Here is a 70603-nt window from a genome sequence, read left to right on the forward strand (position 1 = left end):
CGACACCAGCATCGAGAAACAAAAATGTGTTGGGGCCTTTACTCGTGTATTTCTCTCTTCCATTTCAAATAATCTCCTTATTATCTAATAATACTGGGCTATCAGGACGCTGGCTCATTAGCAGTTTGGGAATGTGTGTGAGTTCTTACAGTAAGAACCACAAATGTTTCGATAGGAATCATCATCCCTGAAATAAAGCCCCCCTGTCCCTTTGGCTGAAGTCGGATTTGCAGCACATCTTCCTCCCACTGATGACTAATGCTGTCATGGGAGCGCTGCCCAAACTGTCCATCCCCGTATCTGCTGGTCCTCTGTGATATCTCTACTTCCATTTGCTCGCACATTGTTTCTGGTTATTTACCGAGCCGCAATCCCCCTAAACCCAGACAGACAGGAGAGGACTTCATTTGTATTCATCTGGACCTCCTCACAACCTGACAGTATGGAGGGAAAGGAGGAGTGAGCGGGCGAGAATATGCCAGTGTATGTGTGTCCGGGATAAATATCTCCGAGTGCACGTGCACGTCCAGGTGTGTTGCTTCCCCGTGAATATTTATATGTGTGTGGGGCAGCTTATGTCTCCTTCACACACCCGAGTTAATTAGTTTATTTATGAGGGAGTCGAGCGGCAAGAGGAGGCAAATGAAGACTTAGTATTGTTACTTATCCTGACAGAGCAGGATAGTGGAGAGATTAACCAAGGGTCCAAGATACGGCTCTTGTGGATTGATGACTCCTGAGCAAGAGGGAGACCAACTCGCTCAACTCTTGAAGCTAACAAACTCCAATGAAAAACTTGTCAGCGGCATTCGCTCAAAACTAGCGTACGTCGGTTTCCGTTGTGGCCGCGGGGCGTCGAGCCGGAGACGTCAGCTGCTGCAATCAATTTAAATTTGCTGGCGTGATAAACATGCTGAGGTGTTTCCGGTACTGCTCTCCAATGGTTTGTCTCCATCCTTTCCAGTCGGATGTTTTGGGTCATGATTGATAATCATTCCTCTTCTGTCTACTCAGCGTTTTGTGGCGTACCTCAAGGGTCCATCCTGGGGCCCACGTTGTTTTCAAATTATATGTCCCCTTCAATCACATTATCAGCCATCCTAGTACCTCTTCCCATTTTTATGCAGAGGAAACAGTTATTTTCATCCTAATGTTCTCAACAGATTATAGATTATTCCAATTGTATTTTGAATAAAATGTATATTTCCAAAAATTCAACTTTTATACCATATTTTGATCGCAACTATAAACATCTAGCATGATCTGAGCATTTGATCAAGATTCCCCAAAATGGCCTTCTCGAGTTGCTCTGTGTTGTTCGGTTCAAAAATGTAAAAGTTATAACCTCTATGCCTGAAGGTGATCGGATTGTTGCATGCTGGGTAACCATCTGTGCATGAATTTCCGCTTAAGACGTGTGAAGAAACCTCCCCCCGCCCACAGAAGCCAGTGTTGTTGAAAAATATAAAATAAAAAATAAAAAGTCCGGCCGCATTGGGATTTTTCAGGCGTTAATACACTACAACGAATGATGTTTACTGCTCTATTAGACTCCTACGAGCTGGTAGGGTTACAGAGAGGTGTCTTTTATTGAATCTGACTTTGTAAAGTGTACTTATTAACGATCCAGTGACATGTTACAACCTCCACGTGGAAGTGACGGCGAGGCTACGGGTTTGTGTAATTACATGAATGCGAAAGGTTAAATAATATTGCAGAAAAAATTGCATTCATCCTTTGACGTCAGGAAAAAGTCCCCCATGACTCCTTAAGCTCTCAGTTCGACCATAATGCACTTTGGCTTGCATCAGCCTTCACTTACACGCAAACAGCTCCAGCTTGGTAAACTCTCCTCCAGGCTTTTAACTACCACTAATTGGTTCACACACATTACTTCCATTTCAGCATCAACACACTGCAAAGTTGTTTTAAAATCCATTTTAAAATTCTTCTCGCTGAACTGCTGCAGCCTTACATCCATATCATTTTATTTACCTTACACCATGTGAGCCTTTCACTTTCATTGTTGAGCACTTGTGGAGAAATGCTATAACACGAAATTTAATTAGGATTTCTTGCTCATACACCAGCTACTGTAATCATCCAACACGTATGTCTGGACATAATATAGAAATCAGACATTTATTAGACGTTTTGGCCAGATTACATCCTTTCACAGAGAGTCTCCAATTCAAGCGAGATTGGATTTTAAAGTGTTCCCGTTGACGTGTGCTGTGCTGATAATCATCACATGGGCTCATCATTCAGCCTCTTCATCCTTCATCTACTGTGTCATGTGCCCCAGTTGCAGGATGCTGTTCGCTTGCTGAATCAAGGAAAAAAATCTGCAAGCAGCAGAGCATTTTCCTCCCCAGTTGCTCATCTCTGGCACCAAATCCTGTTGCAATTAAGCTCCAGTGGTAACCCTCAAAAAACTCCCAAATTAAACGCATTAATTCTCACTGTACTCATTAGACAGACCCCCAGTGCCGTCCAGTTTGTGGCTACATGTCAGACGGCGTAGATATAGAAACTACGCTATATTGACTTGGTTATGGTGGCTTTTTTTGGGATTCTGCAATTTGCTGTGCTTAATGTATTGTTGTTTATGTTGCTGCATTATTATTGCTTTTGGTTCTGTATCTAGTGCTTATACCTAAGCAGAGAATGAAGGCGTTTCTTCCTCTGTGAGTGTTACAATCCAAGGCACTTTGCATTCATAACCGTCTCATGTTGTATGGAGGCAATATATATATATATATATATATATATATATATATATATATATATATATATATATATATATATGCTTTAAATTCCTTTTGAGACACGCTTGTGACAAAGGGGCTGTATATTTTTTGTATGAAAATGAAGAGAGAAACTGGTGGTTACACTCAAAGGAATATCAATGTTAAGCGCAGTTCGAAGAAAACAATTGAAGAACAAAATGTTTCGCACTTCGTATTCAAACGAGTGTCACAATATGCTGACGACAGCGAGTTTTACAAACTGGAACCTTTCCAAGCAAACTACCACCTTTATAGTTTTACAAAACTGTATGCCCAAGCTGGAAGGCGAGGCTACGCCAGATGTTGATGATTTCATTAACCTTTCAGTTATCGACTGTGTTACAAAACAAATATATTGCTCATGCATCAAATTAACACAACTTGCCACGCAGTCAAGCAGGGTGGCAGTTGCCTACTTTTCCTCGTTTGTAATCTAACCTGAAGAAGAAGATGCTCCATCAGCCACATCGTAGGAACCAAAAATTGATTGCAATACTTGTGTTTATTGTATTTTTGTTCAGCAAAGTCTTGGGAAAAAAATGTTTATCTGCAAAAAAAATTACTTCTAACATCCAGCATCCCAAAAATGCCTCCTGGAGCGGTCAATAAGACACCTTTTTGGAAAAATTAGGACCTAAGAAATCGGAATCTGCAACAAAAATCACAATAAAACAAAGTCTTGACGCATTACGAAGGAGTTTCAGTAAAAAAAAGTGTGTTGTTTTGTTCAAAAACCCAAAAATATTATGTATTTTATGCCAAAAGATTGTCTGAATGGGGCATGCTGGGACTTAAAATTGGCGTGTTGCTAAAAAATTACCGGCATTTTCCCGAACATTCGTTTCTCCTCATATGCCATCTAAATGTCCCAACTTGATGTGGATTAATACACATACTGAATTAAGACAGTTTATTTAGCTGTCCCTCCTCGCTGCCCTTTCTCGCTCCAACAAATGGCCGACGAATGAGACTCAACACTAATAAGAGCCGCCGCGGCGTGATTGAAGCGCTCCTTTTTTGAAGCAGACAACAGCAGTGCATTTAAGTTAATGCCGTTGAATAATTACCCACCCTGGTGAACAGGCTCAATAGCAACTGCCAATGTTTGCATTCAAATCGTTTGCCAACCAATTAATCATTATGCAAGGACTTTAAGCCGAAGGAGCTGCGGATGAAAAAAATCAATCAATTGCTGTCCTTTCTCGGTGCCGAGATCCAGCCTGCTGAACCCACAGTACATACTTTAGAGACTACTTGGAAAAGGCCTTTTGTTCATATCTTGGTTCAGTAAGTGTAGCATTAAATGTTCCTCTCTTGGCCGTTGAGCTGCGGGAACAGCGAGCGCTGTCATTCAATGCTCTCTATATCCATAATAGACCATTTGTATTCAGGTGGTACAAGTACACACAGGTACACACACATGCAAAGGCTTGACACTTGAGAGAGACACAAACTCTTCAATATTCAAGGCCATTGTCAGAGCCCTGACGGAAACACCATTGCTACAAATTACTTTATAGAAAAGATAGAGTTTGAGGGTATGGTTATCCTCCCACTCTCTGTTGTAATGGCTTCCGGTGCCTGATGCATAGGAGCCGGGTAATGACATGCAAAATACACACCGCAGAGGCGAGGTAATAGATAAAATCTATTTTCTTGTGTCATACATGCCAATTTGGAGTTGCTGGAGTGAGCTTCTTCGGCTGGAACCATCCACGGTTAGTAGAACTGACAGTAATGAGCATATCAATAAGAAAGCTGAGATCTGCCCCCTCGGCCCTCATGTCCTCCTGATGAATTGAAGTCTTCAAAGACACTCCCATCTGGGCCAATTTATGGCTATCATATGGCTTCCTCTGGCTCCAACCAACACTGCTGAGGGGGTTGCTTTAAATGCCGGCGTATGAATGAAGGAATACAAATAAATGTGTTGTTCTCATATTGGGTTTGAGGATGAAGAGTAATCTCGTTGCATCTTCTGGAGGGATTGGTGGTAATCCCACTGGAAAGTGAACTCATCTTATTTGCAAAAAGGGAACAAGTGTCACGCTATTCAGCCTTGTTGTGTATACTTGCATGCGTGTAACTGTGGTGTAGTTTGTTTATAGCCTAGCGTTAGCTGCCGATTGCATGTATTAACAGTGGAGTTCCTTTGTAGATTGAATTACTTCCAAATCCAATGGAAAGAATCCCATTAGCCTTTTATTGAGCTAACCAGTGCAATGCTAACTTCCAGTGTTGTCACACAAAAAAAAGCGTCATCCATGCAGCTCCATTGGTTCGCTTTTGAGATACTCGCAGTTGTGATTTGTTGCCATCGTCTTACTGCTAAGCTAAGCTAACCGCCTGCTAGCTGTAGCTTCGTATTCACCACACAGATATGAAATGTTCTCAGCTAACAGTCAGCGCAACGCAAATAAGTGTATTTCCCAAAATTTCGACCTCTTCACCAACAAGAACAAATTGTTCTTACTTCATTTGGACCATTTGGATATAACACAATTATAAAAAGACATTTGTTTCTTTTGTCGCGACCGTTACCCGAGTACTCTCCATTAGGGTCAGACGCGACGCTGATAACAGTTTGGCTCGTGAATCACATTCACTGTTATAGCCAGAAAAACGTCAGTTCTCCATGGAGACGTTGAGACCATAAAATTGATTTGTTGGGGTGTAAAGCTGGCCGCCTGTCACATTTCACACATTAATAACCACCGCCTGACTTTACCCATCAAGAGCAGTCATGTCCGTGAGTTGTGTGCATGTGTAAATGTGTTTTGGGGGAGAAGCGTGTGAACATAATGCATGGGCACAGAACCCTGCACACACATGCAATAATCGGCACGCAAATAACAAGGGGAAGGGACATTTCATTCCCGAATGGGCTGCCAATGGAGCAGTAATGGCAATAAAGTCACGGCGATAATGAAATCGCATGCAGGCGGGGGCTCAAACTGAGTTTTTTTTTGGGCGCCGTCATACGTGTGACTGTGTGCACCCGTCCGCTCATGCACTCAGGCCCACAGAGCACATCTGAGTGAAATTAATATCTCACCGAAGAAGCCTCCAGTGAGTTCAGTCTGGGTCCGTCTCGTTCGGTGAGGCACACTGTAAAAAAAGTGACATTTCACTTGAGCTCGCTGCCGCGTGGCCGGCTAATGTATGCGCGCACAGATCAGATGGCACCTGTCACGGTGCTCAACAGAAAGCAATATTGCAGATATTCTGAAGCATAAATATTCAACTGTGTTCTGATAAATGGATTAGCTCAGATTAGCCAGTGTCCACTACAACAGATTCACAGAGGCTCGATGGGCTTTATGGATCCACAGGAAGAGTGTTCCAGATGGCGCTTTGCAGCGTTTTGCAACGACAGTTATAGGTTTGATTTGACATATGATGGACACGCCTCCCGTCCCATTAAATATGAGATATGTGTACGCGTGTGTTTACCGACTCGATACAGAAAACTAATCAGATTAAATGCTTTCTGCTCAGAAAGTAAGCTAACTATAAATCCAGTCGATACGATGATTGAAGCCCCTTGTCTTAAAAGGACACGCAGCGTCGGTTACCATCTCTGTTCTGCTATGCAAATAGGAGCCCTATCTTCTTTTAGTTGTCCCCAGTTTAATAATGATACCAATTAAGGATTCAGGTCAGGTAGTTGATTGAGCTGTTGTTATCTCCATTGGGTAAACAAGGTTTCTTTCTTCTCGTCCCTCGGCTTCATTAGCAAGCATAACAAATGGATGCATCTTGGCGCCCACAAAAGCCTCGATCTATAGCTTTGGAGTGCACTATGTCCAAAAGTATAAACACTGGATTTTATTTTTTTTTTAAATAATGTTTTAGGGTTGGTAAGATTTCTCCCGTCCTCGTGAAACCTTTGCATAAAAGATAAATCATCCTCATGCCATACAGAGTGACATTTTGAGTTTTCCCCTCCCTGTTTTTTTCCAAAACGCTGTTGTGGATAGCATCAAAAGATCTGTGGATTACTTGTAATTACATATAACTGGAGTTCAGGATTTAGTTTGATATGATATCAGTGATGAAGCAAACCTTTGGGATATGAAAGGCGTGAAAAAGAAAAGGACGATGTCTTTCTTTACGATTCGTTCAGAGTCCGACTCTGTCGGAGGGGCCGAGGGCCAAAGGAATAAATAAACAGGGCACCAGAGCGCACATGGTTTTCCAGCATGTGGTGCTAGTTTTCTCCGCTGTTAGGGCATCTCAGAGGGCTCTTCCTCCTGTTTTCTCCACCCGAGGGGCGGAGCGGTCCCCAATATTTTTCACGGACCGGCCTTCACGGTGTGAGCGATAAATACGGCGTGATAATTATAACATAATAAAATGATACGACCGGCATGCAGACAATTATAAAATGCTTAAAAATGCAACTCACCATTACGCCGCAGTATTAGTGGGAGCCCCTGAGGGAGCCCCCGAGCTTCATTTATCTAAATAAAACATTTTTTCCGACCTCGATTTTTTCTCATTCGTTCTTTCTGTGCGGCCCGGTACCAAGGGACCCGCGGACCGGTGGTTTTGGTGCCCTTGAGGGCCCTTTATCATTGTTTTTTTTTGTAAAAAAAAGCCCCCCAGAGGTAACATCGTCATGTCTGATCTACCAGAAGTGCAGCCATGAGGGCGGTTTTGCTGCGTTTCTTCCGAACACGGTTGCCTGCCCCCCCACTGAGTCCATCATTGTTAGCTAATGAACATAATTTTGACGGATAATGAAAAAGTGCAACTAATTTCAAATAAACGTGACAAGACTTAATGTTGCTTTCCCGGTCATCTTCCGTCACTCTCGGTCTCGTCCCTCTCACCCAAAGCCGACCCAAACCTTAATGATCCTGCTCCTTCCAACGAGACGAGGACAGACGTTCACCTTGAATGGCCCTCCATCTCACAAACCCACGGCAACAGGCGCCTTCCTGTTTCACCATTTCACCCCTCCCCCTCCCTCTCTGCGTAAACTGGGAATGCATTTCACGCTTCATTAAGGAAAGCAGCGAGTATCCATTTAAATCCATTACTTTATGAAGCTCAGTGATACACAGTGGTGATGATCTGCTCATAACCCCATTTAACATCGCCTTGCTGCTAAAAAACGCGCTCTGGTGTAATTCATAAGTAATAATGGCATTTGGAGCCATTGTCACTGCAGTTGTTGCGCCTCTTCTTTATTTCCTTTTACCGGGCAAAGTCGACTGGAACGCCTCATGGAAACCTATTGAGAAGCGTCGCTGTTAATTCTGCATAACGCCAGCGGCGCCTCGAGAGGACGCCCGTCCATCATGTCCCCCCATCAACTGCTGGGAGACGCGTTCATAAAAAAGCAGCGCTAACTCCCAAAAATGAGCAGATGGAACATCTCCATCATTCGACAGGCACAGAGGAGCAAAGTCCATTTGGAGGATTGAAAGCTCCTCTGGCTCCCTTTCCGATGGAGTTCGCACAGGAGGAGGCGTCCGTGGCATTTATTAACGCTGATAAACCTCTTACCTGTACGTTTCCATCCCCTTTTACCTCTTAATAAGCTCAGTTCACCCGAATTACATTTGGTCACAATCAGCCGTGGCGATTTCTCTCTCTCTCTCACTCTCTCTCTCTAAATTACGCCTCGTACATCATCATTTCCTCGAGCCGAAGCAGATGCTCGGCGCGGAAATCAGGTTGGGGAAGGGTGTGTCGAATTAATCAAAATAATTGGTCTTGTTTGAACGAGCTCCCACACTGATCTCGGACGGCGTAATGAAGTTGCGACCTCCGCCCACACGAGCGGGCCGGCTCGGGCGCAGCAACGGAGGTGAGGAGCGATGCGATGACGGCGTCGCCCCCCCTCTCACCTCCTACACTCATAAATCATAAACTCCATGTTGTCGAACCCTAATCTTGATTATAAATAACAGCCTCGGGTCCAGCGCTGCTGAATTATTCATGTTTTACTAATAGAGGTATTTAAAGGCGTCCTATGTTCCCTTATGTGCATAATTACACCGGATGAAATATTTAGCAAACCACACTTGGGGATGGACACGCATGAGCGGAGGCAAACAGGAGGAAAACAACCTTAATTCTTTCTAAATATCTGTTGTATTAAAGGCGAGGAGAAAATTACCTTATTTCTCACTTGATTTTTTTTTTTCTAAGAACTTCAACCCCTTCGCAAGTGTCTTCAACCTTAAAATGTCTTAATCAGTGTTTTATTGTACTTAGCTCCACCCATGACGTCTATTCTGGTTTGCAAAAAACAAGATGGCCTCGGAAAAAATGTCAAACTCAAGGCTTAAAGGGTGACATCACGGTGTACGTCCATTTTGTTTTTTTTTACAGTCTCTGTACTCTTGTTCTCAGCTCTGCCTCTATACCTATTATACCTTTAGGTATTGCTGGTAATTCAGCATTAGGGAAGTTAATAATTGCCACTACCGTTATTTTTAATAAGTTGTGTCTGCAGGACTAATAATCTACAATGTCAAGCTAATCATACTTTGATTTGCTCAGGTACAGATTGCAGGGATGAGGGATTTTCTCTTTCGATATCTTCCCCTTCGCCTACTGATACAACGTATGATGTAAAAGATGTGAGTCCGTGTGGTTTCGGCAAAAGAAAAAGCACAAGGGAAACTGAACTGCCCTCACAGCGTACAAGAGGAAGCGTTGCCATGAAAAACTAGTTTGAGAGCATCAAAGAACGGATCGATGAAAAGAAAAGTGAACTCAAAGACAGAGTTTTAAAAAGAAGGAGGTCAGAAAGTCAGCCTCGTCAGTAACACGTACAAAATAGAAATAATAAACTCACGTGACTGTCAATAAGCAAGGAACAACATGCTGATATTAAACCTTAACTTTTCTCACCGGCTCCCCGGCGCCTGATTTTCGAGAAAACAATTCTCTTTTTTTAAAACATAAACTTAATTATCTCTGCAACCACAACATTTATTTACTTCATTTAAAGTGCTACGATACTGTAACCCTTGATGCGGATTCGGGCTCTTCAGGTCCCAACCTTTCCAAAAAGGTGTATTATTAATATGTGGGATGTTTTTAAGACCCTGAATCATGGAGTTAAAAAAAGTCAAGGACTACTCGAGGACGGATTTTTGGCAAATGTTGCTCATAATCATGCTGGATATAATAAAAAAAAATGTAAAATTAAAATATCCATTAAAAAAAAAAGTTTGGAAAAAAATGGTATGAAATAACAAAAGTATTAGAACTAATTTGGGGTTCATATGACCACTTGAACATGGGGAACAACCTATAAATGAATGAATGAATGAATGCCCTTTTATTCCCTCAGACATTTCAGGGGATTGACCTCTTGATTCGAGGAAGGACAGCTCTTGAAGAATTAACTCACACATGGAACCGACTGCACTCTTGTGTCAGGGTCGATCAGCATATGCACCTGCGCCGAGGTTTTAGCGTCGCTATATTGCCCCGAATAAGCAGCTTGGAAGACGTGCGTATGAAGCAGCGATTGATATGGAAAGGCTGAAGAGGTGAGGACTAACTCGGATGATCAAAGAGATGTCGAGTGGAGACACACATGGGACGCTTCCCTTTAAATTACTTTAATAAACAGGACTTTGAGATCCCCTGAACCTTTTTGTCATCGCCCTCACGGTGATCCTCTCTGACATTTATGAATTAATAAAAAGACGGCAAAATGTCAGCATATCTATTTGCAGCTCAGTTAGTATTTGTGTACACTGACTGCACTCTTTGTGCAGCACACAGTCTTTCTAAACACACACAGGTGAACACACATCTCCTCACTCGGTTTGCTCTCTCTCATTAGCCATACATCGCACACGCGGTAATATAACGTCAGCGACTCCAAATGAGGCCGCTAAACGCCGCGTAGCGGATACATAATGAAGAACACACTGTGTATTCAGTCAAAATTACCTGTTTGGTTTTCCCGCACCGTGACGCTCGAGAGAGAGAGAGAAAGAGAGAGAGAGAGAGAGAGAGAGGCTTCGTGGAGGCGCTCGTTCCTTTTGAGCAGAGGGGAGAGAGGGGCATGCTGGGTGTAACTGTGATTCGCTATGACAGCCATGCCCCGGTGCAAACGCTCCTTCAAAGCACAAAGTAAAGCTTTGTCCATTCGTGTGTTGGTGGGCGCATGGTGGGGCGGAGGGCACGGACGAGATGAATGCATGAAAGTGTGCATTTCCCAGCCAGGTGGAATTCAGACAGCGCTCTTCTTGACGTGACAGACGAGGCCGGGAGACCATCTACATACATCGTGCGTCGCTAGACTGATCGGGGGAGAAGGAGACGGGATTTCGGAGTTCATAATTCCATGAGAGGCTGAACACTGTGAGAATTACACCAGGCGCAGACAGAAGACTCTGCTTTTTGCGCCTTTTTTTTTTTTCCCAGCACCAACTTGGATGGCATTTCTTGCCCAGACTCCCTGACGGCTTCTTTTTTTTTCCCCGTTGAAATAAATCACCGGGTCGGACGCAGGAGCGCCGCGCTATGCCCTCCATTTTGTCCCATCTGTTAAACACGGCGCATTTCTAACACACAATCAGCGGATGCCGGCACGGCGTGTGCCAGATACTTGTGGTAACGACTGCCACCGCGGAAACCTGTGTATTTACACCACATTTTTCTTTAATTTTACTCGCGTGTCAAATGATTCATTTGGACGGTTTCGAGCGCCTCTCTAATCTGCTTCATTGTGACACTCCCACCGGGTTGCTTTGGATTGAGTTTCCTCCACTTGAATCCAATAATACGTTTATGTTCTGCTCCCCCCCCCCCTCCTCTGCCCCCTCTTTAAAAAAAAATCCTACTAACAACTGCCGGGTTTCAGTGGTGATTGCACAATTAAAAATGTCTTTGCTCAAGACTAGTAATGTGAAAGATCTGCAGCGCCATCCAATTATAAGCAGTCAGTGTCAAAATAAGGTCACTGCAGCTTTACAAGCCACTTATCCTCCAAAAAAAGAAGCACTATATTAAACCTGCGTGCCAATCCCTTGTTTTTATTTTCTTCATGCGAAATGAGAGTAAAATATCCCATTATGCTAAGCTAGGGGGACGACTGTGGCTCAGTAAATAGCGTGTCCGTCTTTCAATCAGAGGATTGAAGGATGATTGAAAGACGGGCACGCTAACAACCGAGCCATAGTCGTCCCTTAGCTTAGCATAATGGGATAAATAAAAACAAGGATTGGCACACAGGTAGTTCGAGCTAAATGTAATGTAATCAGCGGTTTTTGGATCATTAAAGCTAACGTTAGCGCCGTGAAACTTTGGAATCGAGGTTAAGAAGTTACTTTTACAGGATTGCCGTGCTAGTGGTTCGATCGCCGGCTCCACTCCTCCACGTTGACGTGTCCTTGAGCAAGACACTTAACACCTAATTGTGTAGACTAAAAATGTAAGTCGCTTTGGATAAAAGCGTCAGCTAAATGTAATGTAATCAGCGCTTTTTGGGGTTATTAAAGCTAAGGATAGCGCCATGAAACTTTGGAATTAAGGTAACGTGTTATTTTTTCCAAATGTAATTCCAGTTTACATCCCTATTTGTGTATTTGTGTTATATGTTGACGTGTCAACGATATCCAGCTGCTTCAGTCCTCAGTCTAAACACCTCATGTGTTAGCTAGCAAACGCTACTTCTGCTAGTTAGCCCCGTTAGCTAGTTAGCAGTGTAACCCTCGTGCGTCAGTCTCCTCTTCCACTGGGGTAAACTTTCAGAATAAACGACGGTTTATCTCGACTTCACACAAACTCCTATTTATTTTCAGACACATTGAGGTTTTTTAATGCTCAAGAAATTGCCTCGTTTGAGAGGTTCGATCCAAAATAAACCTGTTGCCCCCGAATGACACCAGACCTGGATTAATCCAGTCAATGTTGTGACTTTCCTCTGTGTTCTTGCTTTGCGTGAGCTGTCTGAATTCCTCAACCTTTCTATCTCTCATGGCGCCGGCCATGTCCGCGGCTCCGAAAAAAAAACAAAAAAAAACAAACATTTGTGATGCAGGTTCATGAGATCAAGTGGCTGTTTGTCATTCCCGAGCACACTCCTTCACAGTGGTTGGCTGCCTGTCTCCCCGCGATACCACAGTGAGGAGAAAACCAGCATGACACGCACCACGGTCATCTGCCTCGCAGAAAAAGGGGGAATGCGCCGGGGCCACTTCTCATACGCTGCTCTGATTTGCTCCAGTGTTACATTGATTTCCTGGCAAGATGGTCGGGCAGACGGTGTTTGCTACAGCAGTCTGGTTTTACTGTCAGTCATGCAGCAGCTGCGCGTGCTCTGCTAGAGATAAAAGAAAGGCACACACACACACACACACAGGCGCGCACATCAACAGTCACAGCAGGCAAGAGTGTGACCCCGACAAAATAGGGATGAGGTCACTAAAACCGATGCAGCCGGTGCCTGGAGACTGGAGGCTGGTTGCGGCAGCGGAAACAGCGGCGAGTACAGCGTGTTCTCCAGAAAAAGGCCAGAGGTCGGGACGAGCCGGTCCCCGCCGCTCGTCCTCAGCGGCGGAGACAGAGGACGTGGGAGCCGGTGACATCACACGGAGGGCTCGCTCGCGGTGACTCACAGACACTAATTATGGTTTCAACCTCCCGCTCTCGCTCAGTTTGACTCCTCTTCACCTCACCGCTGACATTTCCACCTGCGACATTTTGTCAGTCTCTCTCAGATCTCGCGGTCGCTCTCTCTTGCTTGAACTTCTTATATCTCACCTCTCTGTCTCTGTCTCTCTCTCTCTCTGTGTGTCTCTTCCTCTCGATTAAATGCAACAGCAGAAATTAATATTCCACTTCGTCCCTTTCTCCTCGTCTCGCTCTCTCACTTTCCCTCCGTGGACTTTGGCCCCTTCGGAAACCAGATTTTTCAGCTCCTGCGAGAGCAGAGAAGCGATTTTGTGAACTGCAACTCGAGGAAAAAGACACCTAATGGGGCTAAAGCTCCACCACTTGACTGCAAAAGAAAAGGCAGGCAACATGTGCAAGGGGCTGAAGCAAGGCCTTTTTATACTGATAGGGACGATTACCGACATATCCACTCCTCGCAGGTGAATAGAGAGTGGTGGAGAGGTTATGCGGCGAGAAGCGGGGACTGTAACGATAAACTTTGTTAAAAAAAATGAGATCTATATATAGAAAGAGGAAGTAATTCGACAGGTTTGGTCTGCGGCGGCGGCAGTGGGTGGGTTTTTGTTTGCGCTCCAGGTTAGCTCTCAGCTGGCTGATATGAAGGATCCTTGGCAGAGCAGTCAGCCAGCAGCCAGCACACCTGAGGAGTAAACAGGCCTGATGCTGATAGACCCTGACACCGACTGATAAGCGCTCCCCCACAATCCCCACAGTGCCGTCCACGGTGGTGCAGAAACCTTATCGTGCGGTTGCACCGTGCCAAGCTTCCTTCCCCCTCGCCGCGTCGCCGCCGCCGCCGTGGCAGCCGCCGCCGTGCGACCGCCCCTGATAGGCCGGGGCGACTCGGAGCGGCCCCGCCTCCGCGGGCCGTGACGTATAGGCTCGCGCTTGGCGCTCTCTCGACCCCCACCGGGGCTGGAAATTATACTTGACTCCTGCGATTATTCATCTCATCTTGGTAACCACCGTGTTTTATTAACATCCTGAGGCTTGATTGAGCACCACTCCAGATCCAAGTGTAATGATGGAGAGCGGGGGCTATCGTGGGAAGAGAAAAAAATGAATGATGAGATGCCAAAGTTACACCAGTTCTATGTAAATTGGCTAATAAAGATATCTATGTATGAAATGATATGTAGGCTGAGAAAAGAAAATCAGGTCGGACACCCGGGCTGCTTACTGTAAAACGTGTCTTCGCAAAGCAGAGTAGTAGGAGAAGTATAAGTGCAGCCAGTCATTCATGAAAATACGCAGTGATAGCAGTATTAGTCATAATAACTGTGCATGCGGCCACGCTGGGAATAGTAATAGGAGCCGTAAAACTGAAGGGCATTTTCAGGAAGTAGATGTAAAAGTCCTAAATTAAAGACAAAGAAAACATGTCTGTTTCTACTGGACCTGCACTCAGTATATTGGAGTCCAAGTGTCTGACGCTGTATCAAAGGTGGTTTTATGAATCTTTTTTTATGCTTCATACACCCTCTGGCCGGACACGCTATCAAGATTTGCTCCAGCCTTGGAGCACGAGACCATTTTCCACTTTTTTTCGACCATTATTATCTGCATCACATGCAAAAAAAAAGTAATCTAAATGTTAAGTTATTTTTACTTGTTCACAGGATTGGCATGCCGGTGGTTCGATCCCCGGCACCATTAGTCCACGTTGATGTGTCCTTGAGCAAGACACTTATCCCCGAATTGCTCCCTGTGAGCTGAGGATAAACGAAAAATGTAAGTTGCTTTGGATAAAAGCGTGAGCTAAATGTAATGTAATCTGCGCTTTTTGGGTCATTAAAGCTAACGTTAGCGGCATGAAACTTTAAAATTGAAGTAGTGTGTTATTCCTTCCAGAAGTAATTCCAGTTTACATCCCAAATTATTGTTGTCTGTCAGGTAAGACGCGTCAACTATATCCCGCTGCTTCATTCCTGAGTCTAAACACCTCATGTGTTAGCACGCCAACGCTACTTCTGCGATTTAGCCCCGTTAGCTAGCTAGCGGTGTAACCCTCGTGCGTTAGCCTCTCTGTGTTTTTACTCATTTCCACGTGCTGATATAATCCATACCAGCTCTTAACGCTTGGTGTTACATTCCAGTGCTTGTTAAAATGCTTATAATATCTATTGACCTGTCTCCATTGATCGCTCTATCAGTGTATACACACACACACACACACACACACACACCTAATCAATCGTAACCTGGCTCTAACTGATCCCTATCGCTCTCAATTACGCCGATCAGAGTTCGCTCCGCTGATACCTCGCGGCCCCTTTAAATATGTGGACTCTGCATCATGTTAAGCGGTATCGGATCCTCTGGTGGGCGGACAGCCTGGAATCGATAGTCGCAGAGAGACGATCCCGCTGCGGCTCCCAGAACGGGCAGGCCGAGCCGCTGCGGGCCGAGCCGCTGCAGGGCGAGCCGACAGTGAGCCCACGGGGACGGAAATATCTCGGCACCAAACAACAATGCACCGCTCTCCATCCTTTCGCCCGCGTGACTTCTCCATCCTGCACTCGCAGCAAGCAAATGATTTAACCTCTCGAAGTCTGAATTGTAAGTTATAGTCAAAGGAACATGAAGTGCTTTCAGAGAATAGACCGGGACAGACTGTGCAGTAAATAACATCGCGGGGAATGATACATCACGGATGTATATAACCCCTCATCTGAAGCGCTGTGCCTTTCGCGAGAACACGTCGTTACCCGGAACATTACAGCTTTGAAAAGGTTGTTGAACTGACGTGGAAAGACTGCTCTTAGCGCGGATATGCTATCCCCATAAAAAAAAGGAGGCGTTCGCTTAGCGGCAACATAATCAGCGGTGAGTGCTGAAAAAGGTCAGCGCGAGGCCCTTCAGCGCGGGGACGGCGCGAGGCGGTAAAGCGTTTTTCGCGGCGAACGCTCGCCGGTCTGCATTGTTAATGCGGCTTGGAGGTGCTGACGGACCGCGTCAGTCAAATGGCTGCTCGACCGCAGAACAGAGGGGTCTGCGGATGCTGAGAGGCGGCGGTTTGTTGTGCTTATCTGGAAGCAGCGGGAGGAGGAGGAGGAGGAGGAAAAATTAGACGATACCAGCGTTGCATTAGGTCTGTTTGTCCCCCCCAAAAAAAATCCGCTCCGCTCCATCTTCCATTTCACTCGAGAGGAAAATGGCCCTCTCTGCGATGATGGCGTAAGGACCGCGTGTCATATTTAATGCCAGTCATTTCCTGACATGTCGGCGGATCCCACGCGTCGCATCCAGAGGCGTAATGGTTGCGGTGGGAGTGGGGTTAATAAAAAAATAAGTGGGGAAGGGGCTGGAACTGGAGTGAGCAAGGAAAAGCCGCCTCCATCTGAGCTGCTGGGTTTTACACCGCGCTCTCTCGCTCTGATCCTCTCCGGCTGCATCATTCGCACATTCATCCTGAAGAATAGAGCTGCATCTGTCACATTGTCGCTCAGTGAATCATCCTCCGTCTGAATTACCTCCTTCAAATATTCCAAATGGAAGGGGATGGGGTTGGGAGTGGGGATTTGGGAGGTGGTATGAAAGGAGGGGCGGTGGGGGGGGGGTATCAAAAACAAATCCCTGCCCATCGCCTCCAAACCCATCCCAGTAGAGGTGCTTTTAATAATCTAACATGTGCGACGGTGGAAAGAATCTGCGATCGCTGATAAGATGGCAGATGTTTAACAATTTGGGATTTTTTAAAAGTGGCGAGGGGGAGGGACGAATTCTCCAACAAATCTTCACTGAATTAATAGGAAACGTCGTATCGATCCGTCACTTCTGCTTCTCCTCCTCCTGTCGTCTCCTCCGGGGCGACCGCCGCCAAGCATACTGAAGACATCCTCGCTTCTTTAATATGCACTACAATATGACGTTCATGCAAATGCCGTTAAATATTGGCTTCCTCTCAGGCTGTCTCGGAGATCCATGAATGTGGGTAATGGAAAAAAAAAAATGTCAGCGCGGGGTCATATTCAGGCCGGGCATTGTGAAATCAAAAGGTTAACATCCAAACCAAGGTACAAAAGGAGATTGACAGACGCGGTTATGGGCTGATATTTCCCGATTTGCATAAAGAAGTTAGGGTTATGTCTCGTCTCTCCTACACTCATACCTCTTGAATGCATTCTCTATATGTGCATGACGGTAATGGGAGATTATAGCAAGAGACCAGAGTAAAGTAGGCTATATGGTGTGATTGCCTGGCCATGACCTGTGTGAGGAATAAAATTACAATGCTGGCAATGAACATCTTCCTCATAGCCCGAGGAGAGCCGGAAGACGAGGGTCCTGCGTGACACCATTTCTCTGCGCTTTTTGCTAAATGCCACTATTTGATCTTTTCCATTTACGAGTAATATTTCCTCCTTCGACTGCCCCAAAGCGCTGTGCTGTGCTGTGCTGAACCACACGTACGGCAGGGCCGGTCCAAGGCCGAAGCGGCCGCTGACCTCCGCCATCGCGTCGCGCTTTTTCCCAGAGCGTTTGAGCGGCTAATACCTTCCCTTCGGCGGCCCACCCCCCCGGAAATGGAAATCAAGTGGGCGCCTCCTGCGTTCTTTTTTTCCCGGCAACTTGTTATCTGAAAACCCGACCTCGACGACAGACTCGCAGCTCCTCATCCTTTCCCACGCCGCCGCCGCCGTTGACGGCACATGCGTAAAGACAGCGGGAGATGTCGAACACGGAGCAGAGATCAGGGCTATCTGTTTGAACATCGTCTGTGCTCCCTCTTTGATTTGTCTTTTTGTTTGCCGAAGGCTGCTCTCCCACTGTGCCTGCCCTGCGCCGGCTCCTCTTTTTCTGCTCCAGCTGTACTCTCAACTTCAAATGGCACGGCGGCGTATTCAATTAGATGTGCCCCGAGCTGACAGCCTGATCGAGGCAGCTTTTCCTTTTTTTCTTCTTCTTCTTCTTCTTCTTCTTCTTCTCTATTTTGCATCTCTCTCCTCTATCTTTCTTTTTGTCTTCTCCTTCTTCCCCCCACTGTGACTGGAGAGCTCCTCCCCAGAGAGCAGCACAACACCTCCTGTCGCCTCACCTCCCCAAAAAAAACAACCGCCCCATGCCTGCCTCCCAGTCTCAGCATGTGGTGCAACAGCGCCCCCACAGGTGCGTTCGGGCACTGCATCCTCTTTTCCACTGGATTGCTGAAAAAAGTCTCTTTCCGCTCCGCAAGGTTTCCTAACCCGGAAGTCTCGAAGTGGAGATGTTTCATCCCATTTTTATTCAAAGATACATTGATTTACGTTCTGTGGCATGCGTGTAAATCTGTCTGAAATGACCTCTGTTGCGATCCACAAAGGTCAAGTGGAGGTAAAAGCTTTTTATTTAGAGAGAAAGCCATTTATGTACAGGACATGCATGCTACATGTGCATGGCTTTGAAAGCATGGCAAATAGCACGGTGCCAACCAAAACAGGACACGCTGAGCACAAAAAGGTTTTAAGTGGTCGGCCACTCATTTCTGGCTGTGCACTTAAAACTTTAAAAATGTGAAGTTACACAGTGACTCACAGGTGGACGTGCTGACAAACTGCCCAACTCTTCAAAGGTTGTGTTAGACATTTCATATTCTGTCCGGTTTAATCCTGGCCGTTAATTATAACTCGTGTTCAGGTTCAAATTGTAGACGACGGCCTTTTGTGCTCCACAGGGTCGATTGTCGACTTTCTCGTTGGTAATCTTTGGAAAGCGTGCAAACTGTAAAACCGTGTGGACGTCAGAAGTCTCTACCTTTAAGTGCACTTCATTATTCCGCTTAAGAAAACATACGTGAACGTAGAATTTCAAGGTAAACAAAAAAAACTGACTTTTCCCTTAGTCGTTGCTTTAAGATACCAGATTGTCACGGCGTTTTGTTAAACTGTGTCTCCAGCATACGACGGTCTGAGGACACGTGGAGATTTTTCTCAGGTAACACAGCTTAAAGACGCTAATAGTGGTTCTGCAGAATTCTAGCGCTTTAGTTGACCCTAATATCTTTTCTGTAGTAACACCAAAATGATTTCCACCTCCTGAGGATACACTTCAACGAAGCAATGGGTCATAATACGTTGAATAAGTCAGATAATCACCCAGCAACTAAGAGAGGGAAAGAACCCAGCGGTGTAGTCAACCATGAGATCATCCTGTCCAAACTTCAAGCTGAAACATGTCAAAGGGTCAGTATTTTTCACGTGGTGTCAAGAGGCTCTTGTGCAGTTGCAGAGCCGCACTCAAGACATCAATTTGAAGGGCGGCCATTTTGACTTGTCGCTGAAGCACAGGTGTAATAACACTGACGACGGCTCTGTTCCATTGAAGCGCCCGACAGTGAGCCGAGTAGATCACCTGAATGGAAAGCCGCCATCGTTGGTGTTATTTGACCTTTTTTTTCTTCTTTTGACCCCAACGAAGACCACAGACTGCACATTTCCCCGTCGCGTGATTTGCCTGAAGCAATTTCTCCGTTTCCGTGATCCGTCTCTTAAAAATCTCCTGCAAAATGAATGGCTGCCAGAGTCATTTGAGCCTAAAATGAGGCTTTGGAGCAAGCGAAGGATTATTCTACTAGGGGTTTGAGAGTTAGGCCCTGTTTGACTGGAATAATTGAGTCAGCCGGTGCTCCATACTGTACTGTAATAAAGCTCAGCGAAGAGCGCACGGCTCGCTTCTCGAGGGAATACACACAAACGGGGTGATACTACAACACAGTGCAGTTCTTGGTGTTTGCTGTTTTGTAAAAAAAAAAAAAAGGGAACAAATGGATTATGGAGGATTTTCTTAACCTCTCTGGTAACTGTTGCTGAAAGAAAATGTGGGTATCGAGAACAAAACATCCGGTAATTACCAATACTTAGAGCTGCTTACACCACTGCCTCTTAATCGCTGCATAATTTCACTGTCAGAATAAACTCCTGCCTCTTTCTTCCTCTTTTTTTTCCAATTAATATTTCTATTTGTTCTCTCCGTCCCCGGCTGCCGCTCTCTTTCCTATTTTCTTGTATTCGCCATCACTCAGGCAAACGGCGGAGGCCCACTCAGGAGAAAATTGAGGGAGACTCGTGAGCGAGTCGTGCGTTTTCCTCGCAGTTTTTTTTTTAGGGAATCTTGCAGCGAGAAGTGCCTCTTGGTCGAACAATTGAAAAGCAAGGTAAACCCAGGAGGAATGTTTCCATGCCAACAGTGCGCCGTGACATCTTCAATTCCCTTATTTTCCCGATAATCGAGGCGACGGGGTTGGAGGCCCGTGTGAAGGGCCCGGCGGTCAGTCAGAGCGCCGCTGAGACGTCGAGGTCCCGAGCCGTTACACCCAAAATAGCTTCTGAGCTGCTCCGACTCGTGTTTTCGTCTGGTTCACCTTCCGTGTTCGGATGTGGTTGAGACCACAGAGTGTGCACGCTAACATATTTATAAGGGAGCATGTAGCAGCTTGACTTTCACATGGGCGCACTCTTTCAGGACATTGTTTTTTGTCGTTGTTCACATCTTTGTTGCTGCGGCACACGAGCGTCCGCCGTCGGCAGAGAGGCCTCGTCGAGAGGGCAAAAAAAAGGAGAAAGAGGAATTTGACAACACCCGGTCACAGTCCCCGAGTACATTTTCCCAGAGCGCTTTCGGTGTCGGCCGTGATGCAGCTAAGAGGCAGCAACAGCAGCAACGAGGGCGATAATACGCCGCCGAAAAAAGAAAAAGGATTGAAACTGAACGGTAACATCAAAGACAACACCTTTCGGCCTCCTTCTTAGTGGACTGATGCAACGCAGAGCACTTGTGTGTTCAGCTCCTCTCGGTCCAAACAGCCAAGGGCCCTGCTGGCCTGCACACACACACACACACACACACACACACACACACACACACACAGACACACAGTCCTCGCAAACTCTCTTTTTATGCATATGAGTTAGGGCTTATATAATACGCGCAGCACACACATCTTTGTATGTACACGGGCTACATTCTATTCCCTCTCATGATGCGTTTGATTTAAAGTGCACACACTGGATGTCTTGCTTCATTTATTTTCCTTTGGCAGAGTGCATACGTGCGTTTCATCGCTCGCTGACAGTCGTTCCTTTTGCACATTTGCTGGATTTCTTGGGTGTAATAAAAGGTGCTGCGACCTCTCAGTTCTCTTTCATTATCATGTTCCAGCAGTTTGTTTCCGAGCGCTGAAATCGTTACTTGTGCGTTTGTATAACCTTCACTTTGCTGTGATCTTATTTATTCTTTGCCACATTCCAATTTTCCCCCCCGATGGGATCATTAAGTTTCCGGCGTAATCCTTCTGAGCACAAAGAGATCTGTTATTTATGATAAACAGGACTTTGCCGAGCATTATTTACGGATGAGACGGGGCCGAGCCCAAACCTCTGACTGATAAATCATCAAAGCGCAACGGCACGAGCTAAACACGCACAAAGACGGATGTTTTCAAACAATATATATATATATATATATATATATATATATATATATATATATATATATATATATAAACAGCATATCTGAATATATATTGTCAGTGTTCTTCTTCTGACCTGCCAGGAACCTCAAATTAACCCCACAGTGACTGACAAGACCTTAATCTGAGCTTCTGTAGCCTCTTGATGAAAAGGTGAATATGACGTATAAATGGCATTTCTCAGTGCTGTTGCTTTTTTTCATCGACCCTGAATGGTGAGCGTGAAGTGCTGCTGCCACCTAGTGCCTCACACTTAACCTTCTGCCGCCGAGAGGACAAATGAAAAAAATATTTATCAAATCAACGCTTTATGGATCTGTATAGAATCCCACCTGCCAGAGTGCCTTATGAAAGGGATGGATAATAGAAAAGATAGAAAGTAAAACTATTTCTGAGATGAAACGTAACATTATTTAATGCTTGGTAGTGGAAGACACTCGGCACCAAGCAATTAGCCACACGACAGGGGACCTATCAGATTTCATTCATCTCGAACAAGAACGATATCCCAGCACGGTTCCAATTCCTGGATGCGAGGGCTGGTGGGGGGGGCGGCTTATCGTTTGATGTGACTACATGCTGACTTAGAAGGAATTAGTTTGCTCTTTACTGCGGTGCCATTTCTAATTATAAACAGCTGCGGGGATCAATTGTTCCACCTGCGTTCTTGTGAAAGAGCTCCGCAAATGGCATTTAATGGGTCATTAATAAATTAAGTTTTATCTTTTTTTTACACTATAGCTTATATTTTGCATCTAAGCAGTCTAGTCAAATTAGAACATACATTATATTCTTTAGCTTTCCTCCCCATCAACCAGGATGAGTCAGTGCATCTTTATCCAGGCGTTATGCCCCAGTTAGGGAGATGCCAATATTCACATTACTAAAATAATGAACTATTTAAACTGCGACGCTTTTATGAGTCTGCAATAAATATTTTCTGTACTACACTTGTGGATGCTGCATTTTGTTACATTACCCAAGACGTTAAAAGACTGTAAACTGTTGTATTAAACTGTCAAATACATGTGTATGTTTGCATATATTAAATCTACATATTACACCTTCATAGGAAACTGTATAATAAAAGAGCAATGTCTCTGGCATTCCACCAACACAAGTTGAAGCAACAAAAAAAATAAAAGTAGTGTTGTGCTCATCCTTCTGATAATGTAATATCTACGTTTAAGCAGTGTCAACCATCATGTAGAGCACGGGAAGCATATTTTGTATACACTTGTTTAAGTGACTGTAACAGACAAGTGTGTTGTATATTCTTTTGTTTCAGATGTGATATTCACAAGTTAGTCACATCTACCCTGCATATTACGAACAATCATCATACATATTGTGAAGAAAAAACACCAGAATACATTTAGTTTGGACAAAAAAACACATTTATTTGCAGTGCTAAATTATCCCATCGTGGCCAGCCTTCCAAAGATCACTGGCCCCATCCGAGGATGTGACATTTAGTCCAGCTGTGGGAAAAGAGAGCAATCAAGGCATCAGTACAGGCGACAGTCAGCATCGTTGTTACACATTTGCTGTATGTAGTATGAGTAAATTAACTACTGTAAATATACAAAGTCCACGCCTAATCATTAGCATTAAATCAGCTGAAAATATACCACAGCTTGAGCTTTACCTGAAACATAGCGGCTAATACGTTGTTGACATCATGCCGGTGTTTGATCGTAAGCAAACCATGTGGTGACATTTAGTGCAATATGATCGGAAGATTAGCAGAATGATAAAACTGGGTAATATTACTTACCTTGCAGAAGCCGATGTCTTTAGCGTACTGCCTGAAGCACTGGCGGCACATGTTGAGTCCATATTTACGGATCAGACCATGTCTGTTCGAGCAAACCCGGCTGAGAGGAAAGAGAGATTAGGTTAATAAGTTTATCTTTTACATGTAGAAACATAAAACATGTCTCTAGTCCGCATCCATCCACACAAACTAACGTTACAAAGAGCGGAAGTTCACGCAAACGCCGCAAAGCTAGCTGGTTATCCTTTAGTCCGCGGCTCTCAGTGCAAACATGGCGACCCCGAAACACAGCAACAGTAGCTCAAATAGCGTGACGTTAAAATATAGTTTAACCCCCTCCATAACTCTGGATCTAACATGTTTTTAGCTTTCTTGAGACTCAAGAGTAGTTTCAGAAACAGCGAGGTGCTAACTCTAGCAGGTACGCTAGCGCGGAGCATCCTCCGCCGCCGCCGCCATATTGGCTAAGAGGCAGCTCCCACGCGGTGGACAAATTGTGATAAATTCTTAAGTATGGGGATCCATAAACACATAAAAACCGACTCGCTTCGGCAAACGTATCGATAATTGATCGATTTGACAGCAGGACTGACCAGGATCGGGATCCCTGACCGAATTTTCGGGGGTGACTCCAGTAGAGCTGCTGGTGGCCCATCTTGTCTCTTTCGCTCGAGTGTCGGAAAGGAAGAGAGGTGGTTGCGCGTGCGCAAATGAAACGCTCCGATGCCGCGCTTCCGGCCGCAGATGGTTTGAGTGGCGCCACCTGGTGGCGGAGAAAACAGTGCAGCGGAACAGCCTGAAGGTGGCGCTACAGCCACAGACATAAGAGGTTAATGAGAGACGAAAAGAGGCATTTGAATCGACAGTATTGATGGCATTAGGCATAAGAAAGATGTGGATAAAGTGGATAAACTAAAGGTGTTTAAGTGAAGGAAAGTTGAATATGATAAAAAACAAAAATGGATGGATTAAATATAGGAATATAGGCAATTTGCTGATGAGCTAATGTTGTTGATCATTTAGCCCGAAATAACAAATTGTTCTTTCCTTATTATCTACACAAACTGCACAACAGTTTTGATCCTAATTTGGCACATTTGAGTAATACAATGCAATGCATATTGCATTTTATACACTAATTGTGCAATACTGTTACCATATTTTTGTGCCTTGTTTTTTTTTTACTTTAAGTGTATTGTAATTCTGTGTGTTAGGAGATCCCATCAAAATAAGCTTTTCGCAGTACAAGATAACTGCCTGTTATCTTTGCATATGTTAATACACATATCTTGAATCTTGAAATGTGATATAGATACATTAAAAATGAACAGGACGTGGTGGAACTCATGTTGTGGGTGTATTAATAATAGACTTAAAAAATGATTAACCTACAAGAGCCGTACTGACGAGTACAATTTGAAAGAAAGTGTTGCCAGACGGCGTTTCAGAAGGATATAAAACAACAAACTGTATTTAATCAAGAATAGATATAAGGTTGCTGGAGGAGCACAATGTAGAAAAAATGCAATATTTGGGTGGATTTTTTTATTGATATGTAATATATGTATTATGTATAATACTATTAAGCCTTTGCTTGTGTTAAATATTTAAAGGGATTGTAAACCAATCCCACCCTAGCATGAGACAGCAGCAGGGATACATCCTCACATGTAAGGTGTCTCGGGTGCCCCCCTCTGGCCCAGTGCATTGTGGGACATCGTCAGGCAGTGGTTCCGTATTTGGGGAATCTTTCTATTTTTTTGTGTTATTTTTATTTTTTTACTGCCGACGCTAGCTGGTAGTTACGTCTCCATGCAGCCTGCATGAAAACGTATGGAGGAGAATGGGACGCCGCCGTACTGACGTGTCTCGGTGAACGGACCCGCACGGCCCCTCCAGTTGTCGGTAAGCGGCGTGAAAACGCGGTTGTTTGTGAGCTTGTTTTCCGCCGTCGGACGCGGCTGTCGACGAGGTTTCGCTCCCGTTCGGGGCGGCCAGTAAGTTGCTAGGCTACGCCGTTGCTAACTTGCCGTTAGCATTCTCGTGATGGAGCGGAAGCTGCGGCGCCAGCTGTCGTTAATGATTATTTTTATTAATATTATAATTATTAATAGCGTGTCTGCAGTGGTGAAGGCGTTTCGTACCACGTAGTTAAAACAAACGGGAACGTTTATCGCATGTTTGGAAAAACCGAGCGACGCCGTTAGCTGGCTCTGTGTGACCGACAGCAACTAACAGCTGCCACTACAACGCAATGCATATTTACACGAGAAGGAGGACATTAAACGCACCAGACTGACGTTGTGTAGATTAAAGCAGATCGGGGTCTAATAAAACACATGTTTATAAAAACTGCAGCACTTTTAGCTGCACCAAAAACCCGTGCAGGGGCATGTACACGGCCACAAACTACTGCCTTCAAAGTATATATATATATATATATATATATATATATATATATATATATATATATATATATATATAAAATCTCTTTTTATATACATATGTCTCTGATAGATACATATGCAGGTATATACATATTATTATTTAACATAGTCATATTGCCTATCTACATATATATATATATATATTTACAATATTACTATGTTAAAGTACATGTTAATTGACATTTTATACCAGAAATGTATTACTTGCTATAGTCACAGACAGTATATATTAAATGCCAAAGCAGGGAGGACACATAAGTACAACAAGGGAGACCATTTAATAAGGAAGAAAAGATGGAGGTTTGTTCAGCAGATCTGAGCAAAGAGGGGAGGCTGATGATCATTATTGATAATGCAGTTGAGGACAGAGATTTATGCAGAAGGGAAATCTAGAAGCACGCGGTGATAATGAACATTGATGGTGCGACCTAAAGGGGAGGAACTGAGGGAATACGCACTAGTCGCCGTGTGTGGAACTGTGTTTGTGGTTTCGTTGGTACTTTTTCATCGTGACCGGGGTCCCGTCACGTGAAATGAAATCACTGTTGTCGTTGCTTCTATTAGAGCTTATAATGATATGCGCTCACCGTGTTGTACAGGTACAGATTTCTGTCCAAGTTTCATTCTAAGAAAATTAGCTATTGAATTTTTTTTTTTTTGGCCCCACAAGTTTATTGGTCTTTTCCTCGGCTCTCCGCCGCATCTCCACGTCTTCATTAGCAAATGGAGTTGGCCCAGTTGTAGAGCTGAAACAATTAGTTGATTATTTGATTAGTTTGTAGACAAATTAATCAATAACAGTTTGGATAATCGGTTAAATGTATAATTGGTTTGCTCAAGCAATTAAAAAAAAATAGGATTTGATTATTTTTTCCGCTTTATTTTAAATGTCATCGGCTTTTCTGCATACATGTGCCATATTGTGATGTACATCCAGAAATAATAAATTAAGATTGTCATAGTGATTACGTTCCTATTGCTCAGCCCTGACTGCCGCGATGCACCTGCCTCTATTGATTTATTTATTTTCTCATTTAGGCGGTACATGCACACGGCTACCCTGCTGCCTCCCGGCAACCGTCATGCCTTATGGAATATTCATCCGCCACCAATGACATTCCAGCGGGACCCATGTTTACAACAACCGTTCATATTGCCAACGAATAGCCTCATATCAGCTTCTTTTCAATCCGGCTTGCTCCCTTTGCGAAGCACACAATCATATGTGCAAACCCCGTTGCTTGTTGTGTTCGACCACGATCAACTTCTCTCCCCTCGCAAAGTGGCCGACGTCATGAGATTCCGGATCTACAAGAGGAAGGTGGTGATACTGACCGTGGTGGTCGTCATCTGCGGCCTGGCGTTCTGGAGCAGCGGAAGGCAGAAGAAGAGCGACGCCGGGTCGCCCCCCAAGGAAGCCGAGACGGCGGCGAGGAGGAGCAGCAGCAGCAGCAGCATTGGCGGCGGCGGCAGCAGCAGCAGCAGCGTCAACAATCATATCCAGGTGCCGGCTACACCTGCAGTCAGCAGGGCGCCTGCGCCGCTCCCTGCGATACAAGCAAACGACACGCACCCGGAAAAGGCAAAGGACAAAGACAAGATACCCAAACAGATACCCAAACCGGAGGCTGATAACACCACGTTAGTCTACCGCGGCATTGTCTTCCAGCTCAACTTCGACCAGACAATAAGAAACGAGGAGAAGTTCAAGGCGGCGCGGCGGAAGGACGACCTGGTCGTGGTGGTTCAGGTCCACAACCGACCCGACTACCTGAAGCTGCTCGTGGACAGCTTGCGGAAATCCAGAGGCGTGGAGAGCATACTGCTGATATTCAGCCATGACTACTGGTCCCCGGAGATCAACAAAGTGGTGGCCTCCGTTGACTTTTGCCAGGTACTTCAGATTTTCTTCCCCTTCAGCGTTCAGCTGTACCCCCAGGAGTTCCCTGGACATGACCCCAACGACTGCCCCAGAGACATTCCCAAAAAAGACGCCTTAAAGCTGGGCTGCATCAACGCGGAGTACCCGGACTCGTTCGGCCACTACCGCGAGGCCAAGTTCTCGCAGACCAAGCACCACTGGTGGTGGAAGCTGCACTTCGTATGGGACCGAGTCCGCGTTCTGAAGGAGCACAAGGGCTCGGTGCTGCTGATCGAGGAGGACCACTACGTGGCCCCGGACTTCATCCACGTGCTGAAGATGATGGCGGCCCTCCAAAAGGAGCAGTACGCCGACTGCGACATCCTGTCGTTGGGGAGCTACAGCCACATCAGCTACTCCAGCAAGGCAAACAAGGTGGAGGTGAAGGCCTGGAAGTCCACCGAGCACAACATGGGCATGGCTCTGAGCAGAGAGACGTACCAGAAGCTCATCCAGTGCACCGACACGTTCTGCACCTACGACGACTACAACTGGGACTGGTCCCTGCAACACCTGACCGTGTCCTGCCTGCCCTCCTACTGGAAGGTCATGGTGAGCGAGGCGCCGCGGGTCTTCCACGCCGGGGACTGCGGCATGCACCACAAGAAGACCGCCTGCATGCCCATCAGCCAGAAGACCAAGATCGAAAATGTCCTGCAGGCCAGCGGGAACCAGCTGTTCCCAAAGAACCTGCTGATCACTAAGAGACTGCCGGCCAACGGGGCCGGAGGCGTGGCCCCGCATGTGAAGAACGGGGGTTGGGGCGATATCAGGGACCATGAACTCTGCAAGAGTTACGTTCGATTACAGTGACCTTAATTGCTACTATTCTATATTATTGTCTCTTTTGCATCCTCTCTCTAAAGAAAAAAAAGCCTTTTAAAAGTAAATCTTTATGGACTATTCTTCCTATTGCCTGTTTTACCGGACTGTTAAAAAATAAAGACGAATGTTGGATTTCTGGCTTCTTATATAATATGTCCTCACAGAGAATCATTTACGTAACTCCTGCTTTTGTTTTGTAAGTTGTAATTAACAGCAAAAAATATACCAAACAATTCATTGTTGTGTTTTCTCTGCCTGTTTTTGTCACAAATAATGAGCAACAAACTCAGAAATAGTCGCGAGCAGGCAAGTGCTCATCAGGGCCGTCATGAATTTGGTAAATCTGTGGGTTTAGCGATCCCACTGTGCATGCATAATTAATTGGAAGATATTTATACCACATACATTTGCTGAGATCAAAGGAGATCCTTTGAGACACCTTGTCCCATTTAAATAATCCCCCCCACACTTACATTATTCTCAACAGGTTTTCTCGAGGCTCATTACTCAGAAAAGGTGTCACTTAAGAAAAATGAGAGTGATGCATTCATGGCACCGGGAAAAAACCCAGTGCTCAACAGAGCGGTCATCGCACGCCGTTTGTGGCGTTCTGTTGCAGTGCATCAATGTCCAGCCCCGACACATCCCCCCCCTCCCCTCCCCCAGGGTAGAATATGCCCATTCAGCCGCCTGTATCTTTGTGCAGAGATTATTTTGATTTCACGGGCGAGTGCACACGTTTGCATCTGGAGAGCTCCCAAGACACCGATACAACTTTGTTGTCGCCCCGTTGGAAGGTGCATTTACATTTTAAGTGCTCAGACTTCAGCTCAGTATCGATGGTTTCCGCCGAAGGGCCCCCAGAGCTCGGTGTCGTCTCTGAAGCTGCATTGATCCCTCCCTCCCCTCCAGAAATTTGTAACAATCCCCTCTGCACGCTTTTCAAAAAACCTGAAATAACTGCAGAAGTATCGCTGACTGGACTCTCCAGACATTTCATATTAAAGATATCCTCTGGCAGGCTCGGCTCTCGACGGGAGAATACCGGAACGCACTGCATGAATTGAACATCTTCCAAATGTAAGGCATGTATATATCCGAGGCCTGTAAACAAAGGCCTCCGCTCCATCATATATCATGTGTGTGTCTGTGTGTGTGGGCCTGCTGTGACGCGGTCATGTGACACACGGTTGCAGCTGCTCCCACGGCGGAGGCCAAATAATCGGGCCCACACCTCGAGGGAAATGGCCGAGAATAGAATGGGGAATGGGAGGAAGTGGCACGGCGCTCTTGATTCTCGGTGACTAATAGTTAACTGACGCTGGAGCCTTTTGAAAAACTGTAACGGTTCCCGATGCCGCTGGAAGCGCTCTACTTAAGACGAGGATTTGAGGGCAGGGAGAAAAGAAGAAGAGGGGCATGAAATCGTTTGATGGCCCAATTCTCTGTGCCGTCTGTGCTTATCGACAATTAGTCATACGGCATGTTTTTTTTTAACAATAATAAGCAAAATTGAAGGGTAATAACAAATAACCAAGATGACTATTGTCAACAACACAAAAATAATGTTATCCAGACAGGTGAAGAAAGCGGTTTTAAGATGATGAGCCACTGTCAGTTATCATTTAAACAAAATCAATCTGATCACTTATGTGCTTTAAGGAGGCTAAGGGGCGCTAATAATTCCTCTGAATGTGGAATAAAACCAATTGTATTGTAATTACATAATTGAAGACTGGTTAAAGAGTACACACTCTCCTTTTCATAATGTTATTTAGTAAAGATGAACCCTCTTTAGTGTCTTTCAGCTCATTGTTTTGGTCCTCTCAACCTGCTGCATGTGAGCGGCTCAGTGCTAGCCGCCCCGCAGCAAACAGCAGGAAAAGTAGAGCCCTAATTCCCGTACATACACACAGGCAGTTATCAAATGATGTTAATGCACAAGGTGCTTTGTATACGATTACCAAGTCCACGCTGCCAAATGCCACTGCGGCCGTATTTAAAGACGGAGCTCGGATTCCAGTATCCCGATCGTTTATCATCCTGTTCATTATCCCGTCGGCTGCTTCCTGACACATTACTTCAATTTCTGAACAACATTGCGATGTGATAGCTGTGAAAGAAAACTAAATAGGTTAATTTCCATAATCTGGATAGAACAGTTTGCATTCATTTCCCTTTCACTGATATCTTGAACCGTCTGCTTTTTTGCAACACGTCGACTGCTGCTCATTCTCCAATTATAGCTCCAAGAGAAAGAAAGAAAGAAAGAAAGAGTATTAATCATTCATATAGCCGTTGCACACATTGCCAGGTAAACAAAAACTCTGGGTCAATACATAGAGGCACGCAGACGAAGGGATTGCATCAGCGAGAAAATGATTAAAACAGGGCCTTACAGAAGCGGGAGGATTCTCTCTCAATTCATCGAATTCCAATCAAGTGGGACCCCGTTCCCCCCCGGAGGATGCAAGATAAATGGAGTTGTTTGTCTCTCTCGGCGCTCCGCGGACCTTTTGATTGCTATTCAAATGGCCCGTTGGATGAAAGGGTGGCTGGGTTTGTGTATGTCATGATGGAGCGTGGCATAAACAACATAAAAAGTGCATGTGTTACAGCCGGTGTGATGTGTTTATGTAAAACAGATCACTGAGCGCCGGTCCTGATTGATACCTGCTCAGGGAGGACAGGGACGAGTCAGTCACCCCCGACGAAGAGGAGGAGGAGGATGATAATCGGGCCTCTCCGTTGATCCCCTTCTTCTTCGCCCCTGATGCCACAAGCGGCTGGTTCGATGGCTGCGAGTGCTCGTGTTGCCTCCTAAAAGTGACTCATAAATTATGCAGGAGCAGTTTTATGCCCCTACTTGGAATATAAAATATATATGAAGTTGTGGAGCGAGGTATTAGGAATGCATTAGAGGGAGGGGGAGAGAGGGGGAGAATGATTAAGTGATGGTTGTTATTAGTGCAAGTTCATTCAATGTGCGGTGGGGAAATAAGCTCTCATTTGACTGAGTGACACTGCCACCTACTGGCCAACTGTACCCGCCACAAACTGGTAATTGTGGGCTATGTGCTGCATGTGGAAGAGACGAAAAAGTAAGTTAAAAATCCAGTTCCCCTCTGGGTAAAACTTACTCAATGGAGATCAGTCATCCTTCATTTCAGTGTTTCCACCTCTGCTTAATCCTCCCATTGTGACATTGACTGTATACTTTGTCTTTCTGCTGTTTGTTGTATGCATTCGTCACCATCTCAATAAAGGCTCGCCGTGCCGCTGGTCCTCTGATCATGTCTTGTTAGACCTCTTCTTGTGTGCACTGTGCTCGTTTTAAACCCTCGGTCTTCTGTCACATGTCTTGCAAACACCTACAAATTACACTTTTGAAATTTAAATGATCAACATACAGATGTGTATATGAGCTCACGTCCACCCAAATATAATTTTAAAAGTCTAATCAACTAGAATAAGCGATGAACAACTGTGTGAGGATTCAGGGCCTTTGATCAATGCTTCAATACACACACTAGCATACTATCCAGTATGCCAGGGAAAAAGATTGCCACTGTGTTCCCAATACTATGCTTGTTCTCTTCACTTTCAGTCCACACTACAGCCCTTAAGAAAAGTATGTATTGTTGCTCACAGTATACCAAGTCGTCAAAACGTTGCAAATTGAACTTTTACCCTTTTGCTCTTGTATTGGGATTTTTTTCTGGCATACTAAATATGTTATATTAAAAGGTATTGGACCGGACACTTTGCATGTCCTAATAAGTAATATGTAAAATGCAATATACCAAAAAATACCAGGACGTCCAGGCGGCATTGACTCATATATTTTCAGCATGTTTTTTTTTTCTTCTATTCTGACCCACAATCCTCTGCACAGCGGACACGTGACCAGAGGGTCCGAATTCATACATAAGGGGAAAAAAGAAACAGTCAGCACACAGACTCATGCAAAAAAAAAGTAATATTTAACTCGTGTGGTATAATTAGTAGAGTATCGGACTCTGGCTGAACTCAACGTGATGCGGGTCAGCGTGCAGCAGGAGAGCCGGTGGGTGCGCGCATTCGCGTGGGCGGAAGCGCGCGTGAAGGCGTATTCCCCAACTAATGAAGACACTGATCCATGCGGTGAGCACACACACACTGAATAAAGTCACACAGATGGAACATGTAATCTGTCAAAGTTGTTTTAATAGGCGTCACATGGAGGGAAAAAAGGCTCCCACTGTTAATTAAATATCCTCAGTCTTGCTATGTGGGCGTTTTTTTTTTTTTTTTTTTTTTTTTTAAAAAGGAAACACACCTCGAGCACACCCATCGCGCGCGCGCACGTGTGACGTTGAGTTAGTTGGTTTTCAACACAGTGTCAAATGTTTGTTCAGCAAATTTACTCACAGAAAAGTCCAGACTCAGATTGCAGCACCGTCTGCAGAACAATGGTCGTCTTCCGAGTCTTATTTTGTTAGTTAAAGTGAAGTCACACACATGTTGATGGATGGGACCTAGAGGGGAGGGGGCGGGGCTATGCCAGCGTTAACTCTTCCTGTGGTTTACCTGAGCTCGGAGTGATGGCTGAATTAGGCCGCTGCGACTGCGCATGCGCCTGCCTGCGCCGTAAAAGGAATCTGCAGCGACAGGCCAGCTAGCCTTCAGCACTACCTGTTAGATAGGAGGAGTTCAGAGACGAGTCCTATACCAAACGGTTCATTAATAAAAAATACACCTGAATTCTCTTTATGTACAACAGAAAAGAAACATTTTCACCTGCATATTCAAGAGTCATTTAATATTAGGTATAGATCTTCTGTATTAGAAATATCACTATTTTCTGAAATAAGGATCTTTGCACTAATGTAATCATCATTTCACCCATAAATCATTGAAGTACAATATTTACATATAATACAGAGCCCATTTAATCTGAAACAATATTAAAATAAATGTTCAATAGATACAAAGGTTTTTCTTTTTAAATTCTATTTATATTTCAACCTTGTCAAGGAGTCCTTACACACTCCAAAAAATGTAAAGCCATTCTCCTCTAACAAACTACTAAGTGCAAACAATTTTTTTTTCCATATATAAAAAACTATGATTGCAGCATCCAGCGTTGAGACAGAGGGCAATAAGAAGCCGCTTCCCCAAGTGCTTCCAAAGCGGTCTTCAAAATGTTTTGCTTGTGTTCCACAGTCACGAATTCAAAATGTGTGTGTGGGGTGGGGGGGAATAAACAAAAGCATTCAAAAAAATTGAAAGAAAAAACAAAACAAATCTGTGCAAATACACTTTAAAGTGTGACACTACTGATTAAAATATTTGTGACGGAAGTGAAAGGCTCCAGTTTCTCATGAACAAGGTGTTCAGGTACTGGAGCTGCAAAAAGAGATCGCCCAGGAAGTGAACAAAAAAAATGAAAAAGGTGTGGCTGCTGCTCCGATAAAAAATAAACAATCCGTCATCTAATTCCCTTTTTTCATGAATACATTTGAAGAAACAAAATACAGGGAAAGATCACCGAATTAAAACCCACACAAAAGGTCAGGTTGAGGCATCACCACAATGCTTACAGCATGTCTAGTCGTTAAAGATCTACAGGCACAAAGGATTGGGTACTAGAGTTTGTTATTTTTAGACTAGACACGACTTGATATGACCGTAGATGGTACTATGAGCCAGCGGAGCCCCTTCTCCATAAACCTCCTGGACGATTTAAAGCTTGCCGTCTTACTTCCAATAGCACCCTTTTTTTTTTTCACGCCCAGACAACAGGGCGTCAAGTTTCGAACCTGTGGCTTGGCCAACGTTGGTTGTGTGAGCGTGAGCGGTAACGTCGGGATGGTGGTAGTGATGTAGAATGAAGGTGAACACTGGAGGTCGTGTGGTGTGTGTGACAGTATGTGAAGAAGCGCTGCAGGACCTTGGCCTTGGTCTCCCCCCGTCTCTGTTGCATGGAGCTGTCATTAGCAGCACCAGCACTGGGGCTATACTACTGTTCCACTGGGGGAGTTGGCTGGGTTGTTTTGAGATGATAGCAAACCCTGCGGAGAGACAGATAACACACATTGATAACAAACAACAGTGTTACTCGAACGTATTAAAAAGAGAGGCAGAATAGCGAGGCCACGAGGTTTACTGACGGAGAAAAAAATGTGCTGTTAACCATCAAAATGCAGACGGCCTAGTGTAAATCTCGCGTGAAATAACCAAAACCTTTCGGCTGCACAGAGTGGCGACAACGGCTTCTGAATGCAGAGGAAGAAGAAGAAGAAGACAAAAAACAAAAAAAAACGCCCGCGCTCGAGACAATGCAAGCCAAGAGGCGTCACATGACAGTGTCCTCGACAGGCCCGTCACTCACCACTTTCCCGGGCCTAGCCCATGTGCAAACGAAACCCTCCTGACAGGCTGTTACCAGACAGTCCTCAAGGAAGATTAACACAGTGAGTCTCTCGTGAGCGATCTTCTTGCACACCAGCGGCTCGAGCAGCGGCACGTCCTCCATGCGCGGGCACAGCAGGGTGCCCAGAGTCTTAGCGGCTTCCGCTTTTGCCGTCCGTGTCGAGCTGAGCTGGTTGAGCTTGTCACTGCTCTTGCTGCTGATGTGACCCATGCTGTGGTTCCGCTTGTGGTCCTTCTCGTGGCGCTCCTTGCGAGAGTCATGCAGCGACAGGGTGGCAAACTTGCTGACGCCAGTGGCGATGAAAGCGCTGTCGATGATGCTGTTGGCCTTGGTGGTGGTGGTGGTGGTCGTGGCGGTGGAAGCGGGGGTTGTGGTTGTGGTGGTGGTGCTGCTGTTGCTGCTGCTGCCTGTGTGACTGTTTGGGGTGCTGCCCCCTGTTGGGTTGGAGGAGTGTGGCAAGCTGTTGGACCGAGGCAGGGTGTTTGGGAGGGAGTTAGGCGGGTTGCCACTCGCGCTGCTATTACTCGTATTGTCTTTACCATTGGTGCCACTGGGATTAGTGGCGGATACAGTAGCGGTAGCGGTAGCAGCAGTAGCAGTAGTAGTTGTTGTAGTAGTCGTAGTAGTAGTTGTTGTTGTCGTTTGTCCAGTGGCTGGAGGGCTTGTCGCACTCATAACATTAGTGTGAGTCCTAGTGCGGGACAGAGGGAGGTGAGGGAAAAGAATGTCCTCCGTTAGGTCCCACAGACACATCTGGGTGTCCTGGCCCACTGAGCCAAATCTGTAGGTCACACTGACAGGCCTACTGTCCGTAGAGTTTCTCTTGGAAAGCCGAGAGTGCGCGCTGTTCGCTCTGTCTCTGCCCACGCCGAAGTGAATCTGCTCGTGGAACTCCTCGTCGCTACCGCTGAACTCGGCGGGGGGGTCCCCGTCCTCCACGCTGGTGGTACAGTGGTCGAACGCCACCACGCTCACCCACGACTTGTGACCGTGGCCCCGTGCGATCACTCTGCAGTCCGAAAACGACCACACCGTCACCAGGTCGTCCTCCCCGCCCGCCACGATGTACCGTCCGTCGGGGCTCCAGCACACGCACAGCAAGCCGCCGAAGTAGCTCTTCATCGTGCCGTGCAGCTCGGCGGCGTCGAAGCCGAACACCCGCAGGAAGCCGTCCTGGCTCGCACAGGCCAGAAACTTGCCATCCGGGGAGAAGGCGAACTCGTTGAGCGCCCCTTCGCCCACCGTCCAGCGCAGCAGCGGGTTGCGGGCCGACTTGCTCTTGCAGGTATGCACAGCATAGTTTTCACCCTGCTTGAGGAGCTGGTAGTGAGGTGCCGTGGTGCCGCAGGTGTTTTCCACGTTGTACAAATACATGCTGCCACTGGAGTGAGCAACCAGAAACAAGCTCTCTGAACCAGGAACCCATCGCACACACGTTACTCGTGACTTGTCTATAAGTCTCTGGAGGGAGAAAGAGAAGAAGAAAAAAACAGACACTGGTCAGCTAGTTATTCCAATATTTACAAACTGTGGACAGCTGAAACTAAATATAACAATCATTGAAGTGGTCTATATATCTTTTAGTTGCAGCATCAGAACACCAGACGCTGAAAGGAACCCACCTCTTCATTGAAGAGTTTGCTGGTTTCCTTCTTTATTGGGTCGATGAGCTGTACCTGGCCCGCCGAGAAGCCCACCAGCAGGGAGACGCTCTCTGCCGTAGCCGTGATCGGGTTGAAGTCATGACACGTGGGCTGCGTTCCTTTGTATATCCTCTTGTCGATAGGCTTACTAAGATCCGCAGCCTAGAACGATGAGAAACGCAAATGAGCGTTTTGACACCGTTTAGAAAAGACAAACAGCTGTGACTGTGAAGGACACTCACTTGATGCTATGAATTACTTTGTTTCTAATAACTATTTTCAGATATTGCCTAGATTTTTATTAATTTATTGTAATTGAAGATTGACATATAATCTATTTAAAATGTACAATTTCATTTGATTCTCTCAAAAACCACCAGGGGACAACTTACCCCAGATCAGAATGCCAGAAATGGGGTCAATCAAACTTATTATCTACAAAAAACACCACTTTATTAAAAAAAAAACCTCAACTACTTAAATATTTGCTGGAGACAAATGTCTCAAGAGCTTTGTGGGCCGCCATCGACTCTTTGTCGGTGTCTACAAAGTGCCAAGTGTTATGGGTGATTATGATGTATTGTGACACATGGGGAGTCATTATCCAAAAATAGAGAGGAGGAGCAGCCCAGCCAGACCATATAGTGTCGGCTAACTGTTTAGCTTGTCTTCCAACGGGCGGCAGTTGACAACACAACTCAATTTAATTCAAACATGACAAAACGTGATATACAAGCCAGCTATTCTCCCGCACGACACACATTTTAATCCTGTTATCTTTAACAGAATGACATCAATCATTACAAAACTGAACCTAATCATCAGAAGTATTCTGTTTCAATATTGTAAGAAAAAGTATGACGAGACAATTAGCTAAACCTGTACTAGGTCTGAAAGGAAAATGATATATAGACTAAATTAACATAACCGCTGAACTAGCAGGAATGTCTCTGGCACCAAACCAGTGAAAATGTGATACATGACATGGCTTTATGTTTTATTGCTGCAACTCTCTTGTGGTTTATTTTAATGCATTAAAATAAAGGAGGCAGAGAGAAAGCCGAGAGGATGTATTTAAAAAGCTGTCAGAGTTGTCAAAGTGAAGCTGCTTTAAATTAAATCAAGTGCTACAACTACGACGACAAGCTTCCTCTGTTTGCTAAAAAAAAAATATTTTACACAATAATGAGATTTTGTTTAAAAAACAAAAACTATATATATATATATATATATATATATATATATATATATATATATATATATATATATATAATTTTTCTATTGAAATTAAACACAAGCTTGGCCTAGACTAATGGCTGGCCGTATGTACCATAGTATAATTTTGAAGTTGAACTCACTGGGGGAGTGATTGTCTAACATCAAAATTAAAATGCAAGATGCATTATCAAAATAGAAAAGCTGAAAGAATGTTTCCTCATCTATTGAGTTAACTGGGTGGGCCCCACTCACGTTGACAACTTGTTCAATAATCCACACCAACAATTAAGGCAGCATGATTCATCAGCAACGGATAATAGTCTTGTTTTCTGCCTGCCATCAGAGCTGCAACAAGGCCTTAAATGTTAGATACAATTCAAACTCATTATTCAATGCCAAGCCTAGTTGTCGACAGACATGTATCCTTACTTCTTTTCCAAACAAATAATATAAAATATTGCAAGGAGGAAGGGTAAAAGAAGATGCAGTCACACTGACTGATCATTTCAGCCATCGCTGTCAGGAATTTGGTTTGACTACATGGACTGGGCTCATTTAAAAGCAAAACGTTTTATTGGACAATGATCTCATATTTTGGCTGCAACTAAAATGTTATCAACACAGGAACTCTTACTGTACTAAATCAAATGTAGCAAAATTTTGGTTAAAAACTGTTGCATTATATACAATTGCCCTAGAAATTAATAATACAAAATATAGAAAAACCTCAAGTTGTCGTCTGCATTAAGGCAATACTGTAAGATCACTGGTGTTGAAGCTTAAGTTCACTAGCTGATCCTGACTGATGCCAAACATTTGTTTAGCATATTCCCAAATATAACCCTCTGTTTTTGTCCTGCCTTTGGCTGGGTCGAGTCTACAAGAAAACAAATACAACTTCCTCTCATGTTTTTGACTGTGCCGTGAGCACCTGGGCTGGATCAATAGCAGCAGAGTTCCCACAGAGATACGAGAGGCTGCTGATTGGGTATTCTGTGGCTGCTTCAGGGACAACCACATCATCAGCACGATCACCCCCTGTCACAGTCACCATCTCTGCTCAACAAGACCCAACGTGGCTTGCAGCAATGACATCATCACTCACTCTGTGCAACCGAACAGAGGATCATATTGTATTGCATCACACCCAAATCCTGACAATGGAGTGGGCACATCCTTACATCGCGAATAACAAACAACCCCTCCACTGACAGTCTCCACACAGCGAATGCAACGTGAACACTTAGCTCTATCACACACACAAAAAAAACACCAAAGTTGACCCTGCTGGTGAGCACTGTTGACAACTTGTCACCCGTATATGGCTTTAGCAAAACCAGGATAAACAAACACCTCATACGACATGACATGACAAGACCAGACTCCCCCCGTCTCCCCCTCCTTCCCTCCTCCTCCCCCCTCCCCCAAGTTGTCCACCTCACTCGAAAATATAATGTCACAGCTTTGACGCTGATAAAGCTCTCAAAAAAACTGGCGGACTTTGAAGCGCACACGAGTCTCACCGAGGCAACAACAAAAAAAAAACATCCAACTGTGGCGATGTTAGCTAAGAATGCTAATTAGCCCCTAACTTAGCTAGGTCTGCAACATGGCCTTGTCTTGACAACCTGCGCACTTCAATGACAGAAGCTAAGAGAGTTGACAGCCAGGGTGCGACACCTCTGAAGATGCCAAATCAACGGGCAGCGTCCGGACTGTTTGGGCTCCGTCGGCGCAGTCGATATTGTTTACCTTTCTCACGCCTTTGTAGATATAAAAGTACAGTTCCCGGCCCACATTGAAACAGATCCTGTCGCCGTTGCCGGACTGGTCGTTTACATTGACGAAGGAGACCTTGACGGGGTTGGAGCCTTGCGAGTTGAAAGGCACCCTGTTCGGGCGGCTGTACTCGGAGTGAGTGAGGAGTTTGTAGACACCTTCTCGTGTGGTGAATTGAGTTTTAATTTCGTTCATCTCCTTCCCTCCTCCCTCCGCCGCCATCTTGGAAATTGCCGTTCATCCTTGTCCGAGCCCCGGATGTAACCCACTGCGCACGCGTAGAGCTGCTGGCCCTGCAGCCATGCGTACAGAGAAGTATATAGTCATGTGAGGTAAACCTCGAAAAATAAACAGATCATATAAGTGTAGATACCGGATTCAAAACTAGTCACCCGCCACATTATGCATAAATAATACACTTTATTGAAAAATTGTACATATTTAATTCCGTATCTTACTAAAAACAGACAAACTAAGCAGCTGTAATTAAGAAATGTTAAACATACAGCATGACTATTTAAATGCTGGATGTTACCAACGCAGATACGATTAAATTAAAGACCAATAGAAAGTCGCAGTTGGATTGAAATGTATATGGCAAGCAACACTTTTGTTGAATATGTTTGGATTGAATAAAATCCTGTTAGATATTTCTCTTTACCCAGTGAAAAAGCTTCTAAAATGACCATCCTTTAAGTAAACAAAATACAGAAAAAAATATACTAGTATACTATTACTGAAAATAAAGAAATCAATGTAGACACAGAAGACCTAAAGTTCTCATAGCCGGGATCCAGACTGAGAGTGACTTTACTGTAAATATATTATTAAATTAAGGATATCCGATTATGGGCATTCCAGGTTATGCACCGGCACCATCCTGCCCTAAATTACAGAAGCATCCCTTCCTGTATCGATGCTCAATTCCCACATGCATATCTTATTCTGGCAAACTATTTAACCTATGTGAGGAATCTGACTCTCCCCTACAGACAATATTGTGTATGTTATTGCATCAGTTCTCCATGTTTCCCAGTTACAGAAGATGCTTCCAGTAGTGTGGAAACATTTTAATTACGTAACAGACCTGTAGCAAATGAAATATACTGCCATCCACTGGTCAGCTGAAGAAACTCAGACCCACACTGGACCAGATCATTCTAGTCTTCCATCTTATACAATGATGTCTACTGTGTTGTTCCATGTTTGAAAACCTGGTATCTGAGTTGTGTATGGTGGATTGGGCATGTTATAGAGGGTAATCTATTAATCCTGGACCTTTTCCCTTCTCTTGAGGTTCTGATGGCTTTTATCGACACATAATAATAATTTGGTATTACTATTCCTTGGTGAACATCCCCCTGATTCCCTAAGGTCTCATCTGTGCAATAAATTATTTTTAACTTGTATGTGTCACGGTCTTAGGTTTTTATTTAGTTTGTTTTCTGCTTTATTTTAAATTTCCCTGGCTCTTATGTCATCTGTTCACACTTCCTGCCTTTGTATGTTTTCTGCAATTGTGATTATCGACGCCACTCTTAATTGAATCCTCCTGTCTCTAATCATCTGCACTTCCTCAGGCTCATTGTATTTAAACCCTGTGTGTCTTCTGTCTCAGTGTTGATTCGTCTGCATCTCTATCTGGTATGTTCTCTGAGACCCTATTGAGGGTTTCAAAATTAGCAACAAAGCATGTGCATCAGAGCCTAGGACAGGGCTTACGTTGCTAAATTTATGAATCATAAACCCCCTGAATGTTGTCTTTAGTTGTCTGAACAGAGTTTGCGATTTGTTGCCAGTTAACTCATCACGTTAAGGTGACTGGTTGTTTCCAAAATCCATATCATGATGAAGGCCACAAGTTGTGCCTGAAAATGCAACTTTTTCTTTTTCTACTGTGCAATCTTTGAGATTTACCAATCTTGCACGCCCAAAAACTAAATGGGCCTGCTGTCCACAGAAAGCCCTGTGGTATGTCTGTGTGTGGCAGCTCGATAGCAGCTGATAGCAAAATCACTTCACAGCTGTGACGCTTACAGGGGGGTATGGGGCCTAAGAGCCGGACAAGCTATCAGGAAAGCGCTCTATTTGAGTGACAGGCACTTCTTGTGACTCCGCAGCCCTACAAGGGCACATACACTTTAGGGCTCTGGTGTCTCACTTGCCAAAACACCACCTCTTTTCCCGGCCTTTCCTCAACACCCCCCTTAACGTAGTGAACCTATCTTCTGGAAGCTTCCATTCAGAAGCTTCCAGAACCCCTCCACCCACCCCTAAAGTATAAAAAAGACACCGGTGTCTCGTGGGGTCTGTATAGATTCACTTGAACACACAACTCACGGGAGGAGCAGCGTAGCACACACTTGGAGCGCTTCAAGAAAAGAAGACAAGCTCAGTGATACATTTGAAGACTATCATCAAGAGGCAATCGATCTGAAAATATTCTAGTTAAGGTAAGACTAAAGGGGACCTTTTCATTAACTTATATTAAACTGGTTGCTTTAATAGGACTACGGACAGAGGGGTAAAATACTTGCTGCGAATTAGAATACATGAGAATGAAACCACTAACTGACAGAAATGCAAAAATAGAGTAAAAAGTGAAAAACTACATGTGTGAAAGCACATGGCAAGCAGGGTGACCCTGGGTGTTAACGTAATGGCGGAGGAGGGAAAGCCGGTTGGCACAGAGGCGATACTGCAGTTTCCCATCTTTGTGCAGAGAAGTATCAAAAACATTGCAATATAAGGGGAAGATGTTAAATGTAATGAAATCACAAAGACAGCAACTTTTCTACGGTCTGTTTTAATCATGAAAACAAATGTGGAACATAAGAAATGTTGTCCTTCTGAGGCAGATTTATTTAGTTTTGAATGGAAAGACCTCACTCTTGACAAAATATTATCATTGCTGCTCTACAGTAAAAATCAGATTCTTCCATTTTTGAGTTTCTAGCTGCTCTTCTTCCCTAAACTTGAATGTGTTGAGTGACACATGGTGAATGGCTTTGGGGGGGTTGGGCAAAGCATCCCAACTCCGCCCAGTTAGCAAATGGCAAGGCTTTGATTGACAGAAGGAACATGTGTTCGTCTACCATCTGCAATAGCTAACCTCCTCATGCCACGAGGCTGCCTTTTTATTTGAGGGTGGAGCAAGAGAGTTCAAATGTAACTGCAGGAGATTAGTTTCGAGATATCCAACATTTATTTCTTAGCAAATTTGAATAAGCACAAGAAGCATAATTGTGAAAAATAATGTCCTATCTTTCAGATGCCTGCCCCTGGAACAGTCATGGAGGAAGAAGTGGAGACCTTTGCCTTCCAGGCTGAGATCGCTCAGCTAATGTCCCTGATCATCAACACCTTCTACTCAAACAAAGAGATCTTCCTTAGGGAGCTTATCTCCAACTCCTCGGATGTAAATACAAACCAGCACTTTATCATATATGTTCCTTTTGCTTTTACAAATGTACGTAGCTCTCACATGTGTGGGAAAACATCACAATGTTAACAAGTTCATCCCTTTCTTACAGGCCTTGGACAAAATAAGATATGAGAGCTTGACAGACCCCACCAAACTTGAGTCCTGCAAGGACCTGAAGATCGAAATCATGCCCGACCAGCTCTCCCGCACCTTGACCCTGGTGGACACGGGCATTGGCATGACCAAGGCCGACCTGATCAACAACCTGGGCACAATCGCCAAGTCTGGCACCAAAGCCTTCATGGAGGCCCTGCAGGCTGGAGCCGACATCTCCATGATCGGTCAGTTCGGCGTGGGTTTCTACTCCGCCTACCTCGTGGCTGAGAAGGTGACGGTGATAACCAAGCACAATGATGACGAGCAGTACATTTGGCAGTCTGCGGCTGGAGGCTCTTTCACAGTCAAAGTTGACACTGGTGAGTTCCCTCACTGGTTTAATATTCAATACGTGTCATTATGAATATGATTTGTTTCACAGCCGCTCATCAATGGGTTTTATTGCTACTTTTAGGAGAGTCCATCGGCAGAGGAACCAGAGTGATCCTTCACCTCAAAGAAGATCAGACGGAATACTGTGAGGAGAAGCGCGTCAAGGAAGTTGTGAAGAAGCACTCGCAGTTCATTGGCTACCCTATCACACTTTATGTAAGTACCATGAGCAAAATTGGTGATAATCAATGACATTAACGCGCTGAGACAACCAATTCCTAAACCACCACTCTTTCTACATATTCAAGGTGGAGAAAACAAGGGAGAAGGAAGTGGACCTTGAAGCGGGAGAAAAGGAAGAGGAAGTTGAGAAAGATACCGCTGAGGACAAGGACAAACCTAAGATTGAGGACGTGGGCTCCGACGAAGACGAGGACACCAAGGAGAGCAAGAACAAGAGGAAGAAGAAGGTTAAGGAGAAGTACATTGATGTCCAGGAGCTGAACAAGACCAAGCCCATCTGGACCCGTAACCCTGATGACATCACCAATGAGGAGTACGGAGAGTTCTACAAGAGTCTCACCAACGATTGGGAGGACCACCTGGCTGTCAAAGTAAGCAGAGTCCAACGATGATAAACCTCAAACTACCTCTTTGCAAATCTGATCATGGTTTCATATGTTCTTTTTTGTCTTCAACCTTATGCATTCATACTTCTTGTCTCTTGCAGCATTTCTCAGTGGAGGGACAGCTGGAGTTCCGTGCCTTGCTCTTTGTACCCAGAAGGGCGTCTTTCGACCTCTTTGAGAACAAAAAGAAGAAGAACAACATCAAGCTGTACGTGCGCAGGGTCTTCATCATGGACAACTGCGACGAGCTCATCCCCGAGTACCTCAGTGAGTAACCTAAGTGACACAATCATTCATGCACTATTTCTTCTAAGATATTTCTGGCTTTAATATGATGCGGGCTAATTGTAAGATTAGTTGTAAAATTTAAGTTGGTCTATTTTTAGAATGGTAAGCAGTTGTTATCTTCTCTATTCAGATTTCATCAAGGGTGTGGTGGACTCTGAAGATCTGCCCCTGAACATCTCCAGAGAGATGCTGCAGCAGAGCAAGATCCTGAAAGTCATCCGCAAGAACCTGGTCAAGAAGTGCCTGGAACTCTTCACCGAACTGGCCGAGGACAAGGACAACTACAAGAAGTACTACGAGCAGTTCTCCAAGAACATCAAGGTAGGTGGCTCAATCTGAATTTATGTCTCTAACCGTTCAGATTTTTAAAAAAATCTGAGGTTTCACATGTTTAACATTGACTATTTGCAACATGTTTCCTGTATCAGCTTGGCATCCATGAAGACTCTCAGAACAGGAAGAAGCTGTCCGAGCTGCTGCGTTACTTCACCTCGACCTCTGGAGATGAGGTGGTTTCCCTGAAAGATTATGTTTCACGCATGAAGGAAAACCAGAAGCACATCTACTACATCACAGGTAATTCAGTTCTCTCCTTTTTCTTCTTTCAATTTTGCTTTAAAAGTTTTCTCAAAAGGGTTTCGGTAACTAGCGTATTGATTTAAATTAATCTACATTAACTTCCACAGGTGAGACCAAAGACCAGGTGGCCAACTCTTCCTTCGTGGAACGCCTTCGCAAAGCCGGCCTAGAGGTCATTTACATGATCGAGCCCATCGACGAGTACTGTGTCCAGCAGCTGAAGGAGTATGATGGCAAGAACCTGGTTTCAGTGACCAAGGAGGGCCTGGAGCTGCCTGAGGACGAGGACAACCTGAAGAAGCACGAGGAGCTCAAAAACAAATTTGAGAACCTTTGCAAGATCATGAAAGACATCCTCGACAAGAAGATTGAAAAGGTGAAGAAAAGATATCTCATCTGTCTTAATGTTGCAGTACAATGTAGCGCGGGTGATTTTTGTTTGATCGCAACGATAACACAACATTTTATTATTGACAGGTCACAGTGTCAAACCGCCTGGTCGCGTCCCCCTGCTGCATCGTCACCAGCACCTACGGCTGGACAGCCAACATGGAGAGGATCATGAAGTCTCAGGCCCTGAGAGATAACTCCACCATGGGCTACATGACGGCCAAGAAGCACCTGGAGATCAACCCCTTGCATCCAATCGTTGAGACCTTGAGGGTGAAGGCAGAGGCTGACAAGAACGACAAGGCCGTCAAAGACCTGGTCATCCTCCTGTTCGAGACCGCCCTGCTGTCTTCTGGATTCACACTGGATGACCCACAGACGCACGCCAACCGCATCTACAGAATGATCAAGCTTGGCCTTGGTATGTTTTCTTCATGACAAGTGACTTTACAGGAATTGGTCCGCTCATTTAATGCCTCCATTAATAAGTGGCTTTGGTTTGCCTAATAAAATGCATTTCTCATTCACAGGCATTGATGATGACGATTCTGCAGTCGAGGACCTCATTCAGCCTGCTGAAGAAGATATGCCGGTCTTGGAAGGAGACGATGACACATCAAGAATGGAGGAAGTTGACTAAAACACTGAAAAGACACTTTCCTGCTTCATAATATTTTTGAAAATTATGTTACTTCTCCAAATGGACACGTCACTGTCACAACTCATTTCTTATTAGTCGATACAGCTCATTTAATGGAATTGATGTCGGCCACGGTGTGGCTTTGCCTGTCAAGCTGCTTGTATACAACTACTAATACCCATTAAGAGAGGGGATATAAAGTCACTGTGAATTCGACTTTTTTTTAATAACTTTTTTTTTAAATGATATGAATTTAAAATTTGTAATAATAAAAAAAAAATCTGAAATAAGACTTGATATTTGCACTTATTGAGGCCAATACCTGTCCAACTTCACTTTGTTCTGGCCCTGTATTGGTTGAAAAGGGATCAATATAAGGCAGGTGATGTAACTCATCGTCAACATTATTCTACTCGACTTTCTGAAATTTTCAGTTGGTTCATTCGAGTTCGTCCCCAGCTCCCCCCCCCCCCCGCCCCTCTCCCTCTCTTAGTCCCGCCTCTTTGGCGCGTACATCATGATTGACAGCCCGCTGGGCCTGTCAGCGAGCCTCACCGAGCTGCGTCGCGAGGAGGGTTCCAGATGGTTCTGGAAGGCTCAGGACAGGATTTCTCGAACTGTCGGTGACGGTAGAAAAGCCGCACAGCACAGCTAACAGTCAGCAATAAACGCCACAGCACCAGCCGGGTAGTTCGCAACCGCTCCAACCGCCACACCGCTCATTCCCGGGGGTTTTCGTTACACCGAGGACGAAGGTAAATAAATTGTGTATCTTTTATATAATACAAAAAAAAAAGACTTTGGGATGCCAACTGTTTAAAATATAACATGGCACACTTTGACGTTTCATAATATTAGCTCCGTCTTTATATGACGTTGAAGCGTAATTAACCGTTTGACGTCGGTGTCGCTGCTGTATTTGACAAAAAAACGACATTAATTTAAACTCATTTTGGATGTAACTAACAGTGAGCCTGTGAGAAAAGCGAGCTCATGCCCACCGCTTTTACAATCGGCTTATTACAATACTATAATCATAGATAATTGGATTTTACATTAAGGTTTGTGTCGTAAGTAATCTCCCCGGCATGTCAGCGATATTAGCAACCGTCAAAACTTTTTCTCCTCAACCTAATATTGGCAGCTGCACGTTACCCCGCCCACATCACCTTTGCTGTCACTCAAAGCCAGAGCGATAACTGTCACACGGCCCGCGCGGTGCATTCGTGGTGCACTTGTCGTGCAGGAATTATGTCAAACAGGTGCAGAAATGAATTAACCTTACTCAGATTTTTTTATTCAACCGAGATTATTTGCATTTTATTTTTTTTATTTTTTATTTTTCTCCGTGCAAAGTTCAGGTAAGTACAAGACGGTGGTTCACAGAAGCTCCCCAGAGGAGGAGAGTTTGATTCCCATGGAAACTGCTAGTCCTGTCTCTTGGTACCTTCTAGAAACGCGCAGTTTACCCGGGAAACCGACAGGAGGAGACATTTCTTTTACTGATATGTAATCCAAGCCACTCTCTCCTCTCTGATCAACCAGACACCAATCGCTATCAATACACTCATACACTGTCATAATCGATCTACATTGATGGGCTAAACATTTAGTTTCATCTCTCTAGTGAGATCTGGGTTGTGTTACATATTTAAGACTATCTAGATTTGTAAAAAAATAATAATATTGATCAAAAATTCAAAGTACAGTTAACTTTCTAAACTTTCCTCCATATATATTTTTGTACTTGCAGAAAATATAATATGTATTGTGTCATTTGTGTAAAGGCAGACGCAGGTGGATTTGGTCTCATTCGCCAAAGATGGATTATAGACAGGTGGAGCAATTTGCAGGGCCGGGCAGTCTGTCACACCACCTGCCCGCACCATGGATGCGTCCTTATACTGACCTGTCATACCGATGCATACCTCCACTGATGTTAACAAAAGGGTTTACGGATAATAGCAGCGACGGGTGGTGGACAATCTTAATGGATCATGTTTCACATTAACATAACATCCCTATGCATACCTTAGATTGTGTCAGAGGTATTGATTCAACTATATGAGGTAGTCTATTATTTGTCCCACACCGCAGCGAAATGGACAGTGCACGCGAAACGAGAGACAAAAGTATGAGAAAAAAAAATGTAATTAAACACAGTGAAGGTATTGTGTGTGTGTGTGTGTGTATATAGTGAAAGACAACAAAAACAAAGAAATACAATCAGAGTAAATGTATTTCACAGATTCTTGATATTGCACTTGAATGAATGAGGAACTTGTCTGTTTTTTTTTTAGTCTGTGCGATATACTGGGAGCAGTAATTTTAGTTAAACCATATATAGGAAGGTTTAACTTTAATTACCAGCACAGTACCCGGGGGGATTGGCGTGGGTGTGACAGCGTAGTGACTCACTGTGCCGGAGCCGATCCACAGACCAATGCACATGACTGTGCACACAGGTCCGCAACATGCCTGCATAACTGCAAAATAAATGCATGAGTACAAGTAAAACTATTGGGTCAGACTTTAGCTGTACGAAAGCGTCCAACATTACTCCTCGTGGCAATGCGTCCCATTTTCTAATCTAAATAATATAATTGTGTAGGCCTTGGTGCATTGCGCTTTAGAGAGACAAGTTGTGCCAGTTTATAGGATATGCACTTTTATTTGTGTGTATGTGTCATCCATGATATAAGCAGCATGTAAAAATAGTAATTCGTCCCCTCACCTTAGATGCCGGAATCACACGACCAACCAATGGAGGAGGAGGAGGCTGAGACCTTCGCCTTCCAGGCTGAGATCGCTCAGCTGATGTCCCTGATCATCAACACCTTTTACTCAAACAAAGAGATCTTCCTCAGGGAGCTTATCTCCAACTCCTCAGATGTAAGTTTGGCATAGTATTAGCCTAAAGCTCTTTCCCTAATCTCATGGTTTGTCCATTGAGCTTGTTTATAAGTTGAAAGTGTTGTTGTGCACTTTGGTTATAACGCATAGTACTATGCTGATCATCAAGGAACTGCAAAAATCCTGAATAATTTAAGAGGGAATTGTTCAAATTTATTTTTTAAACCCCCCCCGTCACCTCAGGCCCTGGACAAAATCCGCTACGAGAGTCTCACTGACCCCAGCAAGCTGGATAATGGCAAAGAGCTTAAGATCGAAGTAATTCCCAACAAAGAGGAACGCACCATAACCTTGATTGACACGGGCATCGGCATGACCAAGGCCGACCTGATCAACAACCTGGGAACCATCGCCAAGTCTGGCACCAAAGCCTTCATGGAGGCCCTGCAGGCTGGAGCCGACATCTCCATGATTGGTCAGTTCGGCGTGGGTTTCTACTCCGCCTACCTCGTGGCTGAGAGGGTGACGGTGATAACCAAGCACAACGATGACGAACAGTACGTCTGGGAATCCTCGGCTGGAGGCTCATTCACAGTAAAAGTGGACAACTGTAAGTATTTTAAAGGCCCTTGTTTGGTTGCTGTTAAACAATTAATTTCATAGATAAAGCGATACCTCTAGGAGAGTTTACTCAAACTCCAACTGATCAATCTTTCACCCACATAGCTGAGCCCATAGGGCGTGGCACCAAAGTGATCCTGCACTTAAAAGAAGACCAGATAGAATACATCGAGGAGCGAAGAATCAAAGAGATTGTGAAAAAGCACTCACAGTTCATTGGCTATCCCATCACTCTGTTTGTAAGTACTCTTTGAAGTTGTTTGATTAATTAATTGACAACAGTTAACCTGAGTAACTAAAGTTATGCAAAAACCATGGCCAAAGACTGAGTCCTTTTTTTTTATTCAGGTGGAGAAAGAACGCGACAAGGAGGTGAGTGACGACGAGGCAGAGGAGGAGGAAGAGAAGGACAAGGATGAAGACGAGGAGAAGGACGAGGACAAGCCTGAGATTGAGGATGTTGGATCGGACGAGGAGCACGACCACGACCATGACAAATGTTCAGACAAAAAGAAGAAGAAGAAGAAGATCAAGGAGAAGTACATTGACCAGGAAGAGCTGAACAAGATGAAACCGCTGTGGACCCGTAACCCGGATGACATCAGCAATGAGGAGTACGGAGAGTTCTACAAGAGTCTGACCAACGACTGGGAGGACCACCTGGCTGTCAAGGTAGGTCTCTTCATCTTTTCTTGGTCCTTATCGGACATGGATGAAAATTGACCCTCCAACTGACCTGATCCACCCTCTTTCTCGTAGCATTTCTCAGTGGAGGGCCAGCTGGAGTTTCGCGCCCTGCTCTTTGTGCCTCGTCGCGCTCCCTTCGACCTCTTTGAGAACAAGAAGAAGAAGAACAACATCAAGCTGTACGTGCGCAGGGTCTTCATCATGGACAACTGTGATGAGGTCATCCCCGAGTACCTCAGTGAGTAACCTAAGTGACTAATCATTCACATACAATTTATTTTAAGATATTTATGGATTTAAGATTATGCAGTTTAATTGTTAGTAAGATTATTTTGTTGTATAATGAATTAAGTTTGTCTGGCTTTGGAAGGCTAAGCAGTCATTTTCTTCTCTATTCAGATTTCATCAAGGGTGTGGTAGACTCTGAAGATCTGCCCCTGAACATCTCTAGAGAGATGCTGCAGCAGAGCAAGATCCTGAAAGTCATCCGTAAGAACCTGGTCAAGAAGTGCCTGGAACTCTTCACCGAACTGGCCGAGGACAAGGAAAACTACAAGAAGTGCTACGAGCAGTTCTCCAAGAATATCAAGGTCGGTGTCCTCGTCTTGCACTGTCCGAGCTGCGGGTGTTCCTAATGTTGTCACGTTCCGACTTTTGGCAGACGGCATGTGTGTGTATGTGTGTGAAACCTTGGTTGGATACTTTGTTCAGCCTGCCAAATGTTATCTGATTTTTTTTTTTTTTAAATTTTATTAGGATAGAGATAATGTTTGCTGAGAGTTCAAAAATTATCTCTGGAATTACAATTACCGATCGCTGTTTGTTCCGCTGAGTTTTGATGCACTGGCCATCTGTCTGATCCTGTGTCCTAATGAAAAGCTGCTTTGAGACTCGCTTGGTGCTCAACACTGTCATCCTCTGTTTAAATGGAAGCGCTCTGGTAGACAATAGTTACACCTTGGAGACTAATACCAGTGCTTTTTACCGGTTTCGCCAAATATCAATGTTTGTATATTTGTAACTATGATAATGTTGCAATGTCTTTTTTTATCAGAATTAAATTAATCTACTGCAACTTCTCCTTCAACTGCGTGTTGCTGACATTCAGTCTCATTTATCTTTCAGCTTGGCATCCACGAGGATTCTCAAAACAAAAAGAGGCTGTCTGAGCTGCTGCGATACTACACCTCGGCTTCTGGGGACGAGGTGGTGTCCTTGAAGGATTATGTCACTCGCATGAAGGACAACCAGAAACACATTTACTACATCACAGGTGAGGATGCCCTCCATTCATGAACTGTTCACGTTTAATTAGAAAGTGTTTTTGAATACGGGACAACGTTGCCCTGTTTTTCAGGTGAGACCAAAGACCAGGTAGCGAACTCTTCCTTCGTGGAGCGCCTTCGCAAAGCCGGCCTCGAGGTCATTTACATGATCGAGCCCATCGACGAGTACTGTGTCCAGCAGCTGAAGGAATTTGAGGGCAAAAACCTGGTCTCGGTGACCAAGGAAGGCCTGGAACTGCCTGAGGATGAGGAAGAGAAGAAGACGCAGGAGGAGAAGAAGGCTCAGTTTGAGAACCTGTGCAAGATCATGAAGGACATCTTGGAGAAGAAGGTGGAGAAGGTGAGAAGATTAGGAAAATTAACGGCTTCACAGCAACCCATGAATCGTTGAATATTTAATGTTGTATAATCCGATGTTGTGCAATTAAGGCAGAACATTATTAATAATATTTTACCTCCATAGGTCACAGTCTCCAACCGCCTGGTCTCTTCCCCCTGCTGCATCGTCACCAGCACTTATGGCTGGACGGCCAACATGGAGAGGATCATGAAGGCCCAAGCTCTGAGGGACAACTCCACCATGGGATACATGGCTGCTAAGAAGCACCTTGAAATCAACCCTGACCACCCCATCGTAGAGACCCTGCGGCAGAAGGCGGAGACCGACAAGAACGACAAGTCCGTGAAGGATCTGGTCATCCTGCTCTTTGAGACCGCCCTGCTTTCTTCAGGATTCACCCTGGATGACCCCCAGACTCACTCCAATCGTATCTATAGAATGATCAAGCTGGGTCTTGGTGAGTATCTGTGTGTTCTGTAAAGCTCCCAAGACATCTTTACCAACACTTCTTGCACATTTCTTAACTACAAATGATTGCAATTAATGTGCAACACGTCTAGCAATAGTGATTAAAAAAAAAAGTAATCCTTCCTTCCTATTTTTTAAGGTATTGATGAAGATGATCTGACACCAGAGGAAGTAGTCTGTGCTCCCACTGAGGACATGCCCCCTCTTGAAGGGGACGATGAAGACACAACCAGGATGGAGGAGGTGGACTAGGCCTGTTTCTACGGCCTGCTGGGGGTTCAGAAGTAGTGTATAAAACTTAAAGTTTAATGTTGTAAATGAGCCTAGGATGACCCCCACCCCCTCAACCTCTTTTGACCAAAATCCTTGTTAGTTCCTCATGCATTTACCATATGCAGTTCAGATTTGTTCCTTTTAGAACGTTCTTTTTTTAAGTTGTCACTTTTTGTAACTTGAGTTGTATCAATGCATTTGTTTTGTATTTATTGACATTCCAATGACATTATTTGTGTTCTTACTGTAACTGTAAATATCAGAATTGATACTGTTATTTCAAATTTTGTGGGACCCAAAAATAAAGGTTAACCGGGTAACAAGTCATGTTTTGTTCAACCTCACTGATACATTTTGAACATGGAGAGGGTGTGAAAACAATGCATAAAGGTAGAAGATGTTATAGCCAACGGCAGCAAATAAGTATAGATTTGGTTTCAATCATGTAAAGCACAGTTATGTGTGTGCATGTGTGTACAAACCTAACCCCATGTGACGTCTTCCTTACGGTCACAAGGGGATTTACAAACAGCCAAGTTCATAAACATATAAATGCATTGCAAATAAGAAAAACACAAAATGGAAGCTATTGCGTGTCCTCAAGGCTTTCAGGTAAAATGACAGGTGCGGTGCGTCGTAAGGCTTCGTGAAATAGGCCATTTGCACAGTGAATTGAGCAGCGATCTCAGGGTTGACTCTACAAATGACTAATGGAAAACCTCACACACGAATGCGTTGAGAGTTTTCAAGGATGTAAACAGTAGCTCCGAAAACAAATGCCACAGTACTGATTTTTTTTCCACACTCCATAATGACATGGAACAACTGAATAAAAAAGCTGCAGAGGCGGAGAATTGTATTCTTTCAAGGCTGTTGCCTCACAGTCTCCCACTAAATCATTCTAATAGGGCAGCAGCAGGTATCTTTGACTTGTCATAAAGGAGGAAAAGCACAGGTGTAACTAATAACCACTAACAAAGGCTCTGCTCTAAGTTTTCATGCTCACTTCTGAGATTTCTTTTGAGTACTCACACTTGTGCTTTGCTCTACTCCAATATGTAAATATATCTTGAGTAAAATGGGCCTAATACAAAGGCATTAACATATTGACAGAGGCAAAAAAAATAAAAAATGGTGGTGTTGGTGGGGGCTTAAAAATGATGAATGAATTCAGAGGGCAATATAGACATTGTAAGAGACAGTTAAATTCCATTAGATGGCAGTAATACAACAAAGAATGTCAGCTGCTATGAACTCTGGCTGCGACCAGTAAAAAGAGGGCTCGACCAAGTGCTTCACATATTTTAAAAAAACTGTGGCATCGGAAGGTTGAGTAAAATAGATTAGCTTAATATGCTTTTTAGAATAAATAGAGAGATCTGAAAATGCCAACAACAAAAAAAACACTCAGGAGGTGCAAAAATGTAATATTAAAATCACAATGTGCACTTAAAATAAAAATAAATCTACATATGTCAGAAGTGACATCCAATATATATATATATATATATATATATATATATATATACATATATATATATATATATACATATATATATATATATATACATATATATATATATATATATACATATATATATATATATATATATACATATATATATATATATATATATATATATATATATATATATACATATATACATATATATATACATATATATATATATATATATATATATATATATATATATATATATATATATATATATACATATATACATACACACACATATATATATACATACATACATACACACACATATATATATATATATATATATATTTTTTTTTTGTTGCCTCTACGTTTTATAGCCATTAATTAAGCCTGCTGTCTCGTGCGGTGTAATGGCTCCCCGTCAACGACAGGGGGCTCTCGCTGACCCGCGACGGCCGGCGTGTCAATTTGTGACGTCAGAGTCAGCTGACCTGCTGGCAGCCAATCACGGGGCGAGGACGGGCTGCACCTCTTCAGCTCGCTGCCCCGAGAGTTGTCAAGGTTTCTGGTTGTGGAGTATCCGACAGGGGAGCAAGGGCGGCAACGGTTATACGATGCCGAATAAAACGAAAAAAGACAAGGTGAGTTTTAGGAGCGAGAGGCGGGCGACTGTGCGAAAATGAGTTTTTATTTATTGATAAACCGGCGTTTATATATATATTTTTAAAAAAAGACATTTAACGCTAATATAGTTGGCCAGTAACCCGTTAACGTTTGCAAAAACCGGCACTCATCACCGGTTAGCCGCTGCTCTGCCAACACCTCTTCTGCTGCGTTGCTATACATATATAGCGCCGGTATGTAGATGCAAGGTTGTGTACTTTGAATGCATCTGCTTATGAGGATTTGTGAGCGTTTTTTTTAAAGTGTTGAGTACTAAATATCGTGCCTGCTAGCTGGAAGCCGGGGTCGTGAGACTTGCTAGTGACTCTGAAGTAACGTTAGCTGGCTAGCAGGAGACTTGCCAGTGTGTTCAACTGGGTGGGCATGCGTGCTATATTTAGCTTTTTGCATGGCGGCATCCTCTGATGGGCTGCTTATGAATGTTGTCCACCCCGACGTCCACTGTTACCCGCTTGCTTATCTCTATTTGACTTGAGTGTGTTAACCCTTTAACCCCCTTTTTTTTTCTCTCAGGAGACCCAAAAGTCTGGTAAAGTGGGCAAAAGTGGAGGACAAGAGAATTCAGAGCATGAGGTAACGTCAGGGATAACCCAGGATACTTCGTTATAGAAGACAACAGGACCTTGTCTTGCACAAGTTAAAATGTCACAAATATTAGAGCTTAAAAATGGTACTGCATTTATCATTTACATAATTGGCCATCAAGCTCACCTTTCAGCATTACCAGTGCCCAATACTGTACTTTGAACATTGTTTACTTGTCATAATATGCTTTAAAATGACAGTTGAATTCAATATTAATATACTTTCCCAATATTTTCGGTGTGCATATTCTGATATTTTGCTAAATGCCGCAAACACGTTGACCGCAGTGTTCTAAATGCATGCCTTCCATACTGTTTTACTAGCACCCATAATCCAGAAGACAGAGAAACTGATTCTACTCAGCCAATCAGAACGGTACAGCCAGCTAGATGAGCGAATCATTAATTTCAGCGAGCAGTGCGTGTCACCTCGTGGGTTCCTATTGTCCTTGACACGAGCAGCATAACATGAGGCGATCGGTAAACCACCTCCAAGGAGACTAAAAAGTCATCGTCATATTTGTATGTCCGTCAGCTACTAAAGAAATTGGGGATTAATGTGGCAAGGAGACTAGTTTCTAATCAACAAATGTGAGCGAATTGCAGGACACGTAATCTTTAATTCTCGAAAACAGAAAAGGAAAACACTATAGTGGATCAGAAGTGAATCGACACCTGTCATAAACTCGTATCAAAAGCTAATCTGCTGATCTACATATTATTCTGTCGTGTATAATAAAAGAGTAATTAAAAAAAAAATGGTCGAACTGGCCTTTGACTTTTGTGCTTGCATCTGGATTGGGTCACATCTGGAAAAGTTAAAGTGATTGCTTCAGCCCACATTACAAACATTGTGTTGGTCTTGCCGTAGCATAGGCATCTGGTGTGGATCATCGCGTCACATTATTGCATTGCATGGTCCTGAACTGCAAAATAATAGGAGGGTGTCCAATGGTACCAGGTGCACAGTAGGGTTTCTCACACTATTCACTTGGTTTTTTTGAAGATAAAATGCATCTGGTAACAATAAAAAAAAACATCACATTTTACATCTTCTCTGCAATCACCATATAAACATAACTGATTTCAACTTCCTTCGTTTTCAAATAACTGGAGGCTTTTTCCAAAACCTTGATGCACTTCTTTTTTTTTTTCATGGCCAGTACGACAGCAGACATCTGTTTGTGCCACAAAGTACAAAGAAAAGTGGTGTCCTCCTCTTTCCTAGACATTTAATATTTATATTGTACGGGCTGTTGACCACCTGTTCGTATTTTAGTGGCTGATGTAATACAGAGTCCAGTTTGTTGTAATGGGAAAATGCACACTATAAGGCTTACAGAAGTTAGCTGCTTTATATTTTGAATCCCATTTAAAAGACAAAAAAATGTCACAAATAATATCCAAAACGTATACTTCTGTTCTTTATCCATTTGACGATTGGTTATGAATAATACAGAAGCATTTTCCCCCCACTGCCGACCTTCTGAATTCTTATTTTTCTGCCTCTTAGCTGTCTCTTGCTTGGAAATACCAACCAATAGCAGCAGACAGGGTTGCTGTTGAGTTTCTGCAGCCATGCGGCAGATCAACCACTGCCCCCGACATTGTGTCAAATTTAAAATTTGCTGGACTGGAAGTCGTGTTGTTACCCGCCGCCGCCCTTCTTTTTGCCTCGTATACTTTGTAACCAGAATAGTTTGAGAAGGGATTCTTTTATATTTGATTTAAAATGCTTCATTTTGTGTCTGTCTGTACCAATCGTATCAGTGAGGAAAGCTTTTAATTAAATAAAATCCTAGTTGGCAGATGTTTCTACTTTGGCTTAATGAACTTACAAGTAGAAGAGTTTAATTCCAATCTTTGTATTACATGAATACATAATCTAGCTCCTAGTAGAGGCCACAGCGCAGCTGTATTGCCTACTTTACTAGACAGCTTGCTCGTGGCCCAGCTCTTAAGCTTCTGCGTTGTAGTGCTGCAGACTGTGACCAACTTGAGCTGGGTCTTAACCGAATTGAATAATTCCCCTGTGACTCAGACTCAGACGTCTCCACAGAGCTGCAATCTGGTGACGTAAGCTCTGTGCCGTCAGGTGTATGTCGATGAATAGATCGCAGCAGGCAGGTGAGACCAGATGTGTGAAATTTGCCACATTCAGGCGATCTCACATCAGGATTATATCCAGCTCCACTAACCCTCTTTTTTTTTTTTTTTTATTTGTCTGAGACACAGCTGGGTGATTTGAGGAAACAAACACACACATTGGTTAAAGCGTCACAGGTTTACGGTCTTGGTTACATAATTAAATACACTGTTGTTAAGTAAATGAAGACATTGTGTATACAATTAAAATGTCCCATCTAGTGCACGGCAGCCAGTCACACATTTTTATCAGATTCCTAAAGTGGTACTTACACCCTCTTTCACACTTTATACTATACTTGTCATGTCAGTGTCACTGATGTGGTTTTTTTTGTCTTCTCTTATTTCAGCAGGGCTCTAACAGGAAGGCCAGCAATAATGTTCCTCCCACCACTCAGCTGCTGAAGGGGAAGCAGCCAGGTTCCCAGACACCTGTCAAAAAGGACAAGAGGCAGAACTCCTCTCGTTTCAGCTTGAGCAACAACAGGGAGCTGCAGAAACTGCCCGCTTTCAAAGGTATTTACTGCGAAAATCCCCCCAAAAATGCTGTCATGTAATCACATAATTAATAAAACACCCTGAGCTCTAGTTGCATGTGAACACATACAAGTGCATATAGTCGAGCTGCTCTTCCAGGCTGGAAGGTTTTGCGCTTGGTTATGAATTTATAGACAATTTGCCTTTTTTTTGTGGGTTAAAATAATGAATTCACGATGTTTTGAAACCTGAATTCAAGCCTCAAGATATCTCCCCAGAAGCCACACACTCGGAGCAGGCAGGTTGATACATCCCTGTGATCTGCACACTGAGAGGTATACAGGCAAACTGTTATTTACTTTCCACACCGAAACATCTATGAACATCCTCTGCTGCATCACCGTCATTGTAATACCGAGCTGAGCATGATGTTACGCAATACATGGAAACAAACAGAGGACGTACATGGCATGGACTTTGCGCTGGATTTAACCCGAGCGTCTATATTTAGTGGTAATCCAGAGATAAAGCTTTAATTCCATGGTCCTTGTGTTTTAGGATGTTGCCAGTGACCCGCAATATCTGCCAGCCATACCACCATTCCTTCTCTATTCCTTTATAAGAGAAATTAAAAAAAAAAAAATCATTGCAGATGCATATTGACGTTTACTTTTTATATCTAATTAAACTCGATACCGGCATAGCACCAGATGGGAAAGCAAGGAGCGGGCATTCGGCCTGCGGGCGTTCTGCCTATGCATGTGTCTGCGCATGCATGAACACACACAACAATGTTGTCCGCGGCCCCTCTCCCCAACCCAATCGTTATGTAACCTGGCGGTGTACTAAAAACAAACCACTGTACATGCATTATAGGTTACTCAGTTCATGTGCAAATAAAAACAAAAATGTCAATAAAGAGATTTCCATTTTGTCACGAAGGGAAATTTGCCCATGAGAGTGGAAATAAAATTGACCGCCAGTCAGTTACTCTGTGGGAGGCGATAAACAGTTCAATGTCTGGGAATTATCAAACCTCAGAGATTATGGTGGAAAAAAAACAATACACAACTGTAATTGGAAAAAAAAAAGTTAAACTCCTTTTTCTAATTTGATTTATTCTTCAGAAAAGAGTGTTTTTGTTTTTCTTTCTCACGCTTGAAGTCACTTACGTACAGCGAGTAAAAGGCAGCGTTCCTCCTCAGCGGGACTTCTCAAAAGTTATTTCTCTCTTTGGACGACTTTGCTGGGAGGCCTGAGCGGAGTTACAATTGGTGACCAGCAGCTGTTGTGTTTATTGTGTGCCATTTGTTCACCACCAGTCAGTCTTGTGTGATTATAACTAATGGACTCACACAATGGAGTTGATTCTACCACAAAATATACCTGTTCCTTAATCTTAGTTAGCCATTACCCTTTGTACTAGGTCACGAAAACCACTAAATGTGACCTAATTTTCTGATAAAGGGAGCTCTTTTTTTCCCACACCCCCAATGGGAGCTTTGATAACATTCTGCAAAACATTATCCCACAGCGGCCCGGTAGATGTTATCGCTCGGTGCTGTCCACACAGGCGCCTTGCTTGGCCTGTTTTCGTCCCATGCATGTTCGCAAACCCCCTGATGGAAACGCACGTCCGATAGCTTACAACACGTCTGCAGCGCTGCAAGGTTGAGGCGAGACCGACAACCCAGACCAGAAGCAGGCCAAAAGCACAAAAAAAGAAAACCCATGAAATTTGTGTTTTGGATGAATCTTCCCGTCTGCAGCTCGGGAACAGGCGATAAATGTGCCGGTTTATTTCTCTCAACGTCAGGTCCAAACATACTTTTATACAACAACAACAACAACAGTTGTTGCCTCTGTGTGTGTTCTCTTTTATGAAAGCAGGCCGTTCTCCTGCACGGAGCATCTGTCTGCAAGCGTTGGTCGCCACCTGCTGGTCAGACGAGTGTTTGAGTCACTATCGTGTTGATTTACTGGAACAAACATTTCTGTTGTTAGGATGCAGAGTGACCCCCCTCACCTCCCCATCTCATATCTTGACCACACAAACAAAAACACTGATTCTAATCTGTTAATTTGTAGTGGTTTTGCAGATGGAGGCATACTGTCCGTGTTAAAGTTTAACATGCCAAGGGACATAAATTAGGGAAAAACAGGGATTATATTTTTGGGCAGCACATTTATTTTTATTCAGTGTAAACCTCCCATTTAGAGGAGAGAGGGAAATATTACAGCTTTTAAATTAAACTGTATCATGAGGAGGACACAGTAAGGATTAGTTTTCTCAGATTGTTGTAAGATTGCTGGTCATTCAGTGTAGTTTGAGAGGCCCAGGGTTTCTTTTAGTATGTGAGGAGATGAGTCTCTGTCTCGTTGTAGCACGATAAGTGACGGGAATATGACACATTTCCTGTGGTTCACCAAAATTTACCTCAGCTGTTTGACATGTCCTCAACCAGCTGAAAAACAAGCGATGAACATGTTGTTTCTACAGTTTATTTGAGGGGATACTAAAGGAAGCAAATCCCTGCGCAACATCAGTTACAGCAGAAGTTACACAACATACTCTTGAAACACACACTGTCTGCAATGTTGAGTGTACTATAGTGTTTGCTTATGTGTCGCCTACACGCTCAACCCATTGGGCAAGAAGGCTTTGTGTGCGTTTTAAACGGCGAGGTAGGAGTTTAGAAACTATATTTTCTTAAACGTTGTGGGCCGGTACTTAAATGCAGGATGCCAAAAGGCAAGCCCTGTTTCAGGGAAGGGTTTCCTGGCTGTACCGCCGCTGCAGGTGGGAAAGGAAAAAAAAACCTCCCACACGTCATGAAGGCAACTTCCTCTTTTTTAAAACCTCTCCCAGAAACACCGAAAAAACCATAATTGATCAGCTGTTGGCGAGATGTTTTTCTCTCACTTTCTTTTAGCTGAGCCTCGCTGTGAAGGTACCACAGAGCAGCTGTAATGAACACGACGTCTCTAATTTGAGAGGACGGGACTTTCCCCTCACTGGGAGCTGCTTTAGGGCAACATTTAAGATCAGCTTCTGTTCTTTTAAAAAAGAGCCTCCGCTGTGTTGATACGTCCGCGTCTCCAAACACAGCCTGAGCCGTAAGCGTTTGTCACAGAGGGACCGTTCGATCAGGAGATCTGTAAATAAACCACTTAACTGTATCTGACCCGCTGCTTATAAATAAAGAATTTGGAACGCAAAGTCACAGTCTCCATCCTATCCGGGACCCGACTCATGATGCCTCACAAGTTCACTCCTCTCGCAAATGTACACGCGCAGGGAAAAACCTCCAGCTCATGAGTGCATGTGCCAGAAGCAGCGTTTCGGGAGAGGAGCTGTGACAAGTGGGTGTGTTTCGCGTTGTCTTGGTCAGAACAGCAGATCTTCTGATGGGGATGTTGCCTCATGACCGAGGAGCAGAAAGAGCCCTTTATACACTTCGACTGGAGCCTGCCGCTGCTGAAATACACCACTGTTGTGTACATTAGGACCAGCCGGACTAGATGTTCTGTCGCTCCGCTAATTTGTGTTTGGAGGCTCAATCGTTACGCTGGGGGAAGGGCATTCCCTTTTTCCTTGTTGTGTTACTAGTTTAAGTATGATATTGATGGCTGAGATTACGGTTTACAGCCAGTGAAGCAGGAGTCAACGTGAGTCAAAGTTTAAATAGCCAGAATAATCATTACAATAAATCAATGATCCCGGGTTACAGACTTCTAGAGTGAGCTCGCTGCGAGTTATGGAGCGTTGATGTTTGCCTCGCATCACTCCCCCCTCCCTTTTATGGGACTATTTGTCCAATCAACTGTTAACTGGCGTTATCTGTGGATCTCAAATCGGGAACATCCAGTTGCACAAGTTGCAGATGCGGGAACCCACAGGGAGGAGCTGTTCCACACGGTTGTGTTACAACGATTGTGCTCTCTGAAAAACCCAGAGACACAATGGTGTCTTTGACTTAAAAATACCCTGCTTTAATTTGTAACTCTGGAGAAGTTTCACAACTCCATTAATTTTATATATATATATATATATATATATATATATATATATATATATATATAGATATATATAGATATATATAGATATATATAGATATATATAGATATATAGATATATATAGATATATATAGATATATAGATATAGATATATAGATAGATGGATAGATAGATCTCTCAAACAAACATTATTACCAACAAATAATGACGTCATTATTTTGGTGTGTAAAAAGAACACTTGTCTATGTTCATGCATATTACACAGAAATGCTAAATGGAGAAAAACTGATGCATGTCATTCACTTGTGTGTAGTTTTATATAAGCTTGACTAACATTGACAATCATGTGGAGTAAAAATCAATACTCAAACTCATTTCAAATGTCGACTGGAGAACGAAGGTTACTATGCTATGCACACGCTTTACATTTTAAACACTACAGCAGATTACTTTTTCATTCGTAGTTTCTCTCTCTCACCAATTATCATGTTTCTTAAATGTGCAAGAGTGCTGCAAACTTTAGCAAATTACAAGCCATGTGATTAATAATGCATGATTTTTATTAAAAGATTCAAAGGACACCCCCTGCTTTGTTCGTTTTTATATATATTATGTATGTGCGTACACGTGTGTGTGCTCACAATCCTCGCAGCATGAACACGCACATACATACACTCATACACACACCACTTTGGGATCGGTGATAGCATGTCATGAAGGTGCAACGGTTGGCTGCACACCGTGACTTGACCTTTCTACCTAATAGAAAGGTCAAGTCATAGTTGCATGATTCTAGAGAGCTGTCAGATGTAGAGACGGATGTGTGTTTGAAGGGCTTGTTGAGTTAGTGAGAACAGTTTCAGTGCGTTTTAACCGCCGCGTGTAGATTTGCCCTTTTTTCCCTGCACAGCTTCGCAGTGCAGGGTTTTGTCCCCCAGAGCTACTGAGACCGACCGAGCGCTGCTCTCTCCGCTCGTGCACATCCTGTGTCGCTCGCATCGAGACTTCCTGCCTTCCTGTGTCACATACACACACCTGGGCTCAGGCTGTGCTCCTTGTGCTCCTGGAGAGCCATCTGTCATGTAAACACACACACACACACACACACACACACACACACACACACACACACACACACAGTCTCTTGTCTTTAACAAATGTCAGCTTCTTGTTGCGGTTTTATTTTGTGGGCAAAAAAAAAAGTTCATGTCTAAACTTGCCCTGCGGCATGCATTCTCAACTCTCGTGGTTTTGTGTGTGCTCGACGTGGGCATTGTTAATTTGTTGTGTCGGTTGGGTGTTGTGTTGTCTGCTGCTTGGCTGTGAATGAGTAATGAGTACAAACAAGCCTACATGTTTGACAGGAATGTGTATTTCCTGGCTGCCTCCTTGTGTCTCAATGCCACAACAAGCTGAACTGATGGCAGATCAGTAGTTTTGGGCTTTGAAACTCTTGACAGACGTAGCTGCTCGCGCTCCAATCACAGCAGCAGACCCACCTCTTCCCCCCTCCTCGGCCCACCAGCCAATCCCAACGCTCATGTTTATTTATACTGACACTCGGCCCATGTGATCGCAGCCAGCCAACCGGGCGGCTGCAGTGGGGGATGACGTCACTAACTAGCTGGTTCCCTCCAGCAGCAGGGGAGCTTCATTTTCTGCTCCGAGTGTTCGTGCTAAAATGGAGGCTGGCTCCTCGCCTTAGCCCCGGCTGCCCTCTCCTCCCCCGTCTCCTGCCTCAGCTCACCGATGTTGGCATGCACTAGAACCGCCAGTGGGATGGTTCTGGATGTACCGACCACCAACGGGCCTTTCCAGCCCGTGGCCCTCATGCATTTTAGAGGTGAGAAGAGGAGATTTTCCTCCTGCTTGCTTGCTGTTCTGTGTTTGTGTTTCAAGGGGGAGATGGTCCAAAAAAAACGTTGTTCCCATTTAGCAACTGCAGTTGCTAATCTGGGTGTTGTAGAAGAAATAATTTGTGTCGGGTGACTTTTTTCTCTTTAAGTTGCTGCAAGAGAGTGAGAGCATTTGTCCCCTTAGCGTTGGTGGCATGTGTGTTTTTGGAAGAGGAAGCAGAGGGGGAGGGGGGGTTGTTTTTACGTCAATGAGGAAGGGTTTTGCCAAGACATTGCATAGCTTAGCTTCAGCCGGGGAGGTGAGAGAGTGAGAAGGAGTGCTACTTTGGAGTCTCCCATCCCCCCATCAAGACTGCTGATGTCATAGGAAGTGAGGTCAAAGCTTGTCGGTGTGTGTGTGCATCTCTGTTGTGTTGTAGATGAGTCTCTGGTGTCGGCTGAAGCACGTGCACGTTGAAATGCTCTCCTTGTTGCTGGATCTCCTGAGTTGCTGTCTGAAAACATACAAACTGTGACCGACAGCCAGTGTTGTTGCAGGGAAAACACAATCTGACGCGATCAATGCTCGTAGTTCTGAATAAGTGTTTTTCTGGAACAAATTCAAGGCAAATATTTGTTCATCTATTTTTCTTAATCCGCCTTTCTCCACGAACGTGTTGGTTTAGCACGCAGCACGTTAACGCACACACATGCGCTGCTATAGCGGTGAGGTGTTTGTGTCATGTTGTGACTTGCGTGGGTGTTAAATGACCTCACGATGTTTAAAAAGCATGGAGGTAAACACAGCCTCGTACTGGCTACAAGCCTTTGCATTTGTAGGCCTGTATTTCTGCATTATCACAGATTAATACACTTGTTAAATAATCAGTTGTTCATTAAATATTCACCAGTAGACATTGTGGGATTTGAGTCCTCGAGAGCAATTTGTGTCCAAGTCCTGGTTTCCTGTGAGCTCGCTGGAGCCTTTAGATGAGCAAAGGTTAGTTGCTCATCCATGCAGAGAGGCCCGTGTGTGATGTCTGCAGCAGCACAGCATGTCTCTTAATATTTTAGGCCTGTTCAGAAACCCCAGTGCTGTTGTGTAACAGGAGCTACTGGACCTCTTGGCACTCAGGGGTTGATGAGATGAGGTTGCTCGTGGGTGGACCCGTGGTCCAGCTCATTAGTAACGGGCACCTACCGCTCGGGTACGGATGAATTAAACCTTAATATCACCTCTTAAACTTTGGACACGAACAGATGATCTACAATACCTTTTTTTTTTTTAAAAAGACTTATATTAACACTAAGCTTCGGTGATGATTAAAATTAAACTTTGTTCATTGATTCGTTCTTGTTTTTACATCAATATAAAGAGATTCGTTTTCATTTTGACATGGATGTCATGTATTTTCCTGTTTGTGTGTCAAAACATGTCCTAAAAGTTGTTTTTTTTGTTGCATGTATCTGCTAGAGAGGGAGCAGGGAAACAGTACAGCAACACACAGAAAGTTAGATTACCTTTTTGGCAGCAGCTCCACAGTCTAAAGTTGCAGCTCGTTGGAACGGAAGACCGAACAAAAGAATATACTCGGCCGTGCCTTTTACCTAAACACCTTGTCGAAACATAAAACGGATCTGGGGGTTCTCCAGGAATGTGGTGCGGCCAAAGCTCAGGAGGGGTGAAGCAAATCGCCAGCTGTTTGACCTTTTTTGATGCGGTCGATTAGACCCTGTTTGTAGCCAGCAGTACTGATGGAGGGAATGAAGTATGATGTTACTGCAAAGCTACTTCCAGCCTTGTCACTATTCTACACTGTCTGAATATAGACGGAGAAATGTTTTGTAACCAGTTGGCTGGACGTGTCGTTCCGAGGTAGCTCGCCGCACAAAACCCTAAAGGCCGAAGTGTAAATGTGTTTTTTTTCATGTGGACAGAATAAAACATGCCATTCACACGTGGAGGTCTATGGAGAGTCTCCCTGTTGGTGCTGCCGGTCCCAGGATCAGGGTCCAGGGTGTGTGGGAGTCGTGTGCACAACCTCCAGCACTGGATCTCATATAGTTTACTTATCGCACCACTGTCAAGTAATTAGATTTACGTGTTAGTCAAGTATCACCTCTGATGTTGGAAGCAGTGCCGGCTGCTTCCTCACAATCAATGGATACAAAATGTTACACGTAAAGCCATTTACTTTTTCCGACGAACGCACCTGAAGTCCTACACGTGATTATTATGAGTTGAGTTATGCATGTGCCAGTTGCGTATCCGTTTCCTGTTTCCTGGCTGTGCGAAAATAAATAGTTGTCTTTTTTTTAAGCTCATATAGAATGAGGTTGCAGGTTGTTTGTTTTTTTTCTCTTTCCCTCTGTGTTATTTGTGCTTGCGGTGAACACGTGCATGTTCTGCTGTGTGTTGTGCTAACAAGAAGTTGCACGCTTTCAATTAACATAACCGCTCCGGCTCTGCATGTGAGGTTACAGTCGTTTAACTTAAGGCACGCACGAGCTAATCTGTGTCATATGTTGTGTATGTTCTGATACAACCAACCGGATTGGGTTTGTCTGAGGCAGATTAATAAGGGCAGTTGCTTTATTACCTTTCCTTTTATTAATGATTTCTCGCTCCATGTGCTTCTTTTTTTTGTCAGAAGGATGTTAGCGTTACCTTTTGCTCTCAAAGTCCCACTATCTTTAAATCTTTTGCCACAGTTTCTTCACAGCAACACCTCTGCTGTTGACCTTTTTATTCTATTCGGTGTCACAGAAAGGCGTCGGGCATCCTGTTGACTCCCGGCTATTCTCTGTGTGTTTTACGAGGGTCCGTTCGGCGGACGCGTCGCTCGGTCGCAGCTGACGGGGCTCAACAAATCGGCAGCGTATGATTCCACTGCGGCGGCGGCTGCCCGCATGCATCCTCCATTAGCAACACTCGCTCACCTCCCCTGGTCCAAAGTCCCGTCTCCCTCTGTGGTCACCATGGTGGCGTACAGTACACATGCAGATTGTTAACGTGGGAGACCGACTCATAAATCACGGGCTGTGATGAAAACACTAACGCTGCCCCATGGGTCAGTTTTATGAGGTGACATTTTGCTTCAAGTCACTAATCCCCCCGCCCCCACTTCCCAGTGTTGGACGAAAATAAACGGGCAACCATTGAGCTTCTTTTTGGGGTTCAGGGTATTTTTGTGGTTTGGGAATCGGACCAACGGAGGCTGAAGGACATGTAGTCGTCTCTCTGCCCGCTTCTTTTCCAGGAGGCTACTGACATTTTCTCAGCAGAGCAAAAAATAGTTATTCCCTTATTGAAAGCGGCATTCCCCTTTTGAAGCATGTTCACCATGAAAGAATTCATCAGAATCGCCTTTTTTTGGATGTGTGTGTTTACACATGCATTGAATTTGCCTCCTCGTTGTTCATATATACATATTATATACAATAAACAAACCTTGGCTACTGAGGTGCTTTCCTCTCTGCATTTGATCCGGCCGACGCGCTTTTGCTGTGCCTCGATCACCTCGCGTTCCTTTGATTGTTTCAATGATCCACGGACAGGTTGTGTGGTATGTTATGTGTTGTATTCTCTTTAAAGCCGTGGCACAACATTGATACGATCCCTAAATGCCTACAATTAATCCAATGTTGCTTGAAACAGTCAAAACCCTTCGTCCTTTCCGGCGTCCAACGCCTGCTGTCAATCATGTTCTAACTGCATGTATACACAATCACAGGAAGACAGAACAGCGCCACCCAGTGTCCATATTCAGTCATAGTGTGATCCCATTTGGCTTGTACAGACATTAAGGAGTGCAGATGGAGGTGTCTGATGTATTTGTTTACCAGTGGAAAGACTTGCTTTGTGTAAAACGCAGACTGAATATTGTATTGTCAGTAACACTTGATCCATGACTGTGTTACTGAGCACATATAACGGCTGTTTACAAATCCCTGCGGTGGTTGCCGGCACGTTATTTCACTTGCTTATGAGCAGCTACATGGCCTCTTTCCTTATGCGTCTGGAATATATCTGGTGTACGAGTTGGGAAAGCCCTCGGGTCCTCTGGGAGCAGACTTGTAGCGCTTCCAAAGTGCAGAAAGGAAATCCTCAGGGATTCTGCATTTAGCTCCCGCGCCCCTAAGCTCCTGCTTCAACCCCAGACTCTTCAGAAGGGGGGTGTTGCTCAAAGCCTTTATGTTTCAACATTAGCTCAAAACATACCTTTTTTTTGACACAACATTGATGTAATTATTATGACTTATTCTCTTATTTTATACTAATGTTCATTTGATTGCACGTTACGTTGAGTAGAAGCGATGTGGATGATTCATGAGAGTCGGTGGCAGCTGCTGTTCGGTGATAATAGATGCACGCTGGCAGAATGGAGATTGGCTCATTGACACGGGGTGTGGAGTAGCTACAAAAACGTGCAGTGGTTTATGAACAGCAAGTTAACGATCGCACAGAGACGGGGGAGTGGCTCAATATTCCTGCGAGCCTGTGCATCATTGATGGAGTGGATGACGGTGTCTTTTAAGGCTGAATTATTGATTCACCAAGTCCTTAAAAGGGGGTCTTCTCTACATGTCACCACGTGAACTCCAGTCGCTAAATGAAGCCACGCTGAACCTGAACGACTCAGAAAAGGACGTCTTCATCCGTACAATCAATAACACACTGAGTGCAACCTTGATTTCTAGAAGAAAACTCGCCTCCGCGGTTGAGCAGGGAATCAGAAAACGCAGTGAAACCCTTGATGTGTTGAAGTTAATGGAGGTCAGGGTTAACGGCGAAACTATTTGAAAGCATCGGCTTACAAACTCCCACGACTCGTGCGGTTTAATCCAAGTCGCGCTTATTCAGTTGTATGCTCAGTACCTCCCAAACGCATGTATTCTCACCCAAATCATACGATTTTTAAAACACTTCCTCCACTGAACGCACACACAAAACAGTAATGGTCCATTTACTTTATTTACTTCCGTTTGTCCTCCATTCTCCGTTCACAGTAGAGACATGCGACAAGAATAAGTAAATCATTTTCATACAAATGGTCATATTGTGGGCGAAGTATTCCTTTTTAAAGCTTTTGCGTTTGACTGTGAGAAAGGGAGAGAGACGGGGGGTTTGTGGGGAGGAAGCAGAACAATGAATTCTTGCAACGAACGAAGCTTCGAAGCTCACAAGTCGATACCTCCACATGTGGGAAAGCAATCAACACGGAGCACTTTTGCATTGTTCAGAAAAGAGACGCTGCAGCTTCATGCATAGAGTTTTCCTTAAAAAAAAAAAAAAACTTTTACAGGGTTCTTACGGTCATAGAAAAGTCCTTAAAAGAAGTAGAATCCCCAAAGTTTTGGAAAAGTCATGTTATTTTTATGTGTTCATGACGTTCATTTTCGTTGAGTTTGAAATAATGAATATGCGTTTAAAAGAAAGAGACTCAAAATACAAGCCGGCATACATACAGGCATCTATAAATGTTTATTCTTTTAATCAAACTATTGTCTCTCATTCATTTGTGCTTTGAATCCTCATTGTTAGTTTAAATACTACATTTTATCACTTTTTTATGTTCACACTGAGATTTCACAAGTTTGGTCATGGAAATATGGTTTAAAGTCATGGAAAAGTCATGGAAATGTGGTTAAAAGTCATGGAAATCCACCGGTCAGAATGCTTTTATGTCTATTTTCCCTTATCCCCTCATCTAGTTTTGGATTACTTTCGTCAGGCATCTGACTCGTACAGTGTCAACACTTTATCCATGATGATAAGAGATTAAAATATAATAGTTAAATAGAGATTGTTGGGCAAACTTTGTGACTGCTGCATGTTTTGTCCGTGACGGCGTCGCTGGTGTGAGGGACCAGTGTTTCACATCCAGTGTTAAATATCCTGGAACGATCGTTCTGTTCTTTTCCTGTTAAAGCCGAGATCTTGTCACACACACACAATGGAAGATCTGTCTCATTCCCGCTCTCCTTCCATGTCCCCGTCCTCTAGATGTTCCCCCCGCTGACCAGGAGAAGCTGTTCATCCAGAAGCTGCGGCAGTGCTGCGTCCTCTTCGACTTCCTCTCGGACCCGCTGAGCGACCTGAAATGGAAGGAGGTCAAGCGGGCCGCGATCAGCGAGATGGTGGAGTACATCACCCACAACAGGAACGTCATCACCGAACCCATCTACCCGGAGGTGGTTCACATGGTGGGCTTTTGGCATTTTATTCACATGAATCAAACAGTCGCGCTCAGTGTGACAGGATGCTCGAGGTTTCAGCTTTCTCAGTGTACATTATTCAACTCCAGATTTAAAAAAAAGAAAGAAAAGCAGACGCTTTTTTTGTCGCAGGCTTGATGAAGAATGTGGTATTTTCATTTCCTTCGCAGTGTGGCCTCCCCTGTGCTGATGCAGGAGGGATGTTGTTTTTAAGCTCCTGTTGCAGGCTTGTGAGTTCCAGATTAGTGAGACTATTGTTGTGAAGTTGATCTAAAGGAGCTCTTTAGCGCAGATGTGGC

At 44.1% G+C, this 70603-nt stretch overlaps 6 protein-coding genes across 10 annotated transcripts in view; 4 read left to right on the forward strand and 2 right to left on the reverse strand.

Moving 5' to 3' along the window:
* Window positions 1-23265: 23265 nt before the first annotated feature.
* On the reverse strand, window positions 23266-24354 carry rps29 (ribosomal protein S29). The gene is made up of 3 exons (XM_068577361.1): window positions 24262-24354; window positions 23669-23768; window positions 23266-23372 (listed from the first exon to the last, which is right to left on the reverse strand). The coding sequence occupies exons 1-3, from the start codon at window positions 24321-24323 to the stop codon at window positions 23364-23366; spliced, it is 171 nt and encodes a 56-aa protein (XP_068433462.1). The 5' UTR covers window positions 24324-24354; the 3' UTR covers window positions 23266-23363.
* Window positions 24355-25383: 1029 nt separating this feature from the next.
* mgat2 (alpha-1,6-mannosyl-glycoprotein 2-beta-N-acetylglucosaminyltransferase) lies at window positions 25384-28993 on the forward strand. Its single transcript, XM_068576505.1, has 2 exons — window positions 25384-25573; window positions 27154-28993. Exon 2 carries the CDS (start codon window positions 27161-27163, stop codon window positions 28847-28849), a length of 1689 nt encoding a protein of 562 aa, XP_068432606.1. The 5' UTR covers window positions 25384-25573; window positions 27154-27160; the 3' UTR covers window positions 28850-28993.
* A 4054-nt stretch (window positions 28994-33047) lies between these two features.
* Window positions 33048-40160, reverse strand: wdr20b (WD repeat domain 20b). Its single transcript, XM_068577179.1, has 4 exons — window positions 39890-40160; window positions 36899-37081; window positions 35235-36737; window positions 33048-34914 (listed from the first exon to the last, which is right to left on the reverse strand). Exons 1-4 carry the CDS (start codon window positions 40136-40138, stop codon window positions 34858-34860), a joined length of 1992 nt encoding a protein of 663 aa, XP_068433280.1. The 5' UTR covers window positions 40139-40160; the 3' UTR covers window positions 33048-34857.
* Window positions 40161-42226: 2066 nt separating this feature from the next.
* hsp90aa1.1 (heat shock protein 90, alpha (cytosolic), class A member 1, tandem duplicate 1) lies at window positions 42227-46635 on the forward strand. The gene is made up of 11 exons (XM_068577178.1): window positions 42227-42369; window positions 43188-43334; window positions 43450-43816; window positions 43912-44045; window positions 44138-44443; window positions 44560-44725; window positions 44877-45067; window positions 45175-45322; window positions 45433-45701; window positions 45803-46136; window positions 46246-46635. The coding sequence occupies exons 2-11, from the start codon at window positions 43188-43190 to the stop codon at window positions 46353-46355; spliced, it is 2172 nt and encodes a 723-aa protein (XP_068433279.1). The 5' UTR covers window positions 42227-42369; the 3' UTR covers window positions 46356-46635.
* Window positions 46636-46930: 295 nt separating this feature from the next.
* On the forward strand, window positions 46931-53210 carry hsp90aa1.2 (heat shock protein 90, alpha (cytosolic), class A member 1, tandem duplicate 2). The gene is made up of 11 exons (XM_068577715.1): window positions 46931-47110; window positions 49095-49247; window positions 49452-49818; window positions 49935-50068; window positions 50178-50501; window positions 50589-50754; window positions 50916-51106; window positions 51642-51789; window positions 51874-52142; window positions 52266-52599; window positions 52750-53210. The coding sequence occupies exons 2-11, from the start codon at window positions 49095-49097 to the stop codon at window positions 52860-52862; spliced, it is 2199 nt and encodes a 732-aa protein (XP_068433816.1). The 5' UTR covers window positions 46931-47110; the 3' UTR covers window positions 52863-53210.
* A 1654-nt stretch (window positions 53211-54864) lies between these two features.
* Window positions 54865-70603, forward strand: part of ppp2r5cb (protein phosphatase 2, regulatory subunit B', gamma b) — a 25264-nt gene continuing 9525 nt past the window's right edge. For 2 of the 5 annotated variants that reach the window (XM_068576626.1, XM_068576629.1), the window contains exons 1-4: window positions 54865-54983; window positions 55540-55599; window positions 58106-58271; window positions 70093-70292. In XM_068576626.1, coding sequence (XP_068432727.1) covers window positions 54957-54983; window positions 55540-55599; window positions 58106-58271; window positions 70093-70292 — 453 coding nt within the window. In that variant the 5' untranslated portion in view covers window positions 54865-54956. Of the gene's footprint in view, window positions 54984-55539; window positions 55600-58105; window positions 58272-63942; window positions 64094-70092; window positions 70293-70603 lie in introns of those variants that run through there. The other 3 variants (XM_068576630.1, XM_068576631.1, XM_068576627.1) reach the window with 2 other exon arrangements.

Source organism: Clinocottus analis, unplaced genomic scaffold (assembly GCF_023055335.1).
Source record: "Clinocottus analis isolate CAN_PGR_092001 unplaced genomic scaffold, fCliAna1.0.p SCAF_15, whole genome shotgun sequence".
NCBI classification, from domain to species: Eukaryota; Metazoa; Chordata; class Actinopteri; order Perciformes; family Cottidae; genus Clinocottus; species Clinocottus analis.

Coding starts and splice junctions, on each gene's coding strand:
- rps29 (XM_068577361.1), bottom strand. CDS start 24,323: ATGGGCCACCAGCAGCTCTACTGGAGTCACCCCCGAAAATTCGGTCAG. Junction 23,769..24,261: donor GGTCAGGGATCCCGATCCTG/GTCAGTCCTGCT, acceptor CTTTCCTCTCAG/CCGGGTTTGCTCGAACAGAC.
- mgat2 (XM_068576505.1), top strand. CDS start 27,161: ATGCACACGGCTACCCTGCTGCCTCCCGGCAACCGTCATGCCTTATGG.
- wdr20b (XM_068577179.1), bottom strand. CDS start 40,138: ATGGCGGCGGAGGGAGGAGGGAAGGAGATGAACGAAATTAAAACTCAA. Junction 36,738..36,898: donor GCAAACTCTTCAATGAAGAG/GTGGGTTCCTTT, acceptor TTCTCCCTCCAG/AGACTTATAGACAAGTCACG. Junction 34,915..35,234: donor GGGCTAGGCCCGGGAAAGTG/GTGAGTGACGGG, acceptor GTCTCTCCGCAG/GGTTTGCTATCATCTCAAAA.
- hsp90aa1.1 (XM_068577178.1), top strand. CDS start 43,188: ATGCCTGCCCCTGGAACAGTCATGGAGGAAGAAGTGGAGACCTTTGCC. Junction 43,817..43,911: donor CACAGTCAAAGTTGACACTG/GTGAGTTCCCTC, acceptor TGCTACTTTTAG/GAGAGTCCATCGGCAGAGGA. Junction 44,046..44,137: donor GCTACCCTATCACACTTTAT/GTAAGTACCATG, acceptor TACATATTCAAG/GTGGAGAAAACAAGGGAGAA.
- hsp90aa1.2 (XM_068577715.1), top strand. CDS start 49,095: ATGCCGGAATCACACGACCAACCAATGGAGGAGGAGGAGGCTGAGACC. Junction 50,755..50,915: donor GGTCATCCCCGAGTACCTCA/GTGAGTAACCTA, acceptor TTCTCTATTCAG/ATTTCATCAAGGGTGTGGTA. Junction 51,107..51,641: donor AGTTCTCCAAGAATATCAAG/GTCGGTGTCCTC, acceptor TTTATCTTTCAG/CTTGGCATCCACGAGGATTC.